This window comes from Haemaphysalis longicornis, unplaced genomic scaffold (assembly GCF_048455015.1).
Source record: "Haemaphysalis longicornis isolate Haplotype H1 unplaced genomic scaffold, Haemaphysalis longicornis Haplotype H1 scaffold_1, whole genome shotgun sequence".
NCBI classification, from domain to species: Eukaryota; Metazoa; Arthropoda; class Arachnida; order Ixodida; family Ixodidae; genus Haemaphysalis; species Haemaphysalis longicornis.
The window spans coordinates 182930107-183002000 of NW_027526203.1; the positions used below are offsets into that span (position 1 = coordinate 182930107).

General features: G+C 50.1%; 1 protein-coding gene and 2 pseudogenes across 1 annotated transcript; 2 read left to right on the top strand and 1 right to left on the bottom strand.

The window, feature by feature from the left end:
- The first annotated feature begins 28497 nt into the window (after positions 1-28497).
- LOC144155885 (endothelin-converting enzyme 1-like) lies at positions 28498-46787 on the top strand. The gene is made up of 4 exons (XM_077687587.1): positions 28498-28947; positions 32669-32892; positions 41430-41679; positions 45561-46787. The coding sequence occupies exons 1-4, from the start codon at positions 28567-28569 to the stop codon at positions 46782-46784; spliced, it is 2079 nt and encodes a 692-aa protein (XP_077543713.1). The 5' UTR covers positions 28498-28566; the 3' UTR covers positions 46785-46787.
- Positions 46788-51342: 4555 nt separating this feature from the next.
- Positions 51343-52459, bottom strand: LOC144155889 (putative exonuclease GOR; annotated as a pseudogene).
- Positions 52460-57857: 5398 nt separating this feature from the next.
- On the top strand, positions 57858-65950 carry LOC144155900 (RNA exonuclease 1 homolog; annotated as a pseudogene).
- Positions 65951-71894: the final 5944 nt, after the last annotated feature.

The window sequence follows — 71894 nt, forward strand, 5'->3', positions numbered from 1 at the left end:
CGGAATAGGAGTTTTTTTGGCTGGAATACGTCTTTTAAACTCCTCCCGGCAGGCGGCCTGCTCCCACGTGTGGTAGTATAATGGTGCAAAAACTGCCACCTTACACCGGGGGCCACAAGCCATCTTAAATAGGAGCATTTACCACGATTGTACCTCTTCACAAAACACCCGCCGCGGTGGCTCAGTGGCCAAGGCGTTGCGCTGCTGAGCACGAGGTCGCGGGTTCGATTCCCGGCCGCGGCGGCCGCTTTTCTGATGGAGGCGAAAAGCAAAAACGCCCGTGTGTACGAGATTTCGGCGCACGTTAAAGATCCCCAGGTGGTCAAAATTAATCCGGAGCCCTCCACTACGGCGCGCCTCATCGTCTGCGTTGCGTCGGCGCGTTAAACCCTACAATCAATCAATCAACCTCTTCACAAAACACAGTATTTTGCTGTGAATACTGCATTCGTCCTAATGGGAGTATTAAAAACTCCCACGCCTCCTCCATGTCCTTCTCCTCCTCCTTCACCCCTTCCTCCTCTACGCCTCCTTACAAAATGGCTGCCAGTTGGTGCCGTGTGTCGTGTGAGCTCCAGCGTCCCCGAAAATTTAAACTTGCGGCCGCACGAACGGATGTGGAGTGCTTCCCGACAATCGAAGCTCGTTGCGAACATTGTGGAACCAGCCTACACTGACGTGCGACGCAATGCAACGTCGCCTCCGTGTCACCGACCTTCGAGCCGGAATACGCCAGCGAGACGACGCGAGGCCTAAATGCACTAATCGCTGAGAGTGGCTTGTTAAAAACAACGCGGTTGTGCCTCTGCGAGGTGGTTGAAGGTTAGATTTTCAAGTTTTTTATTGTACCCAAAATTTTGGGAGACTTGTGCCCCTTCAAGTGTCAAATAAACTCAGCGTGTTTTCCGCATCACTGCACTGGCCATTCTCCGCCACTGGAGGTGAGCGTTGTGCGTGAAAGACGGAGCCATGCCCGGAACGTCATTGGGGAGGCCGAACGGTGTGAAAGCAATGCGTATTTGCGCGGGTCTCGAGCAGAACACTCACTCATTCACACTCGCGAGCAGAATGAAAACTGTCCGAACTCTGAATGGCTGTTAGGTGTTTTTGTTAGGCTGTGTCTGTGGCTCACAGGCAGGCGAAGGTGAAGTTGGCCGGTCAAACGTCGCAGGGCGGCCGCTTTTCTTGAGAAGTACGTGCGGTGCCAGCCGCGCTGCTACGAGGAGGGTGACTGTCACGTGCCGCCGGCGATTAATTGCTTTCACTGGAAAGGGAAAGGTCGGGGCCCGGTGGGAGCTGTTCGTACGCTAGGCGCGTGTAACTATAACCAGCAAACGCCATTCGAGGGAGCATTCTGTAGAGTCGACGGACGACTGCTTATTTTATTTATTTATTTATTTTTGAGGGGGGGGGGGGGGGGCAGGTGCAGGCGTCACACCGACCGAAATTTTTTCTTAACTTTGGGTGAGGGGAGAGAGGGGCAATGCGGGTGGTAAAACCTGAATCTCGCTCCCAGAACACTACACGCAAAGAGGGAAAGGAAGCATTTTGAGAAGTTGGTCCCCACAAGGGTCGCGCACCCTTTTTAACAGCAGACCACCTCGTTTTGACAAACTAGTGAGCGCAGGTGTCTCTTATTTTTTTCAGGTCAGATGCCCAATAGGCTTTGTATTTGTTGCCGCAGATTTAAAGCGTTTTGCTATCCCTCTAATGCATGTGCCGCTTTGGCTTCCAGGGGAACGTGCCAGGAGGTGCGGCAACGTCAGCGTTTGGGAGGCAGGTGCAAGCAAACAGCGCACCGACGACATGCTGACCTCATTGTTTGCAAATGGCTTAAATTTTTTTCGTTGGGGAGGGTTGTAGTAGATAAAGTTCTTACCAAGATGCCTGTGTTCTCGATGTAGGTGTTTTGTTGATTCAGTGTTTCTATTGCCTTATTAACGTGTTCACACGTATATCGAATTTATGTAATTTTTATGCAAGAAATTGACTGTGCAGAAAACAGACTTTTCACGTTTCGCCATTCAACGTTTGAAGCGGAAAAAGACTACAAATTACGTCGAAAAATGAAAATGCGGCCTGTGCGCTCATTAAGAACTCCCAAATACAGTAATAAATTCCTCTGCAGCGCTTATATCAAGGGCACAAAAACAAACAAAAAAAACCCTCGAATGCAGGTCAACACTGCTCCCAACGCGTATTGTTTTGTTTCCTCCAACTCCCAGTTGGAGGAAACAATACACTCCCAATGGTACCCCAGGAAACTCCCATTGTAGTGGCAGTAAAATGAAACTCCCATATGCTAATGAAAAAAACTGGGGAAATAATGGGACCAATACCCCTGACACACGGGCACCTAAAAGGCCTTTGCACAGAAAGACTGCTACCGAAACGGCGTTCGCCTCGGTGACACACGACAAAGGAGAATCTCCTTCACCGAAACGGGCATTTCCTGTAAGGGGTGTTCGCATATCTCCTTTCCCGGACGAAAAGAAAGCTAGCGGCGCAGCATCGTAAGCAGGCGCTAGCAAATCATAAGCTTCTCAGAACTTAGTGAGACCAAATGCGATTTCATAATACTTTCATAAATTGTTCAAACTGCAATGAAATAAATTGCACCAGACAAGCCCAATCGTAATGTATTTTTGTAAACATCTGCCCACTGTTGCCAGATTAGGCACGGAACATAGGCTGAAAAAAGCACTCTATCGTTGCTGTTTAAATACGTGAAATTACCCATTTGTTTTTTCTAAACAACAATAAAACGCACAGTTCCTCTCTAAAATAATAAAAAAAGGTCTATTAGCCGCACATTATTTTTGTTATTGTGCATGCTTTTTCCACAGAACTGCTAGCGCCACTTTATTGGTGTGTCAGTTACAGCAACTACATAAAGGAGATCGGGGGCTGCTGTGTGTCAGGAGCGCCACTCCTTTCCACAAAATGTCTTTAGTTTAGTTTAAAGGGGTTTAGTTTAAAGGATATCTAGCGTTGCCGTGTGTCACAGGTATAAGGCGAAACTCCCATTGGAAGGAGTTCCCCGCACGGGGCACCTTAAGCAATCTTGGTGACGGTACTGGCGATACCGCGGACCCCGAGCCCCCATACTCTTGCTGTAATCTACCGTGGCTACCAGTTTTAAGGTGAAGGGCAGAAACCACAAACGGTGGCCGTCGGAGCCCAGGTCAAGCTCCGGCGGATGGGCTCCCTGTCTGTTTACCAAGCAGGGAGCTTCGGGACCTCTCTCGGTATCAGGGTAACCCGAGCGAAGGAAGTACCCCCGTCCCCTGCTTTTATACATGCTGTATGTTTTTTTTCTAAATTTCCCAAACCCAATGATCGGCCTCCTAAAAGGGGCTGCACCGAAGTATCCTATCCACCTCTTCCGACCATGACAATCCGAAAACCTGATAAGTATTCCCATTTCTTGGCAATTGAATCTCTTGAACAAGCCAGGCCTATTGCATCACAGTCCGTGTTCTTGATTTCGAAATTTCTGGAAAGTGTTTTAGGTGAATCCTATAAAGCTAAGAAACAGAGAACCGGTGAAATCTTGGTCGAGGTACATAGTGAGCAGCAGGCCACAAAACTCTTGAAGCAGACCCGTATTGCCGATCTTGACATCAAGGTCACGCCCCACCGCAGCCTCAACAGCTCGCAGGGCGTGATCTCGGAGCCAGATCTTGCAAATGTGACAGAGGACGATCTTCTTGAAGGCCTGGGAAGTCAAGGTGTGACGGCTGTCAGGCGCATAACAATAAGGAGAGACGATAAAGTATTACCCACAAAACATAAAATCCTGATATTTGATCGTTCTGTACTTCCAGACCATATCAATGCTGGTTTCATCCGGTGCTCCGTCCGAGCGTACATCCCGAACCCGTGGCGCTGTTTCAAGTGCCAGCGGTTCGGGCATGGTACCAACTCGTGTCGGGGCCAACTAACATGCGCCAAGTGTGCGCAACAAGGTCATCTCTCTGATAATTGTAGTTCAGAACAACTCGTCTGCATTAACTGTCAGGGCCCACACGCGGCGTACTCCAGAAAATGCGAGAAGTTCCAGCTAGAAAAGAAAATAATAAACATCAAGGTCACAGAGAACATCACCTTCCCGGAGGCGCGAAAGAGGTTCGCCTCTTTCCCCCAGGGGAGGTACGCCGACGCAGCTCGCCGGGGGGCGGAGCGGCGTCTTGTTTCGGCGGGGACCCAGTACCGAGAGTCGGACTTGGTCCCGCCCCCTCCCCCCCCCCCCCCTGGGTTGCCTCTTGCAGCCCAACAACACCGCTCGCTGAGCCAGCAGCGGCTGTGGTCGCATCCACGTCCGGTGGGGATGCTGCTGCACCCACCGTTTCCTCCTCTCCACCGGACGAAAGCACACGCGAGGGCCCGGAGGAGATGGAGACGGAGTAAACTGCAGCAATTCCCACATCCGCCGCACCGCCTGTGCCACCCGGGGCGCTTCTGACGCCCTCAGCAGTTGCGGCTCAAACGAAGGGCACCAGAAACTTTCCCAACTCTGGGGGGGTCCGGTACGCCGGGTACCCCTTCAAAATCTGATGTTGAGATGGATGTGGGACCTTTCCTGTCTGCTTTGCAGAGGAGCTAGGAGTGGGTCCCTCCATCTAAACTTCCAGAGAAGGCAAAAAAGCCCCTCCCAAGAGTGCAAGCCCCGAAAGACCTTACGTAAATAGTCACACTCCAGTAGCTCTAACACATCATAATGGGAAAAGAAAACATAGTTCAATGGAACTGCAGAGGCCTTCTGAATAATCTTGACAACGTGTATGAGATTCTGCATGCCAATCAGCCAAGTGTAATGTGTGTCCAGGAAACACATCTGAATTCCAAACACACAAATTTCTTGAATAGTTACCTGGTATACAGAAAGGACAGGGATGGCTGCACACACTCTTCTGGCGGTGTGGCCATAATCGCCCGCAAATCCTTAGCATGCCACCCTGTCACCTTGAACACCGTCCTTGAGGCTGTAGCCATACGCACAATACTTTTTAATAGGTTGATAACGGTATGCTCCATTTACATTCGTCCTGATTATGCACTTTCGAGCTCTGACTTCGAGGCGCTGGTCGACCAGCTGCCCGAACCGTACATTCTAACAGGCGACCTTAATGCACACAACTCTCTTTGGGGCTCCTACAGAACGGATGCCCGAGGTCGCCTGATAGAGAAATTCCGTACATCTTCAGGAGCATGCCTTTTCAACAATAAACAGCCTACATACCATAACATAGGTCACAACACATACTCACATCTTGACCTGGCTATTGGTTCTGCAATTCCCTTTCCATGCCTTGAGTGGGGTGTGGGCACGAATCCATATGGTAGTGACCATTTCCACACTTCATTAACGTATATAGGTACAGGCCCGAGCAGTCCATCTTCCCATAAAAGGTTTAATGAAGCAAGAGCTAACTGGAATACATTTACAGAGACATCCAAACTACACCACACATCCATAGGACACCTACACGTTGAAGAAGCTACCCAACTGCTCACGGCGCACATCCTCAACGCCGCCGAAAAGTCCATTCCCCACGCCTCTGGTGCCCCGCGCAACCAGAGGAGGCCGTGGTGGAATGAGGACTGTAGGCGGGCGCGAGAGGCCCAGAACAAGGCGTGGGGTATCCTACGTCGGTAACCCACGTCGGGTAACCTCATTTTGTTCAAACGGGCCAAGGCGTTAGGAAAACGTGTGCGCCGTGAGGCAAAACGAGAGAGTTGGCGTTCCTTCATAACATCAATAAACTCCTACGCAGACACACGGAAAGTATGGACAAGAATACGCAAACTCAAAGGACAACAAACACACAGCCTGCCTCTGGTCAGCACAACAGGGGACACACTCGAAGACCAGGCTGACACACTCGCACAACACTTCCAACACGTGTCCAGTTCACCACACTACACTAACACTTTCATGAAACACAAACAAACGGCCGAAAAGAAGCCTATACTAGAAAACAATAGGTCAGCATCTTCTTATAACTCAGAGTTTTCACTGCATGAGCTGAGGGCTGCTTTGAGCACGTGTAAACCCTCAGCTCCAGGCCCAGACAACATCACATATACAATGATACAACACCTACACGCAGACACACTTGAAGCACTTTTAAATCTATATAATAAAATATGGCTTTCGGGGCACATCCCACACTCTTGGAGGGAGGCCATAGTTGTGGCTTTCGTGAAGGAGGGAAATGACCCGTCGTCTCCCTCAAGTTACCGTCCTATAGCCTTGACGAGCTGCCTGTGCAAGCTTCTCGAGAAGATGATAAATCGCAGGCTCGTGTACTTCCTTGAGTACAACGGTCTTCTCGAGAGCTGCCAGGCAGGCTTCAGGGCGGGGCGATCCACGAATGATCAACTCGTAGCTCTTGAATCGTATATTAAGGATGCCTTCGTGCATAAACAGTATTGCGTAACTGTGTTTTTCGACCTCGAGAAGGCCTACGACACCACTTGGCGCTACGGGATCCTTAGTGACCTCAAGTCATTCGCTGTCTCGGGTAGCATGTTAAACACCCTTGTTAGTTACCTGCCGGAAAGAACATTTCGAGTAAGAGTTGGTTGTGCACTCTCAAAGGTTTACGTGCAAGAAAATGGCGTACCGCAAGGTGGCGTGTTGAGCTGTACCCTCTTCATAGTTAAGATGAACTCCCTTGGAAAGGCACTGCCACCTACAATCTCTTATTGCATGTATGTAGACGACGTCCAGGTATCCTATAAATCATGCAATATGTCAATCTGCGAACGTCAAGTCCAGCTTGGTGTAAAGAAACTTGCCGGCTGGGCAGACAAGAGTGGTTTTAAATTGAATCCTGTAAAAAGCTCCTGCGTTGTGTTCTCCAGGAAGAGCGGGGTCCATCCGGACCCAGACATTCATCTTAATGGCGTGTCGCTTCCTGTGAACAAGGAGCACAAGTTCTTAGGTGTTGTGTTTGACCACAAACTCACATTCATTCCCCACATCAAGGAACTTAAAAATAAATGTCTCAAAACAATGAATATACTTAAGGTTCTCTCCTACCAATCGTATGGTTCCGACAAAGAACTCCTACTACGGCTCTATACTGCTTTGGTTGGGTCTCGTTTAGACTACGGCAGTGTGGTATATGGGTCGGCGACTAAAACAGCGTTGCAAATGCCTGACCCAGTGCTGCACTTGGGGCTACGGCTTGCGTCGGGTGCTTTTCGCACTAGCCCTGTCGAGAGTCTGTACGTCGAGTGTAATAAGTGGAGCCTTGAGAACCAACGGACGTACATAGACTTACTTTATACTTTTAAGATTTCATCGCTGAATACATATCCTTTTTATCCTGTCTTTAACAACACATACACATCTGTGCTGTTTGTAAATCGCCCATCCGTTCCTCTGCCCTTTTCACTTCGAGTCAGAGAGCGAGCCTCGGATCTCAGCGCTTCGTTTGTAGATGTGTAAAGGTCACCCTTTTTAAACATTTTACCGCCTTGGCAAGTTTGCCCTGTGTCCTGTGACCTTTATAAAACTTGACAAAAGTTGGGTACCGCGATCTGCAATACTGCAGCACTTTCTGTCTCTGCAGTTTAAATACCCATTTGCAGAATTCTACAGTGACGCTTCTAAAACCTCCACTATGGTCTCCTGCGCTGCTCATGGTCCGAATTTCAATGCAGCCAGAACCATGAGCGTGCACACAACAATTTTTTCAGCAGAAGCGTATGGAATTTTACTCATTGTACGACACATACTTGAAAATCAAATTCCGAAGTCTATCATCTACACAGATTCCTTGAGTGTTGTTCGCGCACTGTCATCGCATAAGCCCCCCAAAAACCACATGGTTAATCTTGTATTCAACACCATCATGTCTGTGTATGCGCAAAAGCATCAGCTGCTCCTCTGCTGGGTCCCAGGACACGCTGGGATTGCTAGGAACGAGTTGGCAGACGAGAGGGCCGCTGCTGCTGCACTCAGGAACACTGTAGACATTACAACGGTACCCTATACAGACGTCAAGCCACACATAAGACAACACTTGCGCAGAACATGGCAAACACACTGGAATGAACAGACAGGCAACAAACTACATGTAATAAAGCCACACTTGGGATGGTACACATCTGACTCACACAACAGACACATGGAAGTCGCCTTGGGTAGGCTGCGGATAGGGCACACCCATGCAACGCACTCGTATCTGCTGACGGGATCTTCTAGACCCCAGTGCAGCAGGTGCGGAGAGGCCCTATCCGTAGTGCACATACTAATCACATGCAAGGCACTTCACACAACACGACACAAACACTTCAGAGAACTCTACAGACAACATATTCCCCTACATCCATCGTTGTTTCTAGGTGACGATGCCATGGTTTCCGTGAAACGTCTGTTTGAGTATTCGTCAGACGTCAAGTTTTTAAACCTCATTTCCTATCACGCATAATCATATCTGGCCCTATACACCAGCCATCACCATTATCTTTAATTGATTTTATTATGTTCGGTTTACACGTTTTTATACCTACCCTTGTGTGGTAATCACTTGCCTTCATTAAATAACCTCTTCTCTGGCGCTCTTTGCCCTCGTTGGCCTTGCGCCATTAAACACTAACCATCATCATCATCATCATTGGAAGGAGTTTTGAAAACTCCGAATTGGTAGTGAGTTATGCAACAAGCCATTTACTCCCATTCCTTCTTATTTGTGTTCTGTGTGCTTGAATCATAAAGAAGTTGCAGCATTTCTTTCTACGTGCGCACTGAAGGACACATTACCCAACATTTGTACAAGTTTGAAATTGTTTATTCACATGTTCCGTCGTCGCTTTCCGCTGTGCCAGTAGTAGTCGTCCTATGCATCGATATCGTCCTGTTGCTCATGCCAAGCATTGCATGTGCGGTCGCGCTTGAAGACAGTTGGGGCGCAGCGGCGGTGCGTACGTGCGCGACGCATGCGCGGCGTTTTTGGAGTCGCGTCGAGGTTCTGTGGAGTATAGGTGTTGCGCGAGCTGTGGCGTTGTTTTCGGTTCCTTTTCGCAGTGCCTATTCTGTGGACCAGACCACAGGATAATGCTCAGCTTTATCCTGTGGACCAGACCCCAGGATAATATTTGGCTTTATTCTGTGGACCAGACCACAAGATAATGTTCAGCTTTGTTGACCAAGATTGCCAAGATCATGGTAGAGTAGGTCACGTACACTTAATTTTTGTTTGGTGGGTGGTTGGTCTATAAACATTTGCGGGGGGGCAGACCAACTTAACGTAGCGTTTCCTGCGCGGCTTGTCCACAGGTTTGTGGTCTGGTTTACAAAAAACTTAGGCTATCAACCTGGTAACACATATTTTTGACGCCGATTTTTAACGTACCGCAACATTTTTTTAGCAAGCCTTCCCCGAAGTCAACTGAAGTCATGCCAAGCTTGTTGTTTCATAGTCAACATGGCGACTAATACAAAGTTCGCGCGGGTAGGGTGTGTAAGCGCGGGACAAATACAGCGCAAACTGAGCGTCTTGTAGCGTCAAAACAGTCGGCATCATGTCATCGGTAGTTGTTGAAGACGTTTCTTTGCCCGCCTAATTTTTGTGAACGTGAACTCGGCCGCATTTCGCCGCATCGTGGTGTGGAACGTAGGGCCCGCCGCTTCGGACGTCTTTGTTGATTTCGTGTGTTCTTTTATGCTGTGTACTAAATGCCTGACGACGAAATTACGCTACCTGCATCGCTCGCTGTGCGTAAAGGGGAATGCTGTTCTGATAAACGGAGATGAAACCCTCAAGGGGGGGGGGGGGGGGTAGAGGTATACAGCTTTGCTGTAAAAGTCGCTTGTCTTCGAAGCACGAAGCGTTCTAGCTCGAGGCGTAAACGAGAGTCTCGGTGTCTTTTTTTTTGTACGCGTTACGAAGCGCTCTAGCACAAGGCGTAAATAGTACCGTGACATGAGACGACGATTACGACGACGACGACAGGAGATGCCAACAGCCCCAGTCCCTAAGCGGCTTGGCCCCTAAGAATAAGTACGTGGCGTTACAAGTTACGTAGAGTTAGTGGCCACGTGATTTTTTTCGCTCTTGGACTCCTTCGCCCTTGCCAAAAACCGCATCCCGTAATGTACCGCCCTGAGGTCTCTCGGGTTCTGACGAGCTTAATCTGGCTGTGTACTCCAAAAGAAATAACTGTTCGCTCGGTAGTTGCTCAGCATTTTGTTGCCGCTATTCCAGTTCGCGATTCATTTGAAACGGACCGTGATATCTAAGGAGAAATGTATAGTAAAGTGTACGCCCAGTGATTTTGAGCGGTGGCTAAAATATTTAGAACGACAGCGTTTTAAATGAATTTTCGCGTAGCAGTGGGTGTCAAGTGTGCCATGCCAGTCGCGCAAATTCATTGCAGCGCGAATGATACTTCCTCAGAGCCATGCGCAATAACTGCATGCTTTCAATTATGATAGACATTTGCGCGTTTATGCTTCATAATTTCAAAAAGAAAAAAAAATCAAATGGTTCCTCCTGTTGAAGCTAACCAAAAATTCTGGATAAACCAGAAAGTATTGTATTCAGATTTGAATTGCATGTTTTCTGGTTATATTGTGTTAGCATTAAGAATTTTTTTATTTTTCTTCATTAGGCTGCTTGGTTTTATTAATAGCTTTTTAGCAAGAGATTTCCTCCTCCTCTTTACAGTTGTCTATTTTGTAAAAGACATAAGCATGCCCCATGCACGATGCATGTGCTCAGCCATCTCAGAAGCATCAGCTGCTTAAGTGGGCTGGGAAATTATATGTACTGTTCCTGTAAATAAAGATTCTTCTTCTCATTATTAATATTATATTTATTATTATTGTCCGCTCGTACAGCCGGCTGTGAGGTAGGTCGGTGCGCCAAGACAGCACATGAAAGAAAACAGCGTGTTTACGGAGTCACGAAACGTCTTCTTCCGCGCCCGTTCAACAGAATGCACTGAAGAGGCAAGGTTCTCGCACATGGGTAAAGACAAACGCAAGCGAAAAGAAGAAACTTGTAGAGCGGACACGCAACTACACACCGCAACTTAGAGCTCAGCGGACCGATGCACGCCGTCAACGCTGCCGCCTAAAGTCCCTCCAACTCGCGACCAGAGCGCCCACCCGGGAAGGCGCAGTTCTGAAACTGAAATTAAGTATCTATAAACGTTGCGCACGACACGAGAGAGAGAAGTGATTTACACGACCGCGCCGAACAGCACCGCCAGGCGCCGCCTCAAATGGTCCACAAAATAATGCTGAGTATTATCCTGTAGTCTGGTCCACAGAATAAAGCTGAACATTATCCTGTGGTATGGTTCACAGAATAGGCACTGCGTTTCTTTTTCTCTCTTTTGTTTTCTAAAGCAACTGCGCGAGCCGGGGATGATCGGCGGTCGACGAAAAGCCCGCGCTCACGGGAACGCTCAGCATTTCCACGCTCCTCGGGGTTCTGTTTCTCCTCGGTTTTTTTTTTTTTTTCTTTTTGGTGAAGCTACTGCGCGTGCCGGGGACGGTCAGCGGTCGACGCGAGACACGCGCTCGCGAGCACTCGGCATTGGAGAGTTTTAGCTGACTGTTTTTCACGGCCCGCTCCGCTCCGATAGCAAGCGGGAGCGCCATTGCGCATGCGTGGCGCGCTTGGCCGCGAACGGCATTGGCTCCGGTTGCGCTGTCCGTGCCGCCGATACGGGAGCGGACCGTCGAACACGGTCAGCTAAAACTCTCTATTGTCTTGGTATTTTTAACGCGTTACGTGCCACATATTACGGCCAGGTGCAAGTAAGTAAGTGAGTGAAACTTTATTGAACACTCATGTTAAAGTACATGAGGGGGCAACCGGTTAAGGCGCCAATACAGGCCGATGGTTAGTCTTCGGTAGAGGGGTCCATGGACATCCCAGGAACGACTCGATTCAGGTCCCGGACACTCCCGGTGGTCCCCTGGGCGCTGCTTCTGGTGGTCTCCTCCTGGCGTTGACTTAACGGCCGTTGTAGCTCCAGTGCTGCGATGATAGCAGCTCCGCTGTTAAAACGTTTCGTTCCAAGACCCTGGGTTACAGTGGCCTAAGGCAGGACGTGCGCCGGCGAGCGCCACACCGCGGATGGGCAGCCCAAACAGGAATTTCTCCTGTTTCTATTAGAAAGCGTGTGACACGACAGGAAATGTTATGCAGGTGTCTCGGGAAACGTGAGGTAAAGCTGGCTGCAGTGGCGGCCAAGCATGTTTGAGCGTATCGTCGCCGTTCGTCAGGGTAGCAACAAGATTCTCACGCATTCTTAAAGATCCACCAGCGCACGTCTTTTTCAATTCCGAAGCGAAGCTCACTGAGCCTTAAAAAACTGTTGAACTTTCGTTGAAGCTCAGAGTCATGGCTGCAGCGCATCCAGCGGGAAGATGTCGAAGCTTTAGCAAAACACTACAGCGTCTGCAGCGACTGTGTTCCGAGGGCGCTGCTGAAGAATCGGATAAGGGTCCATGAGGGTGCGTTGACAGCCTTTGTTAATTGGAGTGTCGATTCGAGTGTTTTGTCCATTGCAGTGTAAATTGGAATATTTTCAGAACGCTAAGTTTAGTTCCAGTTTCACTCTTTCGGGAGAATCTGGTGAACGGGAATGTTCGAAAATTGCGTTAATACAAAACCGACCAACTCCAAACCCATTGATTTGCTTAAAAGCTATTTCGGTTTACTGTGATTGTACCCCACCCCGATCGTTTTTATGAGCTAGATCACAACCCTTCTGAGAACAGCTTTACCGTGGCGTTTAAAGCTCCCCTAACAATTGCCCATCAGTTACTCTAAATGCATGTGGGGCGTTGATTGACAGGTAGGTAACCATCGGTTGTCAGGTATTACTCCATTAACACTCATCGGTTGGTTTTACGCACTACCACTTTCAGCACTGTTACGAATCAGCAATGATGTGTCCCCTTTATGTGCCGCAATGCTCGCATTTTCACGCAACGTGGTGGACTGTTGAGCACTGGTGAAAACCGGGCCGTTGCAGCTGCAGCAAAGTAGACAAGCTTCGATATATTAGGTGCGAAGCATCTCATGCTCGGGGCTGTGTCCCTCCCTCCCTTGTCGTTGTTGTCCACCGCCCGCACACCCACTGCGCATGCCTCGCCAGGCCCCGCTGATGATGATAGTGGCAGGATGCCCCTATGGATTAGAGAACCAAAGAATCCATCACGAGATAGCTTCGCGTTCAACCACCGTCGTCATCTTCCCGTAGGGGAACCCTGAGTACCACACCCCCACTGCGCATGCCTGGCCAGGCACTGCTGATGATGATTGTGGCAGGATGCCCCTAGGGATTGGATTAGATGCGAAGCATCTCATGCTCGGGGCTGTGTCCCTCCCTCCCTTGTCGTTGTCGTTGTCCAGCGTCCGCACACCCACTGCGCATGCCTGGCCAGGCACCGCTGATGATGATTGTGGCAGGATGCCCCTAGGGATTGGCCAACCAAAGAATCCATCCCGAGATAGCTTCGCGTTCAACCACCATCGTCATCTTCCCGTAGGGGAACCCTGTGTAGTATGCGAGGCATTCCTCCTCTCCTCTCCGACACTCATCTCCTCTCCAGCATTCCTCCTCTCCGGGATTGCGCAACGAATGGCAACACCTGCGGCTCCGCGCGCGATAATGCGAAGCAGCTTATGGTTAGAGACGCGACGGTAGCCGCTGCATACTCCGCTGGAGGCGCCACTGTAGCTCCGCTCCCCTCATTCTCCTCCCGCAACGCCGCGATCCAACTGAAAACTAATGGGAACGTGAGTCGACCCCATGGCTGCTTCGCATACTACTCAGGGTTCCCCTACGGGAAGATGGTGAATTTTTTTCTCCAAGCAAGGCTATGCGGACACCGCGCAGGCGCAATGCCAAAAGAACCTCCTGCGAATGAGCCCTGGTGCGCGCCGGCTCACGACTCCTCTGGCGGAGTTGGGATATATTCTGGGGGGGGGGGGGGTTAATTGATCGCAGTCTGAATTCCCTTCTGTCTTCTGAAAACTTGTGACGGTTGCATTTGCTCTTATCAATTGCCCCAGACGCTGCGAGCAGTGTGCCAGTGCGTTTCGAGCAGAGTTCAAGAGCTCTTAATGCTGCCGGTTTGAGTAATAATGTTCGAACCTTTGTCGCAGCCTTTTTGCTGTGTCGTCGCTATACTGTTCCGGTTATGAATTAAACAGGTTTAAGTTCGGCTGTGGCTTCCCATCGTCCGAACGGATACAACTCACCCGCAATGAGCTTGCGAGTCACTCTACGCGCTCGACGAGGGCCGTCATCGAGAACCTGGCCGCAGCAGCTAGCGCCTACAAATATGCGGTTATACGCGTGATCATGTGAAATGAGCGCAACAGTCAGGCGGTCAATGGTTACGCAAGGTTTAGCGACAGCATTGATGTTATTAGACCGAACTCGTGCTGCAAAAGTAGCTATCAAAAAGCAGACATCGAAGGAGCAGTCAGACAGGACGACGTGTGACGTTCAGTATTGGCTAGTAAAATGTGAGGGCATTTGGCTTTCGTGTATTTATGCTACAGCATGGTCCTTTCTAGAAACCTCTAATCAAGTCGGAAACAAAACGGTAAGAAACATTGAGAACGGGGATGCGCACGCACGCACGCACGCGAAGATGAAGGTGAGACTCGTTAACTATACGTCAAGTGTACTTTTAGAATTTAAAAATCAGTAATACATTTGGACTGCTTACGTATAGAATTGCAAAAGCATTATTTCTTAGGAGTATTTCAATTTGTGCGACCCTCTGTGTGTTATGGTAGGTCTGTCGTGATTATATCCTCTTCTGTTGCTCCAATGTCTTCGTCACTAGAAGGATATATGTCTGGCGAGTAATCATCACGTCGTTATGATTACGGTGGTGCCAGGTGGTGGTGCTCTATCTGCAGGGAGCGCCTGCCTCCCTGCTTGCAGTGCGGCATTTTTGTGTTCCCTTGCATTTTCTTCAGAGGCTCACTTCCGTCTTCGACCATATTTCACAGCGTCGACTTAGGTAGACGCTTCAAAGTACATCGCACCAGAGACAGCAAAGACATGCACAAACGTGTCCAGTTATGTGATTGTCCTTCCATTACCATCCTCACTACCCTTTTCCGATTGCGTCGTTTTCTTGTCTTTAACATTATATTTACGCTGTGAGGGTACACGTGCTTTTTTCCTTTTGTAATTAACATGCTCAAATTACTCCTGTAGGGCTCCAGTGGTGAGATTGTGTCCTCGCATTATCATCGCTATGATCATTTTCCCTTTCAATCGTTTCCTTCTTCTCCCTTCCATTTCTGAAAGGCTTGGCCCATCGTCCCGTGGTTAGCCCAACATATTCTCTATTAGCGTAAACACACCTTGCCAGTTTCGTAATTTGTATGCTCGAAGTTTCTTTATGCCTCCAGTGGTGCGATAGCGTCGCCTCGTTACCATGGTCATGGTCTTTTACCTTTGAGTCGTTTTCGTTTTATTTTTGGTTTTCTTCCTCTTCTTCTTCGAGGAATGGGCGCGTATCCACGGAGAGGGATTGTTGTCTTCTCTTTCGTATGCTTCTCCTTCCCCTTGAAAGCCCTACATATTCGCTATTAGCGCAAATTAGGTTTGGTACGTATGTAATTAGCGTGCCCAAATGACTCCTCTGGGCCTCACTACATGTCTTAACACGTTGCTAAGACGAGGGACACAACGCTTTGTCTAAGCCCGCCTTTTGTTTTCTCAAGTTAAGGCTCGGTGATGGTGCAGGCGATGTGTTGGAATCGCATCCTGGAAGGCCCGGTTTCGAATCCCAAATCTGCTTAGTTTTGCTGACTTTGCTGTTATTCTGCTTGCGCTGTTGGCCATTTTCGAACCACTTTTATTTTTTCATCAAAACAGAGCCGCCTTAACGCAGGTTGAGGTCATATTCATGAACACCTGGATCTATCAGCCCTACGATGAGCCTAAATTTTATTTATTTTCGTATACCCTAAGGATCCGGGAGCGCATTGCATAGGGGGGATTAGGAAAATATTCAATCAGTGCACAATACATTAAATGTTGCCAGACATCATTATATAAAGCTTGAAATGTAGAAGCGCAGGAAAACTACACACAACAGAAGTGATAAGGGAAAAAGACCTGTATATAAACTCTGCACAAGAGCAGGTACGTTAACAACAATACAATATGCCCCAGATGACAAAGTGTAGGCCAAATAACAATCAAATAATTAACATCAGCAACACCACCGCATAGCTACACTAATCGATTGGAATTTCTAAGAACACTTTTAATGCTTTAAGAAAGGATGAAGACTGTTACAGATGCAATATTATCTGCAAGTAATTCCATTCAGTTATCGACAGGGCTAAAGGCGAGTTTTGGTATATTTTTGTTCTCGGAAATTATATGGAAACCTATCCTCAATTGGATAGGTTTCCTTGCATACCAACAGCAGTAGGGACGGATTAAAAGAAAACTGAATGTCATGCGAAGAAACGCCGGCATGCACATCATAAACCGATATGTATGCGGGTATACCCCCCTTTGAACGAAAACTGAGGATGCCTATATAAAGGTATTTGCAATCGATAAGCGGTCCACCAGCGTGCCCGAATCTCTCACCAAAACATATGAATATATATCGCGTTCAATTGATAGAGAGTGTCACACACTGCGTCTTATCATAAAATAAAGCCGAGGCGCCATAGGATCATTTTGATATCAGTGTAAACGTCATTACGACATAACGGCCTGCTGGCAAGTGTGACAAGTTGCGCCATACCTGCGTTTCTGTGCACTGATAAGTTTCTTCTTATTGGTTGACATTTCAAGCGAAATGCGGGTGTGGCATAACAGCAGTGTGAAGGCGACGGTCGGTTACAGAAAGAGTGGCGCACGTGTCGTAACCCTGGGTTATACAACAAAGTCCGCGCCGCACCCACGTGCACGGAGAGAAGAACGTGCCGAGCGGCGCGCGCTTTCCGCGCCTGAGGGCCAATGTAAGCGGGTCACAGAGGGAGGAGGGCTCGTTGACCGGAAAAACCGGCCATCGATCTGTCCTCCCCACAGCAGCTTGCTTTCCCGGAAGGCCCAGCCCCACGCCGCTCTCCTCTAGCGCCGTCCACGTATTGCGGTCTGTGAGCATTCCTTCTCCCCCCTCTTTATCTTGCCCAGCGATTGACCACCTCTCGATTCCGATTTTCACGCGTTTTGGTAAGTACCAGCCGCTCAGGAAAATCCAGGCTGGTCGCTCCGTTGAAGGCGTATGATCCAGAGTTTTTCGAGTCTCGTTGTCACCTTTTGCGTTCTTGCGATGGTCGCCCTGCGTACTACTGTACTGGTCCACACCGTAGGCGGTTGCTGCGTTTTCTGCTGGTTTAAGGTACACTGAAGTGAGTTTGTTGAAACCATATTTGTAGTTGCCTAGTTTACCGCATGTACTTATTAATGCAACTGTTTAGAGGTAGACTAGAGCATTTGCTCATTTGCAATCGGCGGAAAAAAAGAAAACAGCATGCGCCATTTGTGGCCGCCGCACCAACTACTGCAGTGACGTCATACTGGTTTGCATTTTGTTTTCATGCTATCGAAGCTTTGAAATATTACCTTCGACCCTCTCCACTGAATAATATCTTTCTTCACGCACAAGTCATCACGGCGTGCCTCCAGCAGGTTCTGGGAGCGGTTGCAGCCTTCCTCGGGGGGCCATGGCCTACAGCTGTCGGAGGTCAAATCGCAGGCCCTGATGCTGCACCCTGGAGGCTACAGAGCTCGACGGGCAACACCGGCCATAACACCCCACGGACAGGCTCTTTCCTGGCGGCTGACCATGAAGTACCTGTGGCTCCACTGACTTCCAGGCCACCATGGCATCCGGGGCAACGAGCACGCCGACGCCCTGGCCAGGGAAGTCCACCAAGAGGGCACCCCAGTTTCCCGGGACGTCCCAGCCTTCGACGATGCCCGCATCGTCCTGGCCGGCATGGTGCAGACGATGCAGCCCTACACCCGGGTTATGAGTGGCCTGGCGCCACGGCCGCTGTCTGCGCGCATCAGCAAGGACGCCCGCTGCCTGCTGCGCCGCATGCGGCTCGAATGCTGCATCGTGGCGGAGCGCTTGCACCGACACGGGCGCAAGGATGCCCCTACATGTGCGGACTGTTCGCAACCAGAGGGGCTGGAGCATCTACTGTGCTTCTGCCGTAACCACGCGACGCCGAGAGCAGAGCTCCACCGAGCGTTCAGCGTCAAGCCCTTCCCGGCGCCGGCATGGAGGACATTCTATTTCCGAAGGGGCCTCCGGCAACGAAAAAAGTCATCACCCATCTGATCCATTAACTGGAGACGACCGGCCTCACACAGCGGCTGTAGGCCGGAGTGCCTTAATGACTGATGTGTCCGGACTGACTTGGCCGTATTTTTTATTCTTTCTTCTCGCTTTTTATACCTTTTTAACCTCTGGTCTATCCTTTCCCTCCCCTTTACTTCCCCTCCTCTGCACTGGGTTGTATGCAGGTGAGCTCCCTGCCGAGCTCAAAATATCCCCAGCGCACTTCCTTTCCTTTTCCCTAAAACCACAAACACCAACAACAGTCGTACATATTACAGATATTGGCAACCCGTTTGTTGTATACCCACAGACGTACTAGTGTGTTGTCATAGCCGAAGGCAGCAAAGCAGAGAAGGGCAGTGCTTGGCAAGCGGCACTTTCGGGCTCAGTTTTCCCGTTAAAAATGCCAGCAAATCGAGCAGAAAAACGGATAAAATGGCCTACGGCTTCTAAATTTAACATGGCAATGTAATTATACAACGTTTAAACCACTTCGGCTTCCCATCAGCGGACACTGAAGTTATTTGCAAACATTGTCACGTAACTTGTGCAGAATAAAGTCTGAAGTCCCTATGTTAAGCTTGAAGTACTCTGGGCGTATTTACGGGAATTTACTTAGAACAACCAATTTGAAAGTGCTGTTCTCCTTTCTGCATCTTGCTGAATGATTTCCTGTGACGTTTCATATGACGTTTACTCTTGCGGATTGGCTTGATTGCCCATACTGTGGGGCTCGCCGAACCACGGAAGGGTCGTCAGAAGTAGATCATGAAGTGAAAACTGATTCGCGGCAAGATTTTCATCCTGAAGAATGAGGCTGCATTTTGTTAGTTTGAATGAGATTGAGCTTAGTAAAGTCAATGAAGAAAATTAACTCCACAGTAGCGCTTTTGCAAACCGATTTGTATTGGCGTTAGGACGCTTCGCTGACTTCACGGGAATTGTAAGCCGCCAATGTCTGTGCCACTGGTACGCTTCTGGAAAACCTAAGGCCAATTAAAGGCAGGAGAAGAAACAACGAAGTTAGTCTAGGTAATAAGGAATTAAAATCAACTGAAGCTTTTATTGCGAAGCGTAAAACCAGGTTATGAGAAGCACATTTTGCGCAGGGTGAACGAACACAACGGTCAGAAGCCCGACCACACATTTAAGATCGCTTTTACTGCCAAAGGAACGCAGTCGCTAGTGAAAAGATACTTTGGGGGCTTAGGGGAAGCTTCCTGCACCAGCGTCATTCAACAAATACTCTTCTAAGCTGCTCAGTATGCTACAGTTCTACAAATATACAGCCTGTACAGTAGGAAGGGTCAGTCGGATTAATATGCTCAATATATCCTCCCCAGCAACTGTGGTGTTTTGAACGTGTAGTCTAGAGAACTGGGTGTATGTAGTGCGTCGCTATCAGCAGGTTCGAATGCCAGGCAGGATTATGAGTTTTTTAGCGGTGTTCTTAAGACCGCTTTCACTGTTCGTCCTGGAGCCTTCATTACTCCATGAACGAGTTGGCAGACTCCGTGAAGACTCCACTCTAAGAAGTGAAGGAGTCCGGGCAACTCTGCAAAGGTGTTGAAATGCTTGTCCCATATACAATTCCTTTTTCAAACATCAGGTAGCTCCTCTTACCCCAGCATAGCCGGACCCTTCAACCGGGAATCCCCGGACTCTCGTGGGGAGGGAGTCAAAGTATATTTCTAGAGGATTTGCGAGGGGACCTCAGAAACAGCGTCGAGCAACTCTTAACACGAGTTGGGAAATTCCACCGGCGATGGAGTTATAGAACGCTGGACCAGAGTCCTGCTAAACCTTCTCAAGAACGGTTACCTGACTCTTTCTCAGAATCATAGTATTCTTTTGAAGCAGCATTGTTGAACTCACTGCAAGTGTTCGGAAACTGTTTCTTCGTGCTTGCACTGGCAGTACTACAGTACAACGCGCCGACATGTTCTCGTTGGCGTGCTGTTGACATAAGCACCGACAGCTTGCAGACACAGTGCCCAATCAGCCGACTCTCGGTGTGGTGAAATAAGGGCGAAACGCCTCGCATATTAGCGAATCGGATGACGCGAAGGGCGTTCAGCGATTGCGAACGCCTCGGCTCGTAAGCATTACGATTCTAAGCGGTACTGGAAGGCTCAGCTCGTCCATGCGCAGTGTTCCGATTCCTGAGATGTAGAGAATGCGGGACCAATGATGACGTGGGATGCCAAGCATGTTGTTGCACGGAACCAAAGCCTAAACTGCTTAGAAAAACTCTCCAAAAATAAACTAAAAACATTAAAAACCGCCACATATGCTTGTTGCCAACAGCGCTACAGTGGTTCCTAAAGAAAAATGGTAACATTTATACCAACTCAAGTGCGTATGCATGAACTTTCAAACCGTGGGCATCGTCCTACCACATCGCAAGACGATTTCGCGTCCCTGCTTCAATTGCTCCGCCCCCCCCCCCCCCAGATGTCGCATGGTATTTTCTTTCAGGCTTTATAAAGTAAATCCTGCTTTAGCAACCAGATAAACGATGAAAAGTGTGTTTATTTGAACCCGTCTACGCAATGCAAACACAAACTAACAAATTCACTTTAGTGTCCGCTTAAGATGCACGAGTCAGGGCCAAAATGTATGGGGCATGAATCAAGCAAATAATAAAACGATTTAGCTCCTAAGACCCTTTATGTGGGGCCCGTTGATCAAATATCCAATTGAGACTATAATGGTCCGGAACCACTTGCTTCTGTGTTTCAACTACAGTGCATGCAGGTGGCAAGAAATACCGCCAAAAATGGGATATTTGACCTTATTTACCCATTCACGGTCACCGATGAATACTCGTGCTGTTACTCCCGAAAGTCACTGGAATTCTGGGCTTTGTTGAACTCTCCATCAGTGCAGTTTTTCAACTGCCATCAAGTTACGTGTCAAACCCTTTCCTTCAAATTTGAATGCTCTTGCTGTGTTTATGCCCAACGCGTGTCGGCCAAAGAGCGGCAATGCATAATGCTGGGTGTGTTCATGCAAAAAAAAAAACTTCTTCCGGGCACTTAAGTCAGCTTACGTGCTTTGAAGGCGCAGACGATACTTTTAACAACTTCTTTACTTCAACATCTTATTTCTACAGGTGCCGTCAGAAGTAACTGGAGCACAGGAGCTGTGGCCCAACCGCATACGAGTGCCGTGTGGCTGCCCCGGCGGTAAACTAAAAGGAACCGAACACGCATGCGTGCCTGCCGCCGCCGATAGCCCCTATATACCATAGAGTTTCTTAGGGGGGAGGGGGGGGGGAAGGGGGGGGAAGCGAGGACCCCTGCTTCTCGCTTGGACTTGGCACGACAATTGGATTCTTAAGCGGTTTTTCAGATTTGCTTTCTTCACTATGCATTACAACGCCTAGGAGCTACGAAATAGCCGAAATCCTTTCTGTTCTGTGGAAGCCGTGAGCAGTGGCATCTGCGTGTTCGATGAAAGAGCAGGCAGTGCGTGAGCATAACTAACGTCGGTCATGCGGAGTCGAAGGAATGAATGACTGAGTGGGTTATATGGCACCACGAAAGTTGTAGCTGAATAAAAAAAGAGAAACCAAACGTACTTCGACGAAGACAAGATAAGACAGATACGGGCGCCTGTACCCGTCCTATCTTGTCTTCGTCCACGACTGTTTAACGCCACGTTTTCTTTTTGATGATGATGATGGTTGGGTTTTTGTGGCGCAAGGCCGACTAAGGGAAAAGAGCGCCAGAGAAAAGTTTATTTAATTAAGTGGTTACCACAAAAATACAGGTTTTTTTAAAAAAAGTGTCATCCGAACATAGTAAAATCAGTTAAAGATAATGGTGATGGCTGGTGTATAGGGCCAGATTTGATTATGCGTGATAGGAAATGAGGTTTAAAAACTTAACGTCTGACAAATACTCAAACACACGTTTGACAGAAACACTGGCATCGTCACCTAGAAACAGCGATGGATGTAGTGGGATATGTTGTCTGTAGAGTTCTCTGAAGTGTTTGTGTCGTGTTGTGTGAAGTGCCTTGCATGTGATTAGTATGTGCACTACGGATAGGGACTCTCCGCACCTGCTGCACAGAGGTCTTGGAGATGCAGTGAGAAGGTGCGAGTGCGTTGCATGTGTGTGCCCTATCCGTAATCTGGCCAAGGCGACTTCAGAGTATCTATTGCGTGTGTCGGTGGTGTATGGTCCCAAGTGAGGTTTTATTACGTGTAACTTGTTGTCTGTTTGTTCACTCCAGTGTGTTTGCCATGTTTTGCGAAGTTGTTGTCTGATGTGTGGTTTCACGTCGGTGTAGGGTAATGTGGTTATGTCTACTGTATTCAAGAGTGTAGCAGCAGCAGCCATTCGGTCCGCTGCTTCGTTCCCGGCTATACCACAGTGGTCAGGGACCCAGCAAAGAACCAGTTCAAATTTGCGTACATACACAGACATAATACCCTTGACGATCAGATTGACAACGTGGTTTTTCGAAGGCATTGTTGACGACAGTGCCCGCACAACACTGAGGGAATCTGTATAGATAATGGGTTGTGGGATGTGGCTTTGTAGTATATGATTGACAGCAAGAAGTACACCGTAAGCCTCTGCCGTAAAGATACTAGTATGACTATTCAGAGTTCTAGTGACACTAAGGCCGGGCCCATGCGCCGCGCAGGACACAGAGGTGGCAGTTCTAGAAGCGTCCGTATAAAATTCAGAACACCAATACTTCTGCTGCAAATACAAGAAATGCTGCAGAATTGCACATGTGGGAGCTCGGTTTTAATCTACATGTGTGAAAGATGTGTCGCATGATACAGGGCGGAGATGCCATGGTGCTATAAAATCCCTTAGAGAACTTTGGATTGTATCTAAAAAGGAGACAGCAAGCTCTGACGCTTCCTCTCTAACTCTGTAAGAGAAGGGCGCAGAGAATGATGGTCGATTTAAAAGGAGTTCAGTCATGGACGTATCATGAAAAACTGATTTAAAAGGATGGCGAGGCATGGATGAAATTTTAAAAGCATAAAGGAGATCTGTGTATGCTCGCTGACGTTGTAGGTTCCATTTGTTGCACTGCACATAGAGGCTTTCGACCGGGCTAGTGCGGAAGGCGCCACACGCCAGACGGAGCCCTGAGATGGAGCACTGGGTCCAGCATTTTGAGGGATGTTTTACTTGCTGACCCATAAACAACGCTACCATAGTCCAATCGTGAACCTATCAAGCTGGTAAAAACACGTAAAAGAAGTTGTTTGTCAGCACCAAAAGAGATGTGCGACAGAACCTTCACGATATTCATTGTCTTTAAGCATTTATGTTTTAGTTGTTTTATGTGTGGGATGAATGTGAGCTTTTCGTCAAAAATAATACCTAAGAACTTGTGTTCCTTTTTTACAGGAATAGAGACACCGTGGAGTTGAATGTCTGGATCCGCCCGAACGCCACGCCTCTTGGAAAACAAAACACAAGTGCACTTTCCTGGATTAAATTTAAAACCGTTGCTATCTGCCCAGCCGGCAAGCTTGTTCACACCAAGCTGGACTTACCGCTCGCAGATAGACAAGTTACAATACTTAAAAGATAACTGTACGTCGTCTACATAAATTGAACATAAATTCGACGGTGGTAGCGCCTTCCGAAGAGAATTCATTTTCACAATAAAAAGGGTGCAACTTAAAACTCCACCTTGCGGCACGCCGTTTTCCTGCACATGAACCCTGGAGAGTGCAGTTCCAACTCGCACACGAAAGGTTCTTTGAGACAAGTAGCTGGCAAGTGTGTTCATCATGTCACCTGTTATGCCGAAGGACTTGAGGTCACTTAGGATGCCATACCGCCACGCGGTATCGTACGCTTTTTCCAGATCAAAGAATACCGTCATACAATATTGTTTGTGGAGGAAAGCATCCCTTATATAGGACTCGAGCGCGACGAGTTGGTCGTTGGTGGACCGCCCCGCCCTGAAGCCTGCCTGGCAGCTCTCGAGAAGACCATTGTACTCAAGAAAGTACACGAGTATGCTGTTTATCATCTTCTCGAGGAGCTTGCACAGGCAGCTTGTGAGGGCGATGGGCCGATAGCTAGCGGGAGAGGAAGGGTCCTTTCCTTCCTTCAGGAAAGCCACCACTATGGCCTCCCTCCAAGAGCGAGGAATGTGCCCCGAAAGCCATATGTTGTTGTATAGATGTAGGAGTGTTTCAAGAGTGTCTGGGTGTAGGTGTTGTATCATGGTGTATGTGATTTTGTCTGCACCTGGAGCTGAAGGCCTACATGTGCTCAGAGCAACCTTCAGCTCATGAATTGAAAAAGGAGAATTGTAAGAAGTGTGCGACTTGTTGTTATCACGCAGGGACTTCTTTTCTACAGATGTTTTGTGTTTCATGAAAGTGTTTGTGTAGTGTGCTGAACTGGACACGTGTTCGAAGTGTTGTGCAAGTGTGTTAGCCTGGTCTTTCAGTGTGTCCCCTGTTGTACTAACCAGGGGCAGGCTGTGTGTCTGTTGTCCTTTTAGTTTTCGTATTCGTGTCCAGACTTTGTGTGTGTCAGTGTATGAGTTGATGGAAGTTGGGAAGGTGCGCCAACTCTCCCTTTTCGCCTCACGACGCACTCGCTTCCCAAAAGCCTTTGCCCGTTTAAAAGAAATGAGGTTATCTGACGTGGGGTACCGGCGAAGGACACCCCACGCCTTGTTCTGGGCCTCTCGCGCCCGCCTGCAGTCCTCATTCCACCAGGGCCTCCTTGGGGTGCGGGACCCACTGGAGGCCTGGGGAATGGACTTTTCGGCGGTGTCGAGGATGTGCGCCGTTACGAGTTGGGCGGCTTCCTCCACGTGTAGGTGTTTTATGGATGTGTGGTGTAGTTGAGATGTTTGTGTGAATGTGCTCCAGTTTGCTTTTGATTCATTAAACTTTTTATGGGAAGATGCACTGCTCGGGCCTATACCTATATACGTTAATGAAGTGGGGAAATGGTCACTACCATATGGGTCTGTGCCCACACCCCACCCAAGACATGGAAAAATAACTGCGGAACCAATCGCCAAGTCAAGATGCGAGTATGTATTGTGTCCTAAGTTATGGAATGTAGGCTGTTTTTTGTTGAAGAGGCATGCTCCGGAGGATGTAAGAAACTTCTCTATCAGGCGACCTCGGGCATCCGTTCTGGAGGAGCCCCAAAGAGAGTTGTGCGCATTAAGGTCGCCTGTTAGTATGTATGGTTCGGGAAGTTGGTCGACCAGCGCCTCGAAATCAGAGCTCGAAAGTGCATGATCAGGAGGAATGTAGATGGAGCATACCGTTATCAACCTATTAAATATTTTCGTACGGATCGCTACAGCCTCGAGGACAGTGTTTAAAGAGAGAGTGTGGCATGCTAATGATTTCCGGGCGATAATGGCCACACCTCCTGAAGAGTGGGTGCAGCCAACCCTGTCCTTTCTGAATACCATGTACCTATTTAAGAAATTTGTTTGTTTAGGATTGAGGTGGGTTTCCTGCAGACACATGATACTTGGCTGACTGGCATGCAGAATCTCATACACATCGTCAAGATTTTTAAGGAGGCCTCTGCAGTTCCATTGGATGACGTTTTCTGTTCCCATTATTTAAATTTAAGAATGACTGGAGTGTGTGTGTTCGTGTGTTCATGTGTCGTCTTTCGGGGCTGTTACTCTTGGATTAGGCTTTTTAGGCCTTTCTACTGGCTTGGCCGTCGGAGGCCGCTCCTTGCGCTGCGTTGCAGGCAGGAATGGCGCGACGTCCATTTCGTCATCAGATGTCCTGGGGGTGCCCGACGGACCGGGCCCCCCGGACTTGGCCCCCCCTCGGGAGCCCTTCGTTTGAGCCGCCACCACCGAGGGCGTCCGGGGCACCAGAGGTGGCACGGGCGGTGCGGTGACGGTGGGAGCCGATGCGGGGCCCCCGATGTCCATCCCCTCGACACCCTCCAACGCACTGGAGGACGGGGAGGCAGCGGCGGGAGCGGCGGGAGCGGCACTGGTCCCAACGGAAGAGGTTGGCACCACAACCGCTGCTGCCTCAGCAAGCGGCGTGGTGGCGGGTTGGGCTGCCTGAGGCAACCCAGGGGGGGGGGGGGGCGGGGGAGGAACCAGGTCAGGAACCAGAGGATGCCATATATCATAGTATAGAAGCAGGGGACGGGGGTACTTTCTTCTTTGACTTTACCCTGATGGTCAAAGAGGTCCCGGAGCTCCCTGCCTGGTAAACAGACAGGGAGCCCATCCGCCGGAGCTTGACCTGGGCTCCTACGGCCACCGTTCGTGGTTTCTAACCCTCCACCTATAAACACATCGCCACGGTTGGATCCAGCTTATGTTTGGGGGCTCGGGGTCCGCGGTATCGCCAGTACCGTCACCAAGATTGCTCAAGGTGCCCCGTGCGGGGCACGTTTTCTTTTTTTTTTCCCCTCGAGGATGAAATAACTCGCTCAGCAACAAGTTTTGTTAAACTATAGCTGACGCTCCGTGCACCGGTTTACTCTGAAGGCGGCATTTTCGTAGGCACGCTCAAAAACATTTCCAATATCTTTAAACGACTTATTAACGCGATAGCGTTATTTGACTCATTTTTTTTATTTTATTCCGCCATGGCTCCTAGCCGTCCGCTATCAGCCGCGCTCATCAAGTGTCCACGGAAATACGTATCCGCTGCCACCCGGAAGCTACGACAGAGGCTACAAAATTCGAGGCCTTCGCTGAACCGGAATGTGTCGCAACGCCAACTGAAGTTTGGAAAGAACGGCAATGATACAACGCCAGATAAGGAAGAAAGGACAAGCGATTTCAGCAGGTGCCGTGCTTGCGCCGTAAAGTTTGTTCCATGTCCAGTCGGTGTAAGCACCCTCGGCAGGCACGGTCGCCAGCCGTGCCGGCAACTTACGCCCTCACACCACAGCGTGTTTCCGACAGAGAATAAAAAAAAATACAAATTTCCTATATATAATGCGACAAAGCTACACGTGGGCTATAGGAGGCGCACCGTATAAGGTCTCCAGAATAATTACACTACCTCAGGATCTCTACCGTGCATTCAAATCTCGACACACTACCGTTTTCGTTTCCTCCTTCCATCAGGACAACGGCCGCCGCGGCCGGATATCGAACTCACGTCCGGAAATCCAAGCAACGCAACGCCTTACCCACTGCGCCACTGCAGCGTGTTTCCACCGGAACTTATGCCGACACCAACATTGGGTGACCTATCTAAAACAGGGGCAAAACGCAATTATGCCAGTAACTCCGAAATCAAGGAAGGCACACATTGCAACCAGAAAAGAAAAAAAATTAAGCCCACTATAAGTTTTCAGAATACTTTTCAATATTCCCATGGTTTTGTATCAGCTGCAAGCTCGGTTTGGCAAACGAGAGATGGCGTCACGCGGCCAAGTTAAAAATGACCGTAAAAACAGGTACGGATGTCCTCCAAGAGAGCAGTCACATAAGAATTCTCAACGCTCCAGAGCCAAGCGGTTGTGCCAAACTCACAGTCGCCAAAAAAAAAAGAAAATCTTTAACCAAGTGCCCCCAAAGAAGACGCCCAATCAAGAGCAGAGCAAGAAAAAGAAAAAGAAACAATAAGATTGGTGCAGACCACTGATCATGACCCGAATATTGCAGAGCCTACTGTACCACAAATTCACCCGCATCAAAGCAGGCGATAAAACACACCATTATCAGGACAACATATAAGGCAGTCCTCAACCTCGCAATTTTGACTGTGAGACGAACTAATGATGAGTGGACCCCCAGGCTAACAGAATGGACATGCATAGACGAATCGAGAAGAAGGGGAAGGCCAGCATCTCATTGGAGGGATAAAAGAACAATATTCGAAGCAAAGAATGGACTCGGGAAGCGCAGGACAGGAGCGGGTGAAGGTCAATGGGAGAAGCCTTCGTCCTGCAGTCCTCGTAAATAGGATGTTGGTGATGATGATGATGAATATGTCCTCAACTTGTGTCGTCCTAACGCTGATAATTTTGAAGCTGCCGCTTCAAAATTATCAGCGTCCCTTCCAAGAAGAAAGCATTTAAATATTTGTCTGAAGTCATTTTTAAGTTAAACAGTCTTGCTTGGCTGGTCATGTTTCATCTGTATGCAGTATCATCATCAGCAACCAGCGCGGGCACGCGCCAATCCCCTGAGGGCACATACGACTCCCCGTAGCGTTCCAATCGGGTCGCCGCCATTCTTGCGTGTTCCTCTTGCCACAGAAGACGCGATTTCCGCTTTTGTAACCAAGGATGAAAGGCGGCGCACCCTCGACAGCCTCTAGCGTCAAGTCCAGCGTAGTTTCGCCTTCGATGTCATTGTTGGCATCGAACCACGAGTGCCACGACGTGATTACGCCCAGCCGAGGTAGCCTCGGCACGGCGCACTTGCTGCGGCATGGTTACTGGGCCTTCGTATCGTTCATGGCACTGCTGATGCTGGGAGCGGGTTATGGAACGGCGCAGGTCGTGCGGGCGTACGCGAATGGCTGCTACGATCCTGGCCGTCGGCAGCCCAGCACAAGCTTGCCGCGCAACCCAACCAACGCCAAGGGAGACCCCTGCCAGGACTACTACGACTTCGTGTCCAAGGGCTGGAAAAAGAAGAACCCGGGCGCCGCCAACTATTCCGAGGTGCGTCGATCAGTTCTGGTATTTCCAAAACGAGCCCAATGCTGCGACATTCGGCAGCGAATTTCAAATGTCATCTCGGCTTATTCGCTTTGGAGAGACGCGTGTCAGCAGAGCAAAAACAAATCGGTGTAATTCTTCGGAAGGAATGAATGAGAAAACAATAATGACGGCAGGTCGGGCGTGCCGCTATAGGAGCAGGCATGCATGCTTATTTTGCTCTCATTCACGCTGTACTAATACTCAGGAGTAATACTCATGCGCCTTGTCCGCCACCTTCCCCGAAACGCAAAGAGAACTCATTTGACATAGCAGCCACACGTGAGCTTATTTTCTCTCGCGGCGTTCGCAGACGTTAGACAGAAATGGTAAAAGAATCACGACTGCCCAGGGCTGCACGAGCCCTCGGCCTCGAGTCGCGAGCCCAGAATAGCGCGTGCTCACGATGGATCCAGAGTTTGCGCTGCCGGTTCCGGTCCGTTGTCACTACGTGGGCTGCCATGGGAAGAGTATGGCCAGTTCAGGAAAAGGTTTTAGATTGTGTTTTATCAAACTACCCCCCCCCCCCCCCCCCCCCAAAAAAAAAAATGTGAATGCGAAAGCATCAATGGCCCTTGAAGTGGGAGAGCCGGCGTGACGGTCTGTAAAGCCGAGGACCAGCTCTGGCGTGACCGCTTGCGAAGCGTTCCATAGCACGAGCTTCGTTCGCTTTAATAAAAACACAAATAAAGGACGGCGCGGAGAGGCAGCCCCACGTGGAAAACAGGGAGTGCAGCTGTGGATGTGAGCGCGGTGTTCGGCGGCAAATCAACACGCGCCTCGTGGATCTCGCGCAGCGGCGCAACAGTTACTACTTGCAGCGCAAGAGGAGGAGGAGCTCTCCCTTGCGCCGTCCCATTGGACATTCTGTCGCATTCACAACTCGTAATTAAGTGCTTGGGTAGCCTAGGATTTTAATGTCGTTGAACTGCTCATAGGGATCCGTAGTGTTCTCGGCGGTGCGTAGCATGAATAACGATTACTCTCACTTTTATACAAATACATGAAGCCGCCTTCAATGAATTGTTGGCTTTAATACATGAAGACGCCGCCCCTAAGGCGGTTCAAGCCACGTCACGAAGCCGCCGTGATACCGACAGTCCCGTGACTGTCTGCTAGGATAAAACTGTAGTCCCCTCGAGCGTCATCCAGCCCCTTAACTGAGAAGCGCGCGTAATCGAGAAATTAGAGACGAATTAATCTCACCTTGATTCTAGCAGGCGTTGGGAATTCACCGCTGTCAACCGTGTTTCGTGTCTTGCCCACGTTTGGCAGCTTCGCTGTCCAGGCAACTTCGCTGCGTGGATTGGGGAAATTTTCATCGGCCGTGTCCTGATTTCACGTATCAGTTAGCTTAGAAACATGAAAATAAACCATTTGATTGTATGATTGATTTGTTGGTTGGTTGATTGATTTGTTGATTGATTTGTTGATTGATTGATTGATTGATTGATTGATTGATTGATTGATTGATTGATTGATTGATTGATTGATTGATTGATTGATTGATTGATTGATTGATTGATTGATATGGTGTTTAACGCGCTTACACTGCACAGGAGATGAGGCGCCCCGTAGTGGAGGGCTCCGGAATAATTTTGACCGCCCGGGGTTCTTTAACGTGCGCCCAAATCTCGAGCAAACAGACATTTTCACTTTTCGCCTCCATTAGAAAAAAAATACAGCATCTGTATGTAGCTGTTATAGGCTGAAAAAAAGAATTTGATTAGATACACTCTGAAGCGGTCTGTTATAGGGTAAAAAAAGAATTTGATTAGATACACTCTGAAGCGGTCTGGGTGCATTTTGAAAAAAGGGAGCTGATAAACATCGTTGGTGTCGAGTGGGTAAGGGGCGGGGTAGGGGGCGTTAACGTGACTACGTCTTCGCCAATGGCTACTCCCTTCTTGGCAAAAAATGGGTCAGCATTTAAGTGAGTTGATTCACCAAGATGTTATTCTGATTTATAAAGTTCGAATACAAGCAGTAAAAGCTGGTAGTTAGACAATTTTGTTTAGCGAAGCTGTTCGTTAAAAGAAAAAGGGGTGAAGGACATGGTTGGGATTTCAAACGATGAAAAATAGGGTCTGACCCCATTTGTTACCAAGCCTAGTCCATGTCATTACGCTGTAAAAATTAAAGCGAAGCTTAGTTTGAAGAACGGTGGAGCTCAGCCTTCAAGACGCGTACACGAGTAGAGAGTACGGCAACACACACGCGGGTGCCAGCAACAGTTTAATTAATAAAATTTGGAAGGAAAAACAATGTCAGCGCATGCTCCGTAAAAACTAAAGTAAAATTACAAGCTGATGACGCCATTCATAATCGGCTCTTTTCAAATATTCAACTTCTTTGCCGGATACCGTTAGTGAGGGCACACTCACGCACTTATCACGCACTTATCGTGCTTTCGCATTCGATAAGCTTCAATCAGCTTCTCTCGCGCTTTGTGGCTTCCCTATCAATTATTTTAGTTTTGTCAAAGATAGGGGTGCTTCCACAACCTCGGCAATGGGCAGGCAAGTTTGCCCCTCCGCCTGACGGGACCGAAGTTTCATGTTCTTTTAAACGAATATTCACACAGCGTCCCGTCTGCCCTATAAACAATTTATCTCACTTCAGCGGTGTGCGGTAGATAACATTTTTGGTGCACTTCGGGAATTTTGTGGCATGGCGGGTTGTGCACGTGTTCTTTGGTTAGCGCTTTTCAGTTTTGAGGAAAAGGCCCAACGGGCCCAACAGGCAGAACAACAAACTCTTCTGCGAACCTTAGTGTTCTGACTGATGCGTCTGTAACGCGAAAACTCCGAAGGTAAAAAAAAAAAACGCTCGCGATGGCCCAAAATTCGAAATCGAATCAGGGTCCATCACGCGATGAAGTCGGCGTCTATCCGATTGCTCCATTTCGATATGGTCGAAGCGGTTTGGAAAGCATAGACGATCACCACAGAATACGTCACAGGAAAGCGCGTTCAACCGTCGTCGTCGTTTGACGGAGGGGTGCAGGATTTTGCGCCTCGCCGTAATCCCTCTTGTGTCGGCTCAGCCGGCACAAATAAGGTAACGATCGCCGCTCCGCTGATCGACGCTCCCTGCGCCTCATAACCCTCTCAGGTAGACATTACGCTGCTTTTGGCCGATTTGCGTTTGAATTTGAGCGTATCTTTCAAGCGCGCATAATTCCTATATCTACTAAACATTGAGGTTTCGGTAAGGAATATCAATGGCACTGTACCATATGATATCAATGAACTACTACATTGTTCGTCGACAAACCACCGCGCTAAACAATAGATGGTAGGACATGTGAGGCGGAGGGAAGATAAACAGGTGGAGCACACCAGCAAAATAATACAGGTATACAAGAGCCAAGAATGGATTGGTCTGACACAAGGTAGAGTGGATTGACAGTACAAAGACGACTCCCACACTGCACCACCATTGGATGGTGATGATGATGATGATGAAAAATCACGAGGTAAAATTGCGTAAATAAAGGGAACTTTGTTTAGTCAGTCAATGTATCCAGGCTTAAGACGATCCCACGAATACTCAGCGCCGTGAAACTGAACCATTGCGAGGATTCCATTGGCGTGAGCATTAGAGTAAAGGCGTCGCCTTCCTGTGCCCCAGGCGTAAGCGCTCGGGAGGAGGAGGGGGGCCAAAATAATCGCCTCTCTTGCAGGCGTTGCAGCAGCGCCTGGCCTGTGCCGCCGTGGTGAGCCTGGCGCTGGAGGAAGCGCCGGCGGCGAGTTCGTCTCACCAGTCGTCCCGGCTATTCCAGAGGTGTGCCCAGCTGGCCTATTTCCTGCACGACGTGCACGTAGACCTGCACAGCTTCCTGGGACTCTTCAACCTCAGCTGTCGGGTGTCGTATTCCAGGTATACACCAAAGAAGTCTGCGTGGCCGTACAGACCACAATCACCTCCAATTTCTCTCGGATATCGCCCCACCGTGTTTAGTTTTCCCGAGCCACTAGAACGGTGGAAACGTAGCTCGCATGAACGTTTGCTTAAATTGCGAGAGTGGAAAGCGAGGAAGCCAAGCAAACGACGAGTGCCTTGCTTTCAACAAACATGTTTTCCGAATGTTATTCCGCATTGCTCGCCACGCGGATGTCGCTGATCCAGCACCTGTCAAAATACATTGAACGTGGAGACAGGCGGTAACGGTTGTGTTCAGGTCGGTCGCAGATAAGTCAAAGCACGGGTGTGCATCGATTATTCTTATTCGCAATTCGGTGTTCAATTGGTTATGCACAGCTATCACTCCCCACTCGTAACAATCTCCTTTGAATATATCACGTTCTAACGCACTAGACGACTATTTGCACGGCTAAATAGCAGCGCCGTGTGATAGCCTATTCCGGACAAGGAAATGAATATTGTGACGTGGCAATGAAGGCACTGCTCGTAATAAAATGTATTACAGTCAAATACAAGCCGGTGGGCAAAGCAGATCGAATGTCCCCGGAACAGCGCGCACGTCCGCAAGGCAAGCAGCGTCGTCGTCGTCTCCCAAGGCTGTGTACCAGCTTGGCAGTGGCGCATATCCCTGAAGGAGAGGTTGGCCATAGCTTAGCACTTGGATTGCCAATCTGCCAAGGCCCGTGACATAACCTCCGGCGGCGAGAGCACCGACCCGGTGCAAACAACGGAACAAGGTTAGAAGCAGCCTGGATCGCGGGAGTGGTACGGCTTCAGACGGGAGACGTGCACAAGTTGCGACGTTGAATGAGATGACGGCGAAGGCGTGAGGGGTCCAATTTCGTAGGTCACGGGAGTTACCATGCGTAGGATGCGGTAAGGGCCCGTGAAACAACACAGCAGTTTTTCAGACAGGCCGACGTGGCGCGATGGGGTCCACAGGAGTACCAAAGTGCCAGGGGCGAAGTACACATCGCGATGCTGCTGGTCATAGCGGTCTTTCTGGGCAGTTTGTGCCGTAGATATCCTGGCGCGGGCAACCTGTCGGGCCAAATCAGCGTGCGCTACCGCGTCCCGCGCGTATTCGGTTGTGAATGTCCCCGAGTTAGGCAACACGGTGTCCAATGGTAAGGCAGGCTCTCGCCCAAAAAGAAGAAAGAAAGGGGAGTAGCCGGCAGCGTCGAGGCGAGAAGAATTATACGCAAACGTAACGTAGGGTAATGGTACGTCCCAGTCGCGGTGGTCGGCGGACACGTACATGGCCAGCATATCCGTGAGCGTCTTGTTGAAGCGTTCAGTCAGTCCGTTTGTTTGCGGATGATAGGCGGTTGTAAGATTGTGCTTCGTACGGCAGGAACGGAGGAGGTCATCAATAACTTGGGACAAGAAGTACCGCCCACGATCCGTAAGCAGTTGACGAGGGGCCCCGTGGTGCAAGATTACATCATGTAGGAGGAAGTCGGCTACGTCTGTGGCACAGCTGGTGGGGAGGGCACGCGTGATAGCGTAACGCGTAGCATAATCCGTGGCGACAGCAATCCACTTGTTGCCCGACCGGGACAAGGGGAAAGGGCCGAGAAGGTCCACTCCTACACGGTAGAATGGTTCTGTGGGAACATCAATTGGTTGAAGGGTGCCGGCTGGAAGCAAACGAGGTGTTTTTCGGCGTTGGCATAGATCACAAGCCGTGACGTATCGCCTCACGGACCGGTATAGGCCCGGCCAGTAAAAGCGCCGACGCACGCGGTCGTAAGTCCGAGCCACGCCAAGGTGACCAGCTGTGGGCGCGTCGTGAAGCTCGCGGAGGACGTCAGAGCGGAGATGCTGAGGCAGTGCAAGTAGCTCGTCAGGCCCGTCCTCGCGGAAGTTTCGGCGGAACAAGATGCCATCACGAAGCATAAATTCACGCGTAGAAGGGTCGGCCGGCTTGGAGCTGAGGCGTTGGATGATCTTGTAAAGCGACGGATCACGGCGCTGATGGTCTGCAATGTTGAGCAAGTCCGACAGAGCGAATACGCCGGGGTCGTCGTCATTGTCTCGAGGGTCAGGGGGGTCAACAGGGTGACGAGACAGGCAGTCCGCGTCCCTGTGCATGCGACCAGACTTGTAGACGACCGAATAGTCGTATTCCTGTAGCCGTAATGCCCAACGACCAAGTCGTCCAGTGGGGTCCTTCAGAGTGGAAAGCCAGCATAACGCATGGTGATCCGTAACTACAGCGAATGTTTTGCCGTACAAGTACGGACGGAACTTGCTGACAGCCCATACAAGTGCGAGGCATTCACGCTCAGTGATAGAATAGTTGCGTTCGGCGTGGTTCAAAAGGCGACTGGCATACGCTATCACTCTGGTGCCACCTGCTTGTCGCTGGATCAAGACAGCTCCTATGCCATGCCCACTTGCATCAGTACGAACTTCTGTCGGTGCCGTATCATCGAAATGGGCCAAAATCGGACAACTGGTCAGACGGTTAATGAGCGAGGAAAAAGCCGTAGCTTGTGCGGAGCCCCACGAGAACGAGGTATCGTTCTTCAGAAGATCCGTGAGCGGGCGGGCTATGTCAGCGAAGTTCTCGATGAAGCGGCGGAAGTAAGAGTATAGGCCAACAAAGCTGCGAACGTCCTTCGCAGATCGAGGGACAGGAAACTCTTTGACGGCGCGCACCTTGTCAGGGTCAGGTCGCACACCAGCAGCGTCCACTACATGTCCCAGGATCTTAAGTTGTTGGCCGCCGAAATGGCATTTGGACGCGTTGAGCTGGAGCCCGGCACGGCGGAAGACCGCAAGGATGTCCGACAGACGTTGAAGATGTGTCCCGAATGTTGGGGCAAACACGATGACGTCATCCAAGTAGCAGATGCACGTCGACCACTTGAAACCGCGCAAAAGTGAGTCGATCATCCTTTCGAAGGTCGCAGGTGCATTACAAAGACCGAACGGCATGACCTTGAATTGGTACAAGCCGTCCGGCTTAACGAAAGCGGTCTTTTCGCGATCCATGGCGTCAACAGCAATCTGCCAATAGCCAGATCGTAGGTCGATCGACGAGAAATAGGACGCACCGTGAAGGCAATCGAGGGCATCATCTATTCGAGGGAGCGGGTAAACGTCCTTCTTAGTGATTTTATTCAAATGCCGGTAGTCAACGCAGAAGCGCCACGAACCATCTTTCTTTTTCACCAAGACGACTGGTGATGCCCACGGACTTGAAGAAGGTTCAATGACGTCCTTGTTCAGCATTTTCTCTACCTCGGTTTGAATGATTGCCCGTTCCGTTTGTGACACCCGATATGGTCGCCGGTGTATAGGGGCCGCATCGCCGGTGTTGATGCGATGCGTTACCTCCGAAGTCTGGCCTAACGGACGGTCGTCCAAATCAAAGATGTCCCGGTAGGATGCCAGTAGTTCGTGCAGTTGGCGAGCTTGTGAGGCGGAAAGGTCCGACGACATCATCTTTGTTAAGTCATCGGATGTCGGCGGATGATCTTTCGGACCGTCGGGAGGACTTGGGACATCAGGGGACACAGAAGAGAGCTGGCATCCATCGAGCGGACAAACAGTGGCCAGTGACCCTTCCCTGTGGAAGAACTTGGTAGGAACGACCAATATTCAAAAACGGCAAACTTATTTGATTTTGTGCGACCGTAACGACTGTATGAGGAAGCGCCACGTTGTGCTGTAGGAGAACGTCAGTAAGAGGGGAAACCATGTACTCGCCGTCCGGGACAGGTGGGCACGGGGACAAAGGAACGTATGTTATGGCTTTTGGAGCTAATCGTAGGTGTTCGGCAGAGCATAGACGGTGATAAGGTTCAATGTCGGCAACAGGACCAATCGGCAGGTCAAGACGGAGGATGCCTGAGGCGCAGTCTATGAGGGCGGCGTGGTCAGTAAGAAAGTCGAGGCCCAGAATAATGTCATGAGGGCATGCGTCCAAGACGGTGAATTGAACTGGTATTTTGTGTCCTGCGATGCCAACTCGAGCTGTGCAGAGACCCGCTACGGTTGGTGTCCGGCCGTCGGCGACTCGTACAATGTTGGAGGCAGCAGGCGTCATAACTTTGTGCAGGCGGCGGCGAAGGGGCGAGCTCATAACTGAAATGTTCGCACCGGTGTCTATCAGGGCGTCCACACGAATACCATCAATATCAATTTCCAAGAGATTGTGTTTCGTCGTATTAGTGAAGAGAGGATTTTCGGGCCAGGTCGGAAATGCAGCATCACCTCCGGGAGCTGCATGAGCTAGTTTCCCGGGGAGGTAGCGGCGTAAGAAGCAGGCGGAGAGGGGCGGCGGGGTTGAGGCGAACGAGACTGGCGACGTTGTGGGGACGGGGAACGGCCAAAACGGGTGGTCAGGGAACTGCCAGAAACGTCACGCTGCTGGTAACCAGGCATGAATTGGTGGGTCCTATCGCTGGAATAGCTTCTATCAGGAAACCTTGGCTGCGGCGGCGACGACCAGCGGTAACGGCAGTAGCGAGACACATGCCCGACGCGCGAACAATTGAAGCAAATTGGCCGGTTGTCAGCGGTACGCCATTCGGTAGGGCTGCGACGGCGGTAACGGGGTGGGGCGTCGTAACGGCTGGGCATTCCGCTCCGTGCGAAGGGAGTGGAGGAGCTTGCGGGAGCATGCGAGCACGACAGAGAACACACAGGGTGAATTCCCAGGTTGGCAACTTCTTCACGCACGACTGCCTGGATGAGTGCAACAGTCGGGGCATTTCGGGCATGGCCGTATTGAGGTGGGATAGCCGGAACCATGGCCTCTATTTCGCGGCGCACTATCGTCGTCAGAGGGTCGGTATGAGTCGGCAGGTCATCGGTCGGCGGTGGGCGGGGTGGCGTTGCCGCATCCGCACACGACGATGTTGCCGCGGTGTGGGGGAGGCGGGTGAACGAGTGCGCTACGCGACGACACTTCGCTTCTTCAAACCTGCGGCATTCCTTCAAGACGGCCTCAACCGAGGAGCACTCTTTGCAAATCAGCAAATTAAAAGCATCGTCCGCAATGCCCTTAAGGATGTGCCCAACCTTGTCAGACTCAGGCATGCTGGGGTCTACTTTTGAGCAGAGCGCCAAAACGTCCAGAATGTAGGCGACGTACGACTCGGTGGATGACTGAACTCGAGAGGAGAGGTCTTTCTTTGCGGCAAGCTGGCGCGCCACGGAGTTACCGAACAAATCGCGCAGTTCCTGCTTGCACTGATCCCAACTGGTCAGCCTGGACTCGTTGGTTTGGAACCACACCAGAGCGGGTTTTTTCAGATTTAAGGGTAAATTTGCCAACATGAAAGTGTCATCCCACCGGTTGTGGGTACTGACGCGCTTGTACATGCTGAGCCATTGATCAATGTCCTCATCGTCAGCGCCAGAGAAAAAGCCGGGGTCGCGAGGTGGAGAGACAATGACTATCGGGTTGGGGGATGCAGGCTCACGGGTTGGTGGCATCGTCCCGCGATGGGTGTGACGTCCTGACCGAAGCTCCGTGTTGTGCCAAGACTGGCGGGACAGAGGTAGGGAAGTTGCACCTCCACCACACGATGTGACGTGGCAATGAAGGCACTGCTCGTAATAAAATGTATTACAGTCAAATACAAGCCGGTGGGCAAAGCAGATCGAATGTCCCCGGAACAGCGCGCACGTCCGCAAGGCAAGCAGCGTCGTCGTCGTCTCCCAAGGCTGTGTACCAGCTTGGCAGTGGCGCATATCCCTGAAGGAGAGGTTGGCCATAGCTTAGCACTTGGATTGCCAATCTGCCAAGGCCCGTGACAATATCTCCCTGTGGTGGTGCCACGTCTAATAATGAAGCAGACACTCAGAAAACGGCAGGCAGGTCTTTTCTCCGACATGAAGATCCGTCCCAGGCGTAGCAGTTTGGTACATGCTGTAGTTGCCATATGCGGGTAAATTTAAAACCTTTGGATAATTTAGAGGCAAACAATGCAAAAAACCTGATCTGTCCCACGGATCCGGTGGGTCTGTGAGAGGAGACAGAAAAACGCAGATCAGCTGGGATCAAACTTGTATGAATTCATCCCCCTCTCCCATTAAAATATATAACGCTTAGGATTGGTTTTTTTTTTCAAGAGGTCAAGCAAAGCATGCCAACCACTGTCGTCTTCGAAGCTCGAAGATGTATTTCGTTGTACAATCGTATGCTGGCTGACATAAGGAATTACTCTTCGTTGCTGAAGGAGTGCCCAAAATCAATTAAAAAAGTTGTCTCCCCTAACTGTACCTTCAGCAGAATCAGCCACCGACGTAGAGGGCATGCACCTACTGGAGCCAACTAGAGTCAGACTAGGCCAAAAATTTCATAAAGGTATATATATATATATATCGTACTTTTTTGGCTAGGTGATTTCAGAGTGGGTTGCGACAAAGGCCGCTGTGAAACGCCATCCCGTTACAAAGGGGAAGCCGCTAATCATCATCATCATCAACAACAACAACAACTCAAGAATTTATTGTCTGTTAGCACAGGACTTGGGCTGTTATTTTTTTTCTGTCTCCGCTCCAAAACTCAGCGTATCGCGAACCGGGTTACGATGTCGGTTGCTATGGCGGCTTATCGCCGATGCTCTCATTTGCGGCGATTGCAGCATCTCTACAGCCGCCTCTGAGTTTCGTAGGCGGCCAAGACCTCCCAACACAGGAAATTCTAATGACGGCTTTAATCGTTCACGGTGGTCAGCGCGAACGGAAAAAACACACAAAGAAGAGAATACACGACACAGACCACCATGAATGCTATCCAACTCGCCCAATTTGCTACCTGGCTACCTGGTTGGCAGCGCTGCACCGAACTGCGCCCGACAGTTCTTGCGATGGTATAGGTTCTCTTCATTTTACGGAAGGGGGGGGGGGTACCCTACTAATATACCACCATAGACGCTACACTGTCTTGTTTAAAGCTGATCCGCTAATGGCAAAAATGTGCGGGTAACGTTTATTTACTGGCTTTTCTGCACGTTTCAGTGCTTCCTTTTTATTGTATAGGGAAGAGTTTTGTTGCCAAAGCGCTTCAGCCTGCAGTCGGCAGGGTAGCAGACGGCCGCCATAGGCGCTGTGAGGCACATGCGCTCAGACATTGCGTGTGTGCACGGGTAAGAAGATGATGCGTGCTCTTCTGCAACCGATGGCTGCAAATCGGTCGGTATATAGCTTTAAAATAATCGCTGAACGGCAGAGAAGTTACCCTTTGTCGCGATACTGGGGGCCAGAAAACATCCGGTGCGCTTGATTTCTCGTGCGGTGTCGCGTGATTGGCTGCCCGGTTTGCTTTTCGTGACGTTTCCGGAAGCGCATGAAGTTCTCAGGGAACCAGAGGGGTATGCCCTCCGCCACTACTTTCGAGCCGATTATGAACGGGATGTTTTTCCTGTGGTTTGATGGCGGGAATTTCGTTGTAGCAGTGTGTTCCCTGTGCCTGCTTGACAGGAAAGAATCTCTGTGCTGGGTCTTCGGTTGCAAAGCACATCTCCATTCCATGTGAAGCTGCCGCTCTTCAATTCCCGAGGAGTAGGGGGGGGGGGAGGCAGCAGCACACTGATCCAGCCTAAGTAAGGCGCAGAGGAGCTAGCATTTCGATTGAGTTGTGCGTTTGAAGGCCAGCCAGCAACGTAGGGAAAAGTGGCAGCGCTGAGCTGAGCAGCGCGCAGACGGAAGTGGCAGTCGAATAGTCTGAGGGCAGGGGCCCAATTTCCCACTTCTAAAGAAAAAAGAGGCAAGGATAGCGAAAGGTGGTACAGAAAGGGTAAATTCAATCACTCGTGCCATGGGTAGCACTAAACGACAGAATTTGCGTTGCTTCATGGACAGTGCGAGAATACTAGGCGGATTTCGTAATACCTTAAAAGCAACGCGATTGGCTTGGCAGCCTCCGTCGGGAGGCAGGTTTCATGCTATTCAACCGGCAGTGCCTTTTCATAAGCTCTGAACAGCCGAGCGTACGTTTACACTTTGTACACTGTCGCACGTAATTTCATTTGAAAGGCTTTGGAAGTTCTGATTAAATCAAGGGTTCCAAAGATCGAACCAATTTAATATCTTGATCTATTATCGGAGATACGCAAGAAGGAATAACAAATTCTCTCCCGCATTGTCCCGGGCGTTCGTTCAATTTACAAACAAACTTGTTTTCAGATACCTTGTGTATGCTATTTAGTTCAAGGTACCGTCCACTCACCCGTTGTAGCCGCCTTGGAAGTGAGGAGGCGCTATTGTGTTACTTGCACCTCCGACGTATTTAGATCCTTGGGCGCTGTATACCTTTTCGCCCTCCCTTATCCTCGCTCGTGACAAATCTTTCCCGGTGTTTTATGTCCATGACGGATATTTTAGTGTGTATACTTGTCATTTTTAATGAACTGGGTGACAAAGTACAATGGTCACACACAGCAAAATGCAGCGGCTACGTAGAAACCTAAGTCAAAGCTTTCCTGCCCGATGCCAATGGGCGCTGACCGGTCTTTTGCTGCCCTGGGGCGGGCGTGCCTGCACTGAATGCGCAGCAGGTCCAAGCTGGAGACCCTGGTCGTCCTGGTGACGCTGGACCGGTGCGTGCCGGTGCTGTCCCACCAGAACGCAGACACCCACGTCAAGCGGCCGAGGTCCCGCACCCTGCGCTTCACCTGCAACCCGTGCATGTTCCAGCGGTTTCTCACGCGCAACGCGCTCCAGGAGAGAGGCCCCGTGCTCGCTTACTTCGGAAGCGCCTCGGCCACCCTGAACGGCTCCGCGGCGCCTAAGAGGACGGTTCAAGAGGCAAGTATATATGCGCATGCATCTCCAAATATAAGAGCTATACCAGCTTGTCAAACCTAACAAACGAATGCACGCATGCCCACAGCCTGGCTGTGGATTCAACCAAGGGCTAATAGGCCCCTTTGTCAACCTTCGCCCGCACCAAATTCGGATTTCTTTCAAACCGTCACTGTGTAAGCGTGTGAAAGGTTCCGGGGCGGTAGTGGGCTCATCCACATCAGAGCGCATACTACACCACTGCCTTCTTGTCCCGCCCCCGACAAAATAAGGGGGTGTACTTTAGATAAACAACGATTCTAGAGTTCTCCGTCGTAGTTCTATTAGAAGAATATTAAAAGCCGGGCGCTGTAACCCAAATAAGAAAACAATTTTTGTGCAAACAAAAATTGCAATTTTCTGTATCTGAAAAACTCAAACTGTATGCATTGGTCCTCCTGGCCGAGACTTTTTCCAGCAATAGTTGCTTATTCAAGCACGTTTGCTGATGTGAACCATTCACCGCCACTTTTTTTAGAAAGTACTTGCAATCCCTTGGTTAACTTTCATGGGAATGCTCTCCAGTGATCAATCCGTGCCGCAAGCACAGCAAATATGCCGAATGACAATGTGCATCATCATCATAATCATCATCAACAACATCATAAACATCCTCATCATATTTAGGTCCACTGCTGAACGATGGCTTCTAATACTGACCTCCACCCGCTCCTATGCTGCGCTGCCCGAGTCCAGCCTTTGACTCCCAATTTCCTTATTTTGTCTCTCCATCGCGTTAATGGCTTTTCCTTTCTCCTACACCCGTCTCTGGGTGTCCATTCTGCTATTTCGTCTCACTACATGGTCAGCGCAAGCCCATTTATTTTTCTTAATTTGAACTATGGTATCTTCTACTGGAGTTTGTTCCCTTAACCAGGAAGCTCGTGTACCCGCCCTAGGCGTTACTCCTATCATACTTTGTTCCATGGCCGGCTCAGACAACCTAAGTTTGCTTTCCAGTTGCTTCGTAATGTGCCATGTTTGCAGTCCATATGTCATCACCGCCAGAACGCATTGCTTTTATAATGTTCTCTTGAGCAATGGAGGTAGCGTACTTTTCATTATTTGCGAGTGCCACACGCAGTTTCACTTAGAAAACATGATTGGCGCTCTGCCACTGCTCAATTCACACGTCATACTTGCATTGCGTGATGCCACAGCCCACACCGAAGAGTCTCGACGTCATTATTGCTGGCTGCATGGATTGATCAATCGAGTGCATTGCGGTGAAGCTGAATTACAGGATTCTTAAATATATATTGTAGGTCCTTCTCTCCGAGTGGAGGCAGCACTTAGTGAAATACGATAGTGCCTGAATGCACAACATTTCGTGGAGCTCTTAAACTATAGATTAGTAAGTGAAGTAGCCGTACACTGCGGAGTGACGCGATGTAGCCGTCACTCCGCAGTGTTTTCATTGTGGAGTGACGGCTTAAAAATGTTTTAAAATTTCGAATAATCGCTTACTCGTGCTGCTTAAGCCAGGCACAAGGCCCAACATTGTTTTTGTTGCTCTGAATGTGAAGCCATGCATATTTCTGTTCATGACCGAGCAAGCCGAGTTGTCATGTACCACTTTATAAACGCATCTGCGTTTTGTTCGTAACTATACCTGAAGTTACAAAATTTTCTGCGCGCTAGCACGTCCGTCTTTATTCTTCTCATCACACTACAATTGATGTATACCGTGATAGTTGTAATTCTTTTACCTGCAATTGGGGAAAAATACAGTGTTAACTGCAAAGAAGCATCGGGTATAAATTGTGTTTTTTTACGACAAGGCATTAATTTCATTCGGATGCACACGACCAATACGCGTTCCTTTGTTTGAAAGTAATGTGTTCATTTACTTTTTTGTCCGTAACCCCTACAACATGGCACAGTTCGCGTATGGGAGTGGCAAAGCATTCGTTCCGCGTATCGTACTTCCTAGAAAAGGCCGGCTTTCTCCCTTGTCTGCTGTGCTCACTTACATGTTTGCTTATTCAGGTGCTTTATTTCAAATTTTATGCCTTCGATGGCTCTCTCGGAGAAATATATTTTTTTTGCTACAGTCTCAGGATAAGTGGCATCGCAATGTACAGACCTTTATGCCGCATGAAATTTGTACGAGTTTCTGTTACAATATTGCTACCATCTGCGGATTCTTCTAAACAATGACCCAGTTGTGAGTCATGTAACCTATAATTGGGTACTTAATCTAAGTTCACGCTAAGAGCCCTAATTCGATATATCCTGGTCATTTAAGCTAACCGCCTGTTAGCCTCGTACCGTGAGTGGGGCTATCCCTTGCAGGGAAAGGCAGCATCGGGGGGAACGTTTTTCATTGCAAGGAACTTGACCCAACGTGCAGCTCAATTCAGCTTTTCAGGGTATGCTGAACGTACCAAACTGACTCAAAGTCGGAGGAAATCAACTGGCAGCGTGTCCTTCGCGCCGTCCGTTGGTGCGTTGACCACTACACGTAACGTGGAGACCGTTGAAAGTTTTCGATCGCTTCTACAGCTGCAAGCGGGCACACGGGATTCGAGCAGACGTTGAAGACGCCACATTGCATGCACAGCCGCCAATTCTTTTTAATAATACCGCGGAAACGCCGACTGACGATTCGGTGAGCGCATTGTCAAAGTATACAAAGAGGCGAAACGAGTGAGGGTAGATCGGACAGTTCGCATGCGCAGAATGGTCCTGCCAGTGCAACCGTCGTCTGCCAGGCTGTTCTCACAATTAGGACACAACCCCTTACCGCTAGTAATCAGTCACCTATCTTCCTCGCCCGGAGGTGACAGCGATCTCTCATGCGCCTTAATTGTTCACGGCAATGAAGATAGGCGGCTGATTACAAACAGAAAGGTGTTGTGTCGCACTTCCGGGAAAACCCTAACCGACGACGATGTCACTGGCGGCACCATTCTACGCGTGTAAACTCTAGGATATATTCGGTGGGTTGAAGGTCCTGCAATAATGTTAAACAATTCAGTGGGTGTACGCATGGACGTCCTCAAGATGGGCAACTACGTATTACCGGCTGTCGTTCCATCCATATTGGGTCCGTGGCCTGACATCCGGCTGCTGGACGTGTTGATCACGCAAATGGACTACATCATGGGACCCTAGAGCCTGCCTATCGGCGGCCGAGTGCCAGACGGCGCGTGCTATTTACTCCGAAACAGAGCAGTGAAACGAAGTAAAATCACAAACGCGGTAGTTTGCTGATAAGTTATGGAATCAGAATTAGAGTTTACTCTTTTCGGCGGCTGCGACGAGAAGTGGGAATGAAGTAGCCAATAAACTGCGCTAACGTAAAACAAATTATTTCGCACTTGTGTGAATGTCCTCATTTTTGGAACAAATTGTGGCTTGCTAATGGCAAGAATGATGAAGTGTTTCAGTCACTTCCGGAGGGCTCCTTTTATCCCTAAGCGTGGCACGTGTTGTGTAAACTTCCATAGCTCCGTCTGCTTAATTTAAGGTTTTAATCTTCGTAAGTTTACGAGTGTGCGGCGTGTGTGTGTCGTCTAAAGGAGAGGGTATTGCGAACTGGCAGAGCTTTTAGGTGAAAAAGGGAAATACGAAATGTCCCGTCGCAAACTTTTTCCTTATGTTAACTTAAAAGCTAAAAAAATGAAAAAAAAAAATCCTCGCTGGCGGACGGCCACGCTGACTCTGGACAACATTACAACGTCCACTGCAATTTGCCGTGTAATTATATTTGCCTGCTGCCTATTGTACTTAATAAATGGTTCCCAAATAATTGTTGTACATTCCTGGGAGGTACAGATAGTGGCCTCTAGATGTCAAGTGAAATGTGAAGTGAAACATGGATGCCCGTAACCCCTTCGCAGGTCGTTAACAGGCATTTGCTCGTGGCGGTCGGCAGATGCGACAAAGTGTTCGTCTTGAACAAGCGCTTGCTGCGGCTCGTGGCGATCCCCGTCGGCAACAACGAAGGCACCACGGGTCTGCTGGTCTGCGTCAGTTGGCAGGTGGTGCGCCACCTGGAGCCCATGACGTCGTGTCCCCTTCCACGGACGCAGTTCACGGATGGAAGGGACGCCGACAAAAGTTCCCTCGGCTACATGACAGGTCGCTGCTACACGGACGCGGACGCGGCGTTGCCCCTCGCCTTCACCCACGTCTTCAACCGTCGCTGGCTAGCCCCGAGATCCGTGCGGAACGCTACTGCCAGTCTGTGCCGCTTCCGGAGCGTAGCCAGAGCAACCATACCGCCGCTGCCCTGGACTGACGGCGACATAAGGCGCGGTGCGCTGGAGAAGCTGGCCATCCTGCGCGCCGTCGTGGGCTTCCTCGACCAGGGGTCCGGGAACGAGGAAGCCCTACGACGGATCTACCCGCATGTGCCCGAGCTGAGCGGCTCGTACCTGAACATGTCGCTGGCGCTGCACGAGACCGAGCTGAACGTTTCCAAGGGGTTCCTCCGCCTCCACAGCCCCACGTCGCAGGAAGCGGGCTTCCAGCCTGTGGTCAACGCCTCCTACGTTCCAGTGTACCAAGTGATAGCAATCCCAGCTGCCATCCTGTACCCGCGATGCTACGGGGCCTGCTACCCATCCACGTATAACTTGGCCAGCCTGGGCCATGACGTCGGACACGAGATTACGCACGCGTTTCACCCGGACGAGGCCCTGTTCAGCCGGGACGGGCTGCGACGCGACTGGTGGACGCCCGCGTCGAGTAAAAAGTTCTCCCGCCAGCTGGCCAGCGTGCGCCGCCTGTACAACGAAACGCTGTGCACGGGGGCCGCGCGTTACGGAGCGCACGCGCTATCTCAGAACCGCGCTGGCAGCGGCGGCTTGCTCAAGGCCTATCTGGAGTACCTGGAGAGCGTGGCACTGCAGCACAGCGGTGCTGCGCTACAAGGGACAACCTTCACTGGCGAGCAGTTCTTCGCCGGCAGCTGCTTCAAGTGGTGTTCCAACGATGACGAGGGTCCTATTTGCTACTCTCTGCCTGGGGAACGGTGCATCGAGCCGCTGATGAACATGTCCGATTTCGCCCAAGCATTCGATTGCTCCCTGCGATCGGCCATGAACAAGACCAGCCGGTGAGGCGCTATGACATGCCTTCAGCCAGCGAATACAGCGGCTTCAAATTTTTGTTCTCAAAATAGGACTGCACTTTCTTCGAACCTTGGCTGTGTCCTTGGCTGTGTGTGTTACTCGCGCTTTATTTGGTTCTTCAAAGCGTTTTCCACGCTGCCACAAAATACAAACTGTGCAGTTTCTGGTGCTGCGCATGAAATGGCAACAGCTTCGAAGATGCCAGGTGTTATTTGACCTACTGCCTGTGTACATGTGTACGTGTATTCGTGCAGTGTTTGAAGGTGTTTGCTTGAAGGTGTTTGCTGCTTTGTAACCATCTCCAAAAAAGGGTGGAAATGTGTGAAGGGTAACGTGAACAGACTACGCTGTACCTAGAAAAATATTCTTCGGCACTTATGCCTGGCGTGGTATGATGGTTTCGGAATCCTTTTTTGTATTTCACAATCTTATTCCTGCGCTTCCGTAGTCAGCGGGGTTCTGAAGCGATATTCCTGCCTTAAATGCCTTCAGATGTGTTCAATAAAATTGCTCTTTTCTGGATCTGCGTTCGTAGGTGACTCGATTCTGAAGCGATCATTATGCGTATTATGCCTACTTGCGTTCAATACATTTGCGTTTTCCTTAGTTGTGGTCTCGGGAGTGCTCGTGGTGCCTGGGCCGTTACCTGGGAGAAAGACCCTCTCGCGAATGTTTCTATCATCGGAGTCATCTCTATCATCATCACCAGCACCATTATCAGCCACAACAACTTTATTGAAAAAAGATATTCACTGCAGAGTGGTGGTTGGGGTCCTCATTTCAAGGCTCCATTGGATCTTGCCACCTCTCGAGCCTGGTTAATCATTTTATCTGAAACTCCAGGTCTTAGCTGGCGAAAGCTGCCTCCCATTGCTCTTGTTTGTGTTGTGGTGTTGCACCGCCTGGCCATGTATCCACACATTCCCATGTAACGTGGTATAATGTCGGTGTACCACCGCAACAGGGGCAAATTCGAACGTTCTAACGAAAAACAAACCCAGCGCCCTTGCATAACCTTAAACAACGGCAAAAATAATTTCCACTACATAGATAAAAAAAGCCTGGCCACCCTGGCTACGCACGCTGTGGTCACGGCTACCCTAACAACCAGCACTACATGTGGGACTGCGCAGAGATTATACAGACAAGGAGCATATACACATACTTCTTTTCCCATTCCCCTGGCATTTGGGCGGAGTGGCTCGACCCCCCTGAAGACCCTCAAGAGCAGCTCAAACTCGTTCTCCGCAAGCGCACAAAAAGCACCGACCGGTACCCATCCTTAATCCGACACTTGGCCACCTCCTCATTAAATGGGCCATGAAGAGAAAATACCCGCCGTGGTGGCTCAGTGGCTAAGGCGTTGCGCTTCTGAGCACGAGGACAAGGGTTCGTTTCTCGGCCGCGGCGGCTGCTTTTCTTATGGAGGCGAAAAGCAAGAACGCCCGTGAGTACGAAATTTCCGCGCAAGTTAAAGATCCCCAGTTGGTCAAAATTAATCCGGAGCCCTCCACTACGGCGCGCCTCATCGCCTGCGTTGCGTCGGCGCGTTAAACCCTATAATCAATCAATGAAGACAAAATACAAGTTTGATTTATTCGAAAGATTTCGTGTTCTATAGTGCGCCAAGCGCTTGTCCGGAAGCAAACGTTGCTTTATTCACAGCGAGGAGGAGGAGGAAAACTTTTATTCATATCAAATAAGAGCGCTGTGAGTGGAGTCCTCAGTCCAGGAACCCAGAAGAGCTTGCTGCCGGCTTCGCCCTCTCGATGAGCCGAAGCTGACGGTCAGGATCTGAGCTGGCCAGCTCTCGCTCCCACTGCTCTAAAGTTGGATTTCGTATTCTGTCTATATTATTATGTTGACAAGCCCACACCATGTGATATAAGGTTGAGAGCTCTCCACAGTGAGGGCAAGTGGATGTATACATTGTAGGGAATATATCGTGGAGCGTGGTACGGTACGGAAAAGTATTGGCCTGTAGCTGCCTAAGTGAGGTTTCCTGCTCTTTTCTGAGGGATTTATGGCCTGGCGGATATATCTGTCGGGAAAGCCTGTAATGTTTAATAATGTTGAGTGACCTCTCTGTACGTGACTAACGGCTGGTTAACCGTCTGTTGGTCTTCTTGTGGAGCCCGGCCGGACAATTCTCGGGCACTCGTGTGAGCGGCGAGGTTTCCACGAAGACTGGAGTGGGCTGGTGTCCAGGGGATAGTCACATTTCTCCTAGGAGGCTTTTGCTGGAGGATTTGAAGGGCGGTTTTGGAAATTCGTCCATTTATAGTATTCACTGCAAAATTAATCAACTTAAGCTAAAACTTGGATTCTTTCACCAAAACGTGTGTTTGAACGACGTTTGCAATGACATCATCACAACAGCTCTTTCACCTAAACTTGGGGCCCTATTCTCGACTGGACAAATTCCCGGGGAATTGGGCAATTTGCCGGAAGTCTTTTCTGATTGGCTCTCAGTTTTGGTCACGTGCTTCCGGTTGACAAAGCGCTTGTGTGTGCTGTCGTCATTTTGGCGTTTCATGAGGTTACGAGGTTACAGGCACCAGTTCAAAAGTTTGGCTTATTTCTCTTTACTGAAAGCGCATAATTCTTGGCCTGCAATGAAAAACTAGACTAAATGCACCGGACATGACAACGTAAGCTTGTCTTTGCTACTCAACAACAACACTGCTTTTAATACACATCCTCTCTGTGATTGGCTGAGAAGGCGTAACGTAATTTAAACAGTTGGCGGGAACGACACGTCACGCAGTGACGTAATGTTACGTAACAGCTTGAAAATGGCGGCTGCTTTTGCCGCGAAATAGGGCAAAAAAATTTCCCGACCTTCGGCACCGCGAAATGTCCGCGAATTTGCAGCAGACGCAGTTTCGCATGCACACGGTTTAAAACATATTTTCTAACGAAACAAATTATAGTACTGAACATTTGCTGGGGACTTGCCCTTCATTAGAAGCGGCGAGAACAAGACACCTCCAAGGCACAGGCCTCCACCCTGGCAGACCACCTGACCTTCATCGGTGGATTTGGGGACCCCATCATCGCTCCCTGCTTGAGTTTCTTCGCGATACGGGGGTTAATCTATACCTGTGACGCAGTATTTTATGCCAATGGGCATACTATCGCAATAACAAAAAAAACTGTTTCCAAGTCAGCGATCACGGAGTATTCATACAAATAACGTGCAATATTTTGCTTTTATCTTTGGCAATAAAATAAAAATTATTTGTTTGGCGTAACCGCAACATAAGAGGGCAGTACAAGCTTTTCCATGACAAAAAGAACCCAATGCGTGGTATTTGTCCACACTCGTCCTTGTAAGCTGCTGAGTCACATGATCGAACTCAAGAGGAAAATAACAAAGAAAAGTGACTCTTTTGTTCATTACAGCGCTGATTGAAGTCGAGCTTGACGAGTGAGTGAATCGGCGACATCGGTGCGCTCCACGGTTATTATTAGACAGTTCGCTTTCTTTACACGACAAAATACTCTGTCTGAAATCTGAGCGGCCTGCTACGCGAGGAACATACTTCAATTTGATCTCATTCATCGCGCCGACGGAACAGCACGCAGAGCGAAATGGACATCGGCGTGACATCACTCCATGGAAGGGAAAAGAAGTAACGTAGTTTTGCGCCCCCAAAGCTTGTCAGAAACTCGTGACGTCACATCACACGCGCGGCCCGGGGAGCGGTGACTGCGCGCTGGCGCGTTCACGAACTGATGCACGTAGCCAGAGCTACAGGCATAAACCGCTGCCCGCGAGGCACTCTTGAGAGAAAACTAAAGTTCCAGACGCGGGAAAGAAGCCCACAATAAACCCAAAATCGCAATAGAAGTCACCATCGGGATATCTGTGTAAGCGGTCATCAAATATTCGACGCGATGTTAGCCCGGGATCCCGTCAGGAAGCTGAGCCGATCATCTCCGGCGGAGGGGCGGTCGAAGCAACGTCTCCACCGGCTCCCGTAGTGTTTTGACGTCCACACAAAACGGCCAGGTCATACCGTGGTTCTGTCACGCGGGGCTGGAAACGCGGGCAACCTACACTAACGCTCTTCAGGCCGTTCAAAGTAATTAATTATCGCACGCTCAAGTATTTAAAGCGGTGTTTCTGGAACAAAATTTTGTTGTCAGTACTCTTTTAAAGACAGAATGACAGCCGCAGGGAACGAGGCATTGCTGAAACTTTTCACTTTTATGAAAAAAAAAAAAAGGTCTGCGCATAAAAACTGCCGACACACACGACGTCACAACAGCGCTTCAGATGACCCGCTCCCACATTCCAGTCTCGTTGCAAGCAGCATGTCCACATGCAACAAAAAAAGACCAGAAAAGGTGTGAAGAGTGGAAGAACCGCGTGGCCTTAGGCTCATGCTCTCCGGGCGGGGCTGGACGTAGTCTAGCAGTGCGAACATTTTCTGGCCTGCTGACGCGCACGAAAGTGGACACCTCTAACACCCATTTTCCGTCACTACACACCACACACAGGCGCACACAAAACCCGTTCCACGTCTTACGGATGCACGGATCATTCCGCGGCCTCTCTCCTGAAGCGCCCGAGCTGATTCATATCCGACGCCACTTTCCAAAGCACCAGCTCCATGCAGGCCCTGGCGTCTTCCCCGCAGAAATGTCCCCGGTGTCCAGCCTGCACATCACAGTGTCGGTAGCTGTTGAACAGCGAGCGCAGTGACCGCCAGTAAGGCAGGCCCTGGCGGTGGGGAACACCACTGCCGTGTCTACCACCGTGTCGTGAATCAGCTGCAGAACGCGCAGGTCATTTTCGAGCCCATGGCCCACCAGCACGGTGGAGGCGCTGAAGAGGCGGAGAAGCACCTTCTGCACGTCCTTCAGCGTGGTCTGCACGTTGCTGAGGTGCTCAGCCGTCACACCACTAAAGGACGTGCTGTAGTCCAGCACGGGGCTTGTGAGTCTCACGTACGTCTCTAACACGGTGGCGCCGTCCCAGCTCACCACGCACACCTTGGCAACTTCCAGACCGCGGATGGTGAAGCACATCTCGCAATCTACGGCGAACACCCCGCCAACGATGCCAGGCCGCAAGCGTGTGTGCACGAAGCCACGCGGCAGCGTGTTCGTCTTCCGTGGTAACCCTTCCGCCCATATATGGTAGTCCGAGGATTCGCAGCCGGATGTTCAAGTGCCGCCTGGCAGCAGCTGAACAAGCCTCCCCAGCGTCGCCCCGTGTGGAAGCGGCAGCCGTTTTGGGCATAGTACTCACCGGCTGGCGTTATGAAGAAAGTGGCGCCGCAGCGGCAGCAAGTCTTGCGGCTGGAGTAGGCCTCGTCACCGTCACTCTTCCACCATACTGCGCAGCCAGGCTTGTCAGGGACGGGGCGTGGATAGCCGCAACGGTACATTTCGCTGGGGGTAAGTCTGTAGTTGAGAATCTGCTGATACAGCTCGTCGGGGCAGGGCGAAGTGCGGTAGGCACTGTTCAGCGGTATCGGGCACCACGGCGTAGCCGATGCGATCATGGGCGCCAAGGCCTTCTGCCTGTCGCCTTCGGCGGCAGCGATAGTATGCTGCGGAGATGCACCACCAGGCGAAGTGGCGAGGCGTTGTGCGCTCCCTTCTAATTCCAAGTCAAGAGGAGTGCCGCTGTCTTCTGCTGATGTTCTCATCGGGCATGAGTTCAGGTATTGGAGCTTTCCCTCCTCTACCATTTCCATGTCCTTTGTTGCTTCCAAGGGGCTCTGTTTTACATCGCTTTCCCGTTTGTCATTCATGAAGATGACTAAGACAATTAGAACGCTGACGACTGCAGAAAGCACTAGAAACATTATTTGCTGCTGATGATGATGACGCTGCTGTTGAAGCTGATGATGATCTCTACAATTAAGCGAAAATGGTGAATGGTGCAGAGTTAAATACTATCAAGCTTAATTGACATACTCCATTCGGCGGATCGGGAAATCAGTAGACAAATAAAAAATCCTCAGCTGGCACCCGGGGCGACATTTGATAACAATAACCCACAACAGCCGGCACGTTCTGTTTGCCCTCTGTACACGCCTAACGCCATCTACTGGAGTAAGGTGCGTAGAGCCCGGCCCGGCTGCTAGGTGGTTAATTAGACGTGCCGTGTGTAAAGTAGTGTACTGTTCCGAGCGCAATTGCGAATACCATGTTGAAGGCGCCTCATGAGAACAGCCAACGTTGGAAATCAGGTTTGTGCTGTGTCAGTGGCGCCATCCTTCGGAGCGCAAGCGCACTGGGTGCGCCTGTGTATTGAGAGTATCTGATAGATGTCGTTGTTGAACGACACACGTGATTAAAGCGAACCAATTCCGTGTGTCATTGGGAACAAACAGCAGCATGTCGGTAGTCATTCTTTGGACGAATACGGCGAGATTCGACATTCCATTTTATGTCTATAAGCCATAGAGATAATATACTGACTCTAGAGGGAAAGCGCGCCGCTGAGCCAATGCATTGGAACCGTACGACACACAGTGGCAGACATGATACAACGATTTGAAGGTTGCCAGCTGAGTTTTTGCTTACTAAAAACGGCGAAAGCGATGGGTTGTAATCTGGCAACGGGCTACTGTGGCGTTTCCGCGTCCGGCTAGCGAAGCATGCCGGGATTAATTGTAACATGGCGGACCGCTGGCCAGGCGGATTTTGTGCAGGCGGCGTCGACAGCATTGCGTAGTTTATCTCCTGTTGGTAGGTAACCGACGTGTTTTCGGTTTAGCGTGTGACTTATATGTACTGAGACTATTTGAGCAAGATGTGGCAACGCTCACACAACACTAGCGCGCAAGCTCGAATGCGACTGATCGCATGCGCGAGGACGTCAAGGAATCAGCTGATCCGTACTGGGGCGCACAGAAAAAATGAATCTCCGTCATGATCTCCGTGCATTTTTGCGCTGTGCTGCTTTGTTTGCAATTCTGTGACATTTTGCGAGTCGCTCAATGCTTTTCAAATGAAGTGAAGAACTGTGGCTTTGTCGCCGAATGTAAAACCTTTGTTGACACACACACAAAAAGAAAAACGTTTTCGCATGGGCCAACGCTGATATTGCCGGTGAGTCGCGGCCCTTTGAAGCACAGGAACGAAAGAGCGCGGTCGATCGCAGGCCAACGGAGTGGCAGAATGCGTGCCAAGGGAGTATGCGAAATACAGTCAGCGACGTGTCCCGTTTTCCTTTCCGTCTGTATTCGTAACGTTCTAGCTGCTTTCCACCACTTCAAAGGGAAAGCTTGCGGGACTGAATGGGCAGTAATTTGCCGCACAGAGCGCGCGAGGAGAGAACATTGACTTGTTGACTAAAAAAGATTAATTAAAAGATTGATTAAAAAAGAAACCGCATTTCGTTACCTATTTTTTCGTTCTACCTTCACGAACGTTTGCGCGAAAGTTCGAAGCACGGAGAGCTGTAAGAAGTTCCATGAATAAAACAACTGGAACCGAACAATTATAAAAGTTCCTTTTATTTCTCTTCCAACGGGAACAATCGCTGGCTGCCACTCCGTAGGCTGTAGTTTACTTGCGGTTGTCAAGGTCAGATCGGAATCGCTGTTCCGGCGTCAGTTCAGGGGCAATAGACAGGGTGTTTAACGTGAAGAAACGAATGACAGCCTCGCAAGCGCCCGGGGAGGCACTTGGTCAGCGCGTGCATCCGAGTTGTACCAGTTGTATGTACGCGTTTTGCACGCACGCAGATCTGAGCTGGATACTGCACACGCACACACACTGCGCAAGTCAGGCGCAAGGGCCTCGCCCCTTCCTAGCACACTTAAAGAAATCGAAACCAAAACTGAGCTACGCACTTACTTTTTGTTCGCAAATTAGAGCTTATAAATTACACTAAAAGTTTTTTTAGAGCTAGTTTTAATTACTGAGGCAATTATTTGCAACTGTTTTGCTTCAGTTCTTTGTTTTAGTCAAATAATTAACGAACAACTCTTTACAAAACTGAATACAATTGATCTGGCAACCATGGGAATTGTATCATGTCAGCGCCCACGATTCGTACGGTCTCGGAGCTCGCTTTACCCCCCTGCTATAAGCGGCGACAAATCCCAAACACAGCAATATAGGGGGCGTAAACATCGGACCAACCTCAGTAGCAATTGTGTTAGAATCCGCTAGGTAGCGCAACCGCGGCGTTACTTAGGTGAAAAAAAAAACATAAAACATCCATTGCTTTAGTCAACGTGTCAATAAAGGTATAGTTTACATTGTGTTATATACAAATCCTGTGAGTAAATTTACCATCAAATTTTGTTTAGAGAATGCTGTCCACAATGTTTTACACATAGCCGACTGACCCACCACCTGGTGTCTGAATTCGAAAACACGAACTGTTTGTGAGTTGCATGGAGGAAATAAAAGCTTAGGGGCTTTATTCTCTACTGCACAAATTCCCAGGGAAACTGGGAATATGCTGGAAGTCTTATCTGATTGGCTTTCAGTTTTGGTCACGTGCTTCCGGTTGACAAAGCAGTTTGCACGTGCTGTCGTCATTTTGACGTTTCATGAGGTTACGGGCACCAGTTCAAAAGTTTGCCTTATTTCTCTGTACTGAAAGCGCATAATTCTTGGCCGGCAATGAAAAACTAGACTGAATGCACCGGACATGACAACGTAGGCCCGTTTTTGCTATTCAACAACAATACTGCTTGTAACACACACCCTGTCTGTGATAGGCTGATAAGGCGGGACATAATTTAAACAGTTGTCGGGAAAGACACGTCACGCATTGCCGATTTCAGCCTGAGTAAAAGTGACGTAATGTTACGTAACAGCTTGAAAATGGCGGCTGCTTTTGCCGCGAAATAGGGCAAAAAATTTTCCCTACCTTCGGCACCGCGAAATGTCCGCGAATTTGCAGCAGGCGCACTTTCGCATGCACGCGGTTTAAAACATATTTTCTACCGAAACAAATTATAGTTTCAACTGTTTCCAAGTCAGCGATCACGGAGCATACAAATAACGTGCAGTATTTTGCTTTTATGTTTGGCAATAAAATAAAAATTATTTGTTTCGCGTAACCGCAACACAAGAGGGCAGTACAAGCCTCTCAATGACAGAGAGAACCCAATGGATGGCATATCTCCACACTGGTCCTAGTAAGCCATAGAGTTTCTTACAATATAACTAGAGTGGAAACTGGCGCTGCGATCGTACGCCTCAATGGGCGTGATGGGTAATTGTGGATTCGGATTGGCGCTTGATGGCTCGTGGAACTTACTATGGATTGCAGGCAGTTTCGTTTTCGTTTTGGATTTCCATGAACGCATTTGCTTAGGCGGGTGTTGGGAGGAGTGATCAAAAGTACGTTTCTCCTTGAACTGCATGCCTCGCGTGCACTGACGCCGCCCTGAGTGGAATGTTTTACAACCGGAGTTGCGAATTGGGTGGGTTATCAATGCATTGCCGCACAGCGAGCATGAAAATACAAATGACGGCGCTCTGTGCGGCGAAGTTGTCTGCTAATTAGGAGTTGCGGCGCTGCTCATTCGGCAGAGCAATGTATTGTCAAAGCTGACGACGGCTGTGAATCGCTTGGAACAGCCACACCTTTCGTGCGAACGCCGGCTCCTACGGCGTAGACCAGCAGCACCGGCGGCTGATAGGAACGCAGCTTGATGGATGTCACTAATTCACGCAAGAATAACTTCTCCAAAGGTAATCGGTTTCTTTTTTTTTTTATGAGCACAAAACTTCTCTTACTATTACAAACCACCAGCGCCGAAACTTTTAGAAGTAGTTTTTAAAGAAGTCCGCGTCCTGCTGTAGTTGGCGGAAAATGGCAAACCTACTCCACAAACCTCCTCGACTCCGCGTCTGCTTTTTATTTAAACGCGCCGTTTTTTTCGTACAAAACCGGTTTTTCGTCGCTAACTTTCTTGTTCGCCATGAAATTTGTGGACGGAGAACTGAGCAATAAGAGCTTTCTTGTCAAAAAACACATTTTGCGCAGCCACAAGCCCGTTTTGATCCTACGCAATCCGGTTCCAAAACTACCCATCATTCCCATTGAAGCGTAAGCGCCGCTGCCATGTTCGCGTTGACACTAGCGCCAGTTTCCCCTCTAGTTATTTGTATGAAACTCTATGTAGTAAGCTGCTGGGGCACATGATCGAACTCAAGAGAAAAATAACAAAAAAGTGTCTCTTTTGTTCATTACTCCGCTGATTGAAGTTGAGCTTGACGAATGATTGAATCGGCGACATCGGTACGCTCCGCGGTTATCAGGCGTAGCCCTTCGCTGCTATTATGTGTCATAAAAGCGATGGTCGCGGCCGTCTTTTTATGTGATCACGCCATAAACTCGCAACATAGCCGCAGACGATAGCGTGGCGGCGGTGGCGGGTGATAACGCAACAAAGCTTGCATTGAGGCAGAGAGCCCAACTATGTTACTAAAAGTAATTGAAAGAAATAAATATACGCGGTAAAAAAATTGTGTGATGCTCTTTAGCTCGACAACCGCCTTTCGCTCGCTTTTGGATCAACGTTACTCGATCGCCTTGTGTTGACGCCAACTTTGACCTGCCGAAATGTGTTTTAACCCTTGCCAACCTCACCTAACGTCTAAACTTTTATAATACATTCCAAAGGTTTTTATATCATTTATGGGCAATATTTGACACCTTAGTTGTGATCCTTATACGGGAAGCGTAAAATTTAATTGCATGTCACCAGAGCTATACGTCCATCACGTCACGGATTGCTTACGTTGTGCTTACGCAAAAAACATGGCCAATTGCCTGGGAATTTGCGCAGTCGAGAATAGGGCGCTAGGGGCCTTATTCTCGACTGCACAAATTCGAAGTGTCGCCCGCTCTGCGACCCTCCGGCACTGCATCCCCTCCCTCGAACATACACGGACATCCTCCACCATTACAGGGCCTCCTGCCTTACCTTTCCCTCTCCTTTCCCCTCCCTTTCCACGCGGACGCTCGCATGTGGCGCCGCAGCAGCCTCAGCCCAAGCGCTGAGAGAAAAGCTACCATTAGGACCGCATGGTTCCCCGATCTCAGCGCTCTGCCCCGAAGACCTTCCAATGCGCGAGGTTAGGAATGCCCTGCAGAAGACCAAGCGTCATAGCACTCCTGGCGCTGCTGACATCACCTACCAAATGATGCGAAACTTGGGCAGCCCGGAGCAAGAACGCCTTCTAAGCGCCTTCAACATCGTCTGGCACTCGGGGTACTGCCAATTTTCTGGCTCCTCGCCCGAGTTGTCCCACTCCTGAAACGTGAAAAACCACCAACCGCAGCCAGCTCATACAGACCTGTGTCCTTAACTTCGGCTGCGGGGAAGCTCTTTGAGATTATCATTCTATCTCGCCTAGAGTGGATCGTCCGAGCCCTTGGAGCTATTGCCGAGCAACAGACCGGATTTCGTCAACTCCACTGCACTAGCGACAACATCGCTGATGTTGTATCCGCACGGGAAGAGGCCCAAAACATGGACGAAGTGGCATTTCTGGTTTTGGTGGATATTGAGTATGCCTTTCACCGACTGCCACAAATAACCATTGAGGCTGGGCTGGGCCGCATTCATGTCATTGGAAGATTTCGGAACTACATCCGGCCTTTCTGGTCGGGTCGCCAGCTCAAAGTTCGGGTGGGCAACGTCCTCAGCAGTCCAAGAGGTGTCAGTGCAGGAGTGCCCCAAGGTGCAGTGCTTAGTCTGCTGCTCTTCAACCTCGCGCTGTTGGGCCTGCCTGATAGCATACCAACAGACCTAGAACACAGCGTATGCATTTCCATTTATTGACATTGACATTGTTTTTGATTAAGTAGTTCGGTACAGTTTTTACTAAAACAGGGTTTTACAGAATGAGGTCCCATGGAAAAAATCCGACAGGGGGACCTCCCGTTTCATAATGCAAACAAAAATATCATTGGGGAGGCGGTATACACAGCGATAAAAATAGAAGACCAAGGAACAAATTCATACAAATAGTTATACATTGGTAGAAAATTCGAGTACTGCGCATGTGCGCAGTAGGTAGTTCAAGAAGTTATCTATATTTTTTCTTGTGACGAAAGTACGAGGAACCATCTATACCTGAGGTTGAGCGGGGAATGAAGCAGGCGATCAGGGTTTATGAGAGTGTACCAAGTATGAATTTTCTTACAGACCTATAAAAAGAGCACTGGGAGGGGTACGATTTAAGGGAGGCGGGTAAGGCATTCCAAATGGTGGCAGCAGAAAATAACAGTGTTTGTTTTCCGTAGTTGGAATGGACAGTTGGAAGTAATATATTATGTTGCATTGAAAACCTGGTGTTGTTTGTGTTAAGCAAACATGTTCTGTCAAAGGACGGGAGAAATTCAGGGTTATCTCGTAAACGGGAAATAAGTACACATAGCTTAAGATCAAGTTCGAGAGAGAGGGGTAGGATGCCAAGGTGGTGGAAGATGGGTTTTACACTAGATCGGCAATCACTGAAAGTAAGCAGACGAACGGCTTGATTTTGAAGACGACACAGTGGTGCAAGATGAGTATTATACGTGTTGCCCCAAGAAGACAAACAATACGTAAGGTGGCTGTGAATGAATGAGAAATATAACGATCGTAGAAGGGACAATTGGAAAAAATAGCGGGTTTTAATTAGGACACGAATGCCGAATGCAATTTTAGATGTGACCGATCTTATGTGTTTGTCAAATTTCATATTTTTGTCTAGGATAACTCCAAGAAACATAGTAGAATCTGATGAATAGATGACGTGATTGTCGAAAATGATATATGGTGTGCTTGTAAGTTCTTTGTGAGCGGAATGAAAGATCATGAAAGTGGTTTTTAGCCTGTTAATTTGTAACAGGTTGTTTTGGCACCAGCAGTTAATTTTTTCAAGATCGGTCGTTAACTTTGCTGTGAGATTAGAGATATCGTTGTCGCAAGAAAATATTGTCGTATCGTCAGCGTAGAGGATACAGTTACTGTTGTTGAGGCAGGCAGGGAGGTCATTGATATATACGAGGAATAACAGGGGACCTAAAATAGAACCCTGAGGAACACCCTGGTTGACGATTCTTGGGTCAGACATAGCGCTGCCGAATTTCACAGATTGGCTTCTGTTGCTTAGGTAATCTTTTATGAGTAAATGCGCCGGGCCGCATACACCAAGCGATTCTAGTTTTTGCAACAAGATATTATGATTGATAGTGTCGAATGCTTTTGAAAGATCAATGCTGACGATGTTGCACTGTGGACCCGAGGATTAAAGCGTCAGAGCAGCCAAATCAGGAAATCTCTGCAAAGAGCGCTGGATGCGATTTTGGAGTATATCACGGCAATTGGACTGCGGCTTTCCACTACCAAGTCAGAAGCTATGATATTCCACCCCAACCCCAGAGCATGGTAATCGCTTCAATCTTTGGAAGTATACGGCTCACAGCTCAAGTGGAAGACCCAGGTCAGATATCTCGGACTTAGTATAGACCATCGCCTGTCCTGGGGCCCAGCAATTAAACAGCTACTCGGCCAGTAAAGTCGTGTCCTGAAAGCCATCCGTCACCTCCTGGCCAAGGGGTCACCGTCAAGCCAACACGCTGGAGGAAACTCGATACCGAGCACAGGAATGCACTTCGGACGGCTCTAGACTTGCCACGCTCGTCGCAATGCGCTGGCACTCTTGCTGAAGCCTGTGCCTGGCCCCTCGCACTCCGCGCACTACAGCGAGCCCTCAATCAAGTCGAGCGGCCCCATAGGGCTCCAGACGGAGGCGCCATCCTCGCACGGCTACGAGAACGACCTCACTCTTGAATGGGTATGACTGCCCGTACCTTCGAAACGGTCATCGGCCAGCTCCCGACGGATCACATCATACCTCCTCCACCCCACGTGACGAATGGGATCACCATAAGTGCAACTGCACCGCTCGTGACCTCAAAAAGGATAAATCCCCTGTGTGAATTAAGGCATGAAGCAGCGGCCTGCTTGGAGAACCTTCAGGGGCACATGTTGACCATGATCTCCTTCTTCGTCTGCGAATCGGCTGTCACCGCTGCGCGGAAAGAAGTCACAGGCTTGGCATCGCTAGTTCACCAACCTGACACACTCTTTGCAATAGAGACACTCGCGTATGCACCGTGCGACTGTCCACAACCTTCGCAGGCTCGATCAGCGCTGAGAGCGTCGTATGCGAAACTGGAGATGCCTTCATGCACCTCATCAAACCTGTTGTTCAAGGAATGTCACACATCAATTCGCTAGAAAGCGTTCCATGCCCTGCTGGACTCTTTAAAGGACTCGGTACTCTCGGACCGGCTATGATGCCACCAGTGCTGTCCATGCTGCCCGGCTTGTGAACCGTCACCATATTCTCCCTTGCTATCTTTTTTCTGTCCACCCTCTTTTCTCTCTACCCTCCTCCTAGACTTAGTCTTGATTGAGGTGCGCTCAACCCGAGAGGCAGTTATCGGCTGAGTCGACTTTCGTTTCTCTTCCAATGAAGCAACTCTCTCTTTCTCTGCCAACCCACACCTACTATACCATGACCCTCAACTCCATTGAATCTCACCAACTAGCTACCCCTACGACTGCCCGAACTGCCCCGCTACCCCTAACAAAACGCCCCACCTCGGACTCCTCTGTTCCGCCAACTCCAGACAGCCCTTTCCCCTCTCCCTCGAGAAGTTAGAGAGCCTCCTGCGCAGCAGATGGCTTGAAGACCTGGAGTTCCTGATCTCTCGAACCAGGGCGGCTGCAAAGGCACGCGGCCTACCGGACTAGGATGTCCACCCGCAGCTCCTTCTCTTTTCTCCTTCCTTCCCCATCCCTGCATTTCAATAAACGTTTTAATCAATCAATCAATCAATCAACCAGTCAATCAATCAATCAATCAATCAATCAATCAATCAATCAATCAATCAATCAATCAATCAAGTAACTTTCTGGTTGCGCTACCAAATGGGTTCTAACACGAAAATTGCTACTGAGGTGGTTTCGATGTTTACGCCCGCTCCTATACTGGAGTGCTTGCGATGTGTCACCAGGTATTGTCAAAGAAGGGAAGGTCCTACCTTGCAGGGACTGGCCTAAACATCGACTGTACCGACCTGCTGCTGTTTGTTCACAATGACACACGGAGACACGCGCACACACGGGATTGGCTCGCTCTAATCACGTTGTTGTTGTTGTTGTAGAAATTTTATTGTGAGAAGAAAGGGGAAGGGGGCAGGGGTGAAAAGTTGAAAGGGAGTTCATGGGTGGGGCCCAACGTCCAGGGCTCCAGATGCAACGGCTCCCACCTTGGCTCTCTGGATCAGACGTAGCTGATCTTCGAGAGATGAAGATGAGCTGGTATGGGCTGCCTCCCATGTCTCGATAGGATTAATCACGTGTGTCGTTCAACAACGACATCTATCAGACAATCTCAACAGAGAGGCGCACCCCGTGCGCTTGAGCTCCGAAGGATGGCGCCACTGACACAGCAAAAACCTGCTCTCCAACGTTGGCTGCTCTCATGAGGCGCCTTCAAGATGGTATTTGTATTTGCGCTCGGCACAGTACACGACTTTACACACGGCACGACTAATTAACCACCTAGCAGCCGCGCCGGGCCCTACGCACCTTACTCCAGTAGATGGCGCTAGGTGTGTACAGAGGGCAAACAGAAAGTGCCGGCTGTTGTGGGTTATTTTTATCAAACGTCGCCCCGGGTGCCAGCTGAGGATTTTTTATTTGTCTACTGATTTCCCGATCCGCCGAATGGAGTATGTCAATTAAGCTTGATAGTATTTAACTCTGCACCATTCACCATTTTCGCTTAATTGTAGAGATCATCATCAGCTTCAACAGCAGCGTCATCATCATCAGCAGCAAATAATGTTTCTAGTGCTTTCTGCAGTCGTCAGCGTTCTAATTGTCTTAGTCATCTTCATGAATGACAAACGGGAAAGCGATGTAAAACAGAGCCCCTTGGAAGCAACAAAGGACATGGAAATGGTAGAGGAGGGAAAGCCCCAATACCTGAACTCATGCCCGATGAGAACATCAGCAGAAGACAGCGGCACTCCTCTTGACTTGGAATTAGAAGGGAGCGCACAACGCCACGCCACTTCGCCTGATGGTGCATCTCCGCAGCATGCTACCCTTGCCGCCGAAGGCGACAGGCAGAAGGCCTTGGCGCCCATCATCGCCTCGGCTACGCCGTGGTGCCCGATACCGCTGAACAGTGCCTACCGCACTTCGCCTTGCCCCGACGAGCTGTATCAGCAGATTCTCAACTACAGACTTACCCCCAGCGAAATGTACCGTTGCGGCTATCCACGCCCCGTCCCCGACAAGCCCGGCCGTGCAGTATGGTGGAAGAGCGACGGTGACGAGGCCTACTCCAGCCGCAAGACTTGCTGCCGCTGCGGCGCCACTTTCTTCATAACGCCAGGCGGTGAGTACTACGCCCAAAACGGCTGCCGCTTTCACCCGGGGCGACGCTGGGGAGGCGTGTTCAGCTGCTGCCAGGCTGCACTTGAACATCCCGGCTGCGAATCCTCGGACTACGATGTATGCGCAGAAGGAAGAGGAACACGCTGCCGCGTGGCTTCGTGCGCACACGCTTGTGGCCTGGCATCACTGGCGCTGTGTTCGCCGTAGATTGCGAGATGTGCGTCACGATCCGCGGTCTGGAAGTTGCCAAGGTTAGCGTGGTGAGCTGGGACGGCGCCACCGTGTTAGAGACGTACGTGAGACTCACAAGCCCCGTGCTGGACTACAACACGTCCTTTAGTGGTGTGACGGCTGAGCACCTCAGCAACGTGCAGACCACGCTGAAGGACGTGCAGAAGGTGCTTCTCCGCCTCTTCAGCGCCTCCACCGTGCTGGTGGGCCATGGGCTCGAAAATGACCTGCGCGTTCTGCAGCTGATTCACGACACGGTGGCAGACACGGCAGTGGTGTTCCCCACCGCCAGGGCCTGCCTTACTGGCGGTCACTGCGCTCGCTGTTCAACAGCTACCAACACTGTGATGTGCAGGCTGGACACCGGGGACATTTCTGCGGGGAAGACGCCAGGGCCTGCATGGAGCTGGTGCTTTGGAAAGGGGCGTCGGATATATCAGCTCGGGCGCTTCAGGAGAGAGGCCGCGGAATGATCCGTGCATCCGTAAGACGTGGAACGGGTTTTGTGTGCGCCTGTGTGTGGTGTGTAGCGACGGAAATTGGTGATGGGGGATGGGGGGGGGGTGCACTTTCGTGCGCGGGCCAGAAAATGTTCGCACCGCTAGACTACGTCCAGCCCCGTCCGGAGAGCATGAACCTAAGGCCACGCGGTTCTTCCACTCTTCCCACCTTTTCTGCCCTTTTTTTGTTGCGTGTGGACATGCTGCTTGCAACGAGGCTGGAATCTGAAGCGCTGTTGTGACGTCGTGTGTGTCGGCAGTGTTTATGTGCAGACCTTTTTTTGCATAAAAGCGAAAAGTTTCAGCAATGCCTCGTACCCTGCGGCTGTCATTCTGTCTTTAACAGCGTAGTGACAACAAAATTTTGTTCCTTTCTTATTGGTTTTATCGATGCTTAATGGCCTGGCGAACCAGAGACAGCACTTACTTGAGCGCGATAATTATTTACATTAAACGGCCTGAAGAGCGTTAGTGTCGGTTTCCCGCGTTTACAGCCTAGAGGGCCCGCGTGACAGAACCACGGTATGACCTGGCCCTTTCGTGTGGGCGTCAAAACGCGACGGGAGCCGGTGGAGGCGTTGCTTCGACCACCCCTCCGTCGGAGATGAGTGGCTGAGCTGCCTGACGTGGTTCCGGGCCGGCATCGCGGCGTATATTTGATGACCGATTTCATAGACGTCCTGATGGCGACTTCTATTGCGATTCTGGGCTTTATTCTCGGCTTCTTTCCCGCGTCTGGAACTTCCGTTTTCTCAAGAGTGAAAGGAATCGATAAAACACGAAATTGAAATGTGCCTTCACGGGAGCATGTAAATGTTTATTGTGCATCCATATGAACTTGCACGTCGCTATTTATATTACCTCGGTATCGCACCATTAGACGCATCAACGTTAGACACTGGATTGCACGCGGCAGGACATCGCGCAAATCTGACTGAAACTACGGCCCCTTGAAAACCATGCGAACGAAACCGAACCGAAACGGAAACCGAAAGGGCGGAGGGTGCCTGAATTCATTCGCGTCCCGCGTTAACGAAGACGCTGGCATCGAGGCGGCAACTGTCGACGCTCATTAGCGTCATGATGAAATACTTCGCTTCGCCTCTCCTAGACTGTAGCACCAACTGAATGAAAAAGGTAGTGTGAAAAATATAGGGCGCGTTCGCAAACCTAGTTCTCCTGGAATTCATAGCGCAGTGGGCACAGCCTGTATACCTCCCGTTGCTGCGAGACTGTTCGTGGTTCGATCCCGGTTGCAGCCTCGTCAATGGAACTTTTTGTGGCGATGTCATTTCCGTGACGGATATGTCGCCCCTGAGTTCTTGGCGTACCCGTCCATAAAACAATTTCGTGTTAATAAATCCGGAGCCCTCCGCTACGGCGCGCCTCATTGCCCAGGTGTAGCTCAGGTGCGTAAAACCCCCCAAAATGATAATTTTCTTAGAGCTAACTACTTTCAGTTATCCTCTGCGTGTACAAAGCGTCATCAGTCGGAGGCGCACTTATGGCGCTCGCACCTAAGAGGCAGCCACCGGCCCCAACACTCCCAAACTCACGTGGCGGCATTGCGCTGATGCTCGGTGCTGGGCAGCACCGTTGGGGCGTTTACGGCTCACATGAAAAGAATTCTCAGCCATTCCACTCTGTGAAGGTGGATGACCAGTAGAGCTGCATATTACTCAAAATAAGGTACAATCATTTGAGTTATTACGAAGTCACGACACAAACGTGTTGTCACACCCCGCCGGACCACATCAAGAGCTCAGAATCGGGAGTCGAGATCAGACGGATCCTGTCTCGAACGAGTTCGCGCTGTTCCTCGATGTTCTTGCGAATCATTGCATAGACCGTCTCTTCGGAAAAAATGTGTTCTCGCTTCTTGACCGCCGACACGCACGGTCTTGTTGTCATTGAATTCACGCGCACTCAAGAACGTCTATATCGTCTTCGTATTTAGCCTGCACGTTCCACACTTGTCCATCCCTTCTCGTCGTGGTCCTGTTTTCTTTTTTAGATGTGATGGATTTAGCCATCTCCATTGTCGCATTGGCATCGTAATCCAACACACACATGTATTTCTTCTGCTTGCGGACGATATAATACGTGTCCCTCGTATCGGTTTTGGTCTCAAAGTATACGGTCTCGACCTCACGTCTAAACGGTAGTACAAGAGGACCTGTCCCCGCTTATAGCTACGTTTACGTTCACGACGTTCGGGTTCAGGTTGCTCAGGCTTCGCGGCAGCCTCGGCGATTGGACTTGTTCCTTCTCCAAGGCTGTCGAGTTCATGATAGCCCTCAACGCGGAACGCTGTGTAGTATGGGCGGTTTCCTAGCTTTCCTGTCGCTACATCATCATTTGCCGGATCGCTTTTTTGCTCAAGCTCCCGCAGTGTAACGCCTTGTCATACAGAACGCCCCGAAGCTGGTAGTGGAAACATTTGTATGTCAGTTCTTTTAGGAATCTTTTCGCAAAATTGGTGATGCGTGGGCGGGCTCCACATTCACGAAGTACTTCCACGATGCCTTCATGGTTGACCATGTCTGTGATGTGATGAAGGGCAAAATCGAAAGTGTCCGGCCTATTCCCAGAGGATGCAGTGTTACAGACAGAAACATCTTTTACAGGCAGGTGAGGTCAGCCAAGCTAGGCGCCCGACTTGCTACACCGAATGGGTGGGAAGGTGTGATGATAATATATGAAAAGAACTCTCACTTCACATGAATGCTCAAACACGCAGGTGGTCACAAAAAGCACAAACACAATCAGGCGATATAGCCGTTTGTCCGAGAGTTCATAGCTCACTGTCAGGTCCAGTGCTCCGGATGAACGCTAAGAGCGCCTTTGTTGTGCGACTTGACATGCATGTTCAGGGCCGGATTAGAGGGGGTGGGGGGGGATACGGAGCCTGCAGCTCCGAGCCCCCGGCTGTCAGGGGCCCCGCTCGATCATATGAAAAAAAAAATTACGCCCACCTCCCCTCGCGGGAACCCTGGTGTGATGCGACGCTGAGGAGGGTTCAAGCGCAAGCGAAGAGCAACCGTCGACCGAAAGGCCGCCGGAGAGCGGCACACCGGTTATATGCGCAGCGCGGCCGAAGAAGAGGAGACCGCGGAAGAGAGAGTACTGCCCATGCGCCGGCGCCAGTGCGTCTGCGCGGCTATGACGCAACACAATCCAACACAATCCACTTTAATCCAATTCAATCCAAATCCAATCCAAGCCAAGCCAAGCCAATCCATTTGAATCCAATCCAATGCCCCTCGCGAGAGAAGGGCATCGGAGAGGAGAGGGGGTGAGCGGCGGAGAGCGCAGCTCGCGCGGCGAGGAGAATGGGAGAGGGGCGGACGCCGACGACGACGACGCCGGATGCAGGGACAAGGCGAGTGAATGAGATGCAGTCGCATCTAAAAATACCTTGACTGTGCTCGCTGCCCGCATTGAAAGTTGAAGGTAGGAGCTTCAGCTTCACCTTCACACCGAAGCTGACTTGTGACAGGTGGAGAGGAGTGGGGGGCCCCTCACGTTAAGGTAGACAGCCTTCGAGTCCATTTCAATTTAATTTAGTTATTCCTACTCATCTTCCTTGTTTTCTCGATGTTTCTGAGAAGACGTCTTTACCAAAAAACGTGGGTACACAGCTTGACCGGGCCTAAGAAGCCACATGAAAAAGGTCCCGAGTTCGGCTCCGGTCTTTTTCGGCACAGGTCGTTTCGGTACTAAGTCTTTTCGGTACAGGGACATCGCACTGCCCGGTACAGGGACATCGCACAGGGACTTAAGCACTGCCCTACGGGCTCGTACACTGTTTCTGCCCAAAATTTCAATGTATAGCGCTTGACAAGGAATTTAATTGCGATGACGACCCGTTCAATAAAGCTAGTGGATTAGTTGAATCGCATAAGCGTGATTGATATCGACTCGATATTTCTCGCTGAATGATCAGCGTATATATGGTTATTTAAATGTTCCAAGGTTGTGCAGGCCAATCGCGGGGTCGTTCGGCTTCGGCCCGCGCCTCTGTGCTGTAGCCTCTGCAGGCTGTCTGAGCAACAAGCATTGCGGAAGCTACATGTCCGCGCGACTCTATTGGCGTCACTCCGTGTGGACGCAGAGGCCGCCGGGCCACCCTGACCCTAGCGGCTCCCTTCGAGCTGGGGAATCAGCAGGCCTAGGCGGTGTGAAGAGCTCAGGCGTGGACGCGATGCGATGCGATGAGGTTTTTAAAGGGGGGGGGGGGGAAGAGTGGGAGAAGAGGGCCCGAAACTGTCTGGCGTGGGGTGCCGACACCTCATCAGGCCCATCCGGGGAGGGGAGGGGGATATAAAGGAGGGGATAGCAGGACGTACTAGGAGAAAAATTTAATTAAGATAGAAGGGAGAGTGTTCGAATTTGGGAAGGGCGGCAACTGCTAAGAGATTGCGCAGAAAGGAGCGCCGAGCGGAAGGGGTGCCGTAAAGGCGAAGGAAGGAGCAACGACGGCTAGAGAAATAGGTCAATGACAGAGGGAATGCGGAAAGAGTGCTTATAGGAGCACCTCTGCTCCGGTGGTCAAGGCGACGCGCGCGCGGGTGGAGGCATTGAGCCTAGCGGAGTTGGCGGTTTGAAGTAAAAATAAAAATAAAATCTGTCTGAGCAGCTCGGGGAGACTGCAGAGGGAAGGGGGAGGCCAAACAAAGCAACAACATTTGTTTCCTTTCGGGATGACGAAAGCTGTATCCACATAAAAACGCATCCTGCGTGCGGCCCCTTCGATGCCGCCTTGAAAACGGACCTCCGCAGCGAATCGGGGACGGTAAGCTGTTTGTCCCCGTGGGCGCTTTTCACTGTGGAATGAGCCGCCGGACGGCGCGGACCAAAGGGCGGCCCGCAGATATGGTCCCGACCGTCCCGTGTTGTGGTGGGGGCACGAGAGAGGAACCCCCGCAGGAGCGCGGGAAAACAGTGGACGCGGCAGACGTGTGGAGGACTCGAATATGAGAGGTCCACCCATAGTCGCTTCCGTCGTAAAGCCCGAATGTAGACGAGGAGCTTCAGGGTGTTTCCACTGGTAGTGACGACCAAGCGACGACCCGACCGATCGACAACGTACTGACTGCTGTAACTGTTGTGCGGCAGCGACGGGAGCAGCAGCGCGGGGGTGAGCAGGGCATTCCATCTTTATTAAACTGTTGCCTGATCCCGTCTCTCGTATTCACCTGTCGCTCTCCATACCAAAGGGTACCCGTTAATGTGTAATGGCTTGCCGACTAGCTAGACCATCACAGCGACGAAACAGGAGTTCATCGCCGCTGAAAGCTCGACAGCCATGCGCAAACCCACGCACGAAGCGGACCGCTCCCCAGCCCAAAAAGCGACATTTTTCTGCTTATCGTCTCTAAGCTAATCGTGCTCCGATAGGAAGGTTGCATTGCGCGGTACGTCTTAACCCCCCAACCTCCTTCAAAGGCGGCGCGTGTTCTAATCGCCGCGTGCTTTCTCGTCTGCGTGGGTAACCTACAGGATTTTGACCCGTAAGCCATGGCGGCTAACTGTTTGGCAGATAGATGTCTGTGAGTGACAGCTGCCTGCGCGGATTTTGAGCCCTCCCATACATGCAGGTGGAGAACTTTACAATGAAACTAAAACCTTAGAGGCCTAATAACATATGCTTCTTGTAAGAAAATACTTGTACCATGTCGTGTGCAGACCAACACGGCGCTTCGATTAATTGTGAATCTGTGATGGGCCAGCAATCAAACCATACTAACCTTTACGCCTGATAAAATCCGTTGTATAATACTAGATCAAGCCAAGAAATTAGTTGGCGGAAAGCGTAAAATTATGTATAATTTATCACTGATCACAGAGCATAACATGGGCTTCGAAAATTTTCGCATATAAAGCGGAATTATTATTATCATCATCATAATCATCATCATCATCATTAGGGCCCCAAGGACACCAAGGACACAGTAGCCCCAGGCCCCAAAGTTTTCAAATCCGGCACTGTGCTTGTTGTAACCCAGGGCCCAAGGAGATGCTTCGAAGAGATCTAGGAGGACACAGGAATGTTCTATGCAGTCGTTTGGTGCAGATTTTTCATGCAGCGTAATATCTACATAAAAATGCCAGTGCACACTGGACTCCAAGGACTTTATTCGTAAATAACATTTATTTCCTCACAAACAAAAAAGAAAACTGCTAGAAAAGACCGCAATGTACTAGAGCATTCCTGAGTAACTACTTAAACATAGAAGTGATGTCGACTGTCATGAATTCAACGCAGAACTGCATTACAGATAGTTAACCACCAAATGTTTAATGTCCGGCCGTTGTTTACATGTGTGTTGCTCTTTGAAGTTGTAGCGGCCACTTCGTCACCGGCAGCAACCACCTACCATCATCATCATTGACGGGTACCATCAGCGGCAGCGCGTGGCTTCCGCACGCAGTACGAGCCACGCGCCAGAGAGAGAACACCCACGTTTCTACGCTCCTCGACCACAATCCTAGTCTCCGAAGACGTCACCGCGCTCGACGAGGCCCGCACTGCCCTGGCCCGCATGGTGCAGACGATGCACCCCGACCCTCGGGTCGTGAGCGGCTTGGCGCCCAGACCGTTGCCCGCACGCATCAGCAGGGACGCCCGCTGCCTGCTTCTCCGCATGCGGCTGAACTGCTGCAATGTGGCGGAGCGTCTGCACCGACACGGCCGCAAGGACTCCCCTACATGTGCGGACTGTTCCGAACTGGAGACGCTCGAGCACCTACTCTGCTTCTGCCCCCCCCCCCCCCCCCCCACGCGGGCCCGAGAGCAGAGCTCCACCGAGCGCTCCAGCGTTGAGGCCTTCCCAGCGCCGACATGGAGGACCTTCTGTTCCCGAAGGGACCTGCGGCAACCCAACGGGAAGTCTTCACTTATCTGCTTCATTTCCTGGAGACGACCGGCCTTACGCAGCGGCTGTAGCCCGGAGTGCAGTGATTGACTGGTGTGCCCGGACTGACAGCGTTCTAGGACTGACAGCTCTCTTTATACCTTTCTCTCCCTCACTCTCTTTTCTACTTTATCCTATCACTCCCCCTCTACTTCCCTTCCCCTGCACTGGGTTGTATGCAGGTGAGCTCCCTGCCGAGCTCAAAATATCCCCAGTGAATTTCCTTTCATTTTCCCGTCGCAAACCACAACCCCCTACGGGTGCTCCACGGTTCGCGAGCTCCTGCTGCCATCGAAACTTGTATGCAAATAAATGTAGGCCCTGCGGCACGACCACTATGGCGCCTACAAATTATTTGAATTATACTTTGCGTGGTTGTGGCATTATCTTTCGTTCCCGCTTTTGCTCGCGGCGTCGCTGAAACTAAGCCGACTATACTCCTGGGAATTGCGTATGACGCGTGCCTAGCCATTGCGCAGTAGCCTGCAGCCGGTGTTTGCTATTGCCACGTTGATGCTGCTCCGCTCGAATAGCCTACCACCCCCTCCCGCCGTCATCGCTTGATATGTGCGTCACGCAATAGCTGGCTGTGCGCCCACTCTGCTAAGAGCAAAATACACCTTCTAACTCCTCTCGAAGATGGTTTTTCCCCTCATTCTTATCGGGTTGCGAAAGAAGACTTCACAGGACTAATTTCACGTACCGATGTAAAGCTTCTCTTTAATATGGTGGCGGCAATACATGGAACACCTATGCGTTTCTCTAAAAGCTGAACATTGCGTAAAATTGCCCGTTCCCTACGTATCCCGATGCACAAGCAAGAAAGAGTTTCCCTGCTCGCGGATCAGGCTACACACTCCGTGAAGAAACCAGCCGTCGATGGAAAGATCTCTGGAGTGAGAAATATATCCCGGTGAATGTTTAGAGGTGCGCAACCAGAAACCGCTCTTGCGACGTCTAGCCCTGGCGTTAATCCCGAGCCTTCGCAGTTTTCAAAACGTACGAAAAGGCCGCAAGAAGAGGTGGAGGTGGGATGCAGTGCTCAGA

Coding starts and splice junctions, on each gene's coding strand:
- LOC144155885 (XM_077687587.1), top strand. CDS start 28,567: ATGAAAGGCGGCGCACCCTCGACAGCCTCTAGCGTCAAGTCCAGCGTA. Junction 32,893..41,429: donor CCAAAGAAGTCTGCGTGGCC/GTACAGACCACA, acceptor AATGCGCAGCAG/GTCCAAGCTGGAGACCCTGG. Junction 41,680..45,560: donor CTAAGAGGACGGTTCAAGAG/GCAAGTATATAT, acceptor ACCCCTTCGCAG/GTCGTTAACAGGCATTTGCT.